We start from the raw sequence: 60,948 nt of genomic DNA, 5'->3' as shown, positions 1-60,948 counted from the left end.
ACTCATCTCCATCGTGGTAGATTACAAGGCAGAGTGTACCTCAACCATCACTGCTTTTTTAAATTTTAGTCATAATAAATTCTTTTCTATTGAAGATTTTTTTAAGCGAAAACCCTAACGTATAGTGTTAAGAAGTAACACCAAAGAGAAGTCTACAAGCAGATCATGGTGTTCAACCAAAATTAATTGTTGACTGAGTCTGATTCTTCACATTGGGGGAAAGTTTAATTAAAAGAAAAATCCAATAAACAATTTTTTTCTCCTCAGTTCCTCTGACAAGATCAACTATACTCTACTTCAGCAAGAAGAGATTAAAAAAGAAAAAAAATCCCCATTAAAATACAAGCTAATTGAAATGTTCCTTTTTTTTTTTCCTCCAGTGTGTTAATTGGACACTTCAACATCTCTGTGACCCTGAAGAGGAGAGAACATTCCTTTCAGCCTTGCTGCTGTGTTTTTCCAATTGCACTAACAGGCCTTTTTGCCCAGCAGCAATCCAGGCAGAGCCAGCTGGTTTGGTGCAATCTGGAAGCTTGTTGTAATAAGAAGCAGAACAAAAAACACAAGGAAGAGCCTGGCAGCTGCATAAAACTCCCTCCCAGCTCTGTTCTCCACAGAAGTTCACCAGCCTCAGCAATCAGCATGACCAGCCAGTCTCAGGGAATCCAGCAGCTTTTGCAGGCAGAAAAACGTGCCAAGGACAAACTGGAGGAAGCCAAAAAAAGTAAGTAGCTGGCCTGGTTTTACTGTACTTCTCAAGTGCAAGCTCTTCAGAATTACAGTAGATCACAGAAAAACATTATTTCATCTGTATCCATGCATTAACGCTGTGCCTTGACTGCAACCAGGCATTTAACCAGACCTGAACATTCAGAGTTTGCTTAAAATTCTCTGTTTGTGTGTGTATGCACATGTACCTTATTATGTTAAAAAGGTTTTCTTTTTTATATTTGTCCTGTCAGCCAGATTTATTCTTGCTTTATCTAAATGCCAATAATGTCATTACTGCCTTCCCTAGCTATTTAAACTAGAATTCTTCATGCTTCTGGCTTCCAGCTCTGAAGGACCAGACTCCAAACACTATTTTTCTCCATAAGTCCTATTAAAATGTTCCTCTTTACTTGCAAAATCTAGTAACTTGTCTCCTAATCTCAGCTGGACTTCAAAAAATTATATGAAAACAAAAGAGAGACTTCAGCACTATGATAGTAATCAGTAAAATCACAAGCACTCTCAGTACTGTACTAGATCATTTATAGAAGTTTTATTACATGGTGCAAGTAATTATTCTCCTGAGTGTAGGCACCAACCACTTGAGTCACTGACCTGCATTACCACTGAAACACTGATACTGTTTCATGGAGTTACCCTGCTTTGGAAACCAGCAGCAGGAAACAAGACTGTGCTGCAGAACTCAACTAAAATGCATGACGATGTCATGTGGGGCAAGAGTGTGATAAAAGAATATATTTTGTTTTCCAGGGAGAAATGGAAGCCAAACAGAAATAATTTCTGTAGTTTCTGTATCCCTTCTACACATGAATCAGCATTGCTGTGTGTTCATTAACTGTTAGTGTGACATCTCAATTTGTACAGCAGCACACAAAAAAACATGTAGAAAGGCAAGTCCCCTTCCCTGAGCACCCAACCACTGCCTGTGCCTTGCAGAAGCAATAGAGAGAGAAAAAAAAATTCATCTTCATAAAACAGAACTCTCCCAAATGCAAGCCTGAAAGCAAAGGATAATGAAGTGATTTAATCCTTACATAGGCAAAACAGGTGCGCTGGGAGGGGTGTGTTTTCCCTTCTTATGTAAGGCAGAGGAAACACACTGTACCCTAAAGCAAGAAAGCATATGACCTGGAAAGACACAGCCCCAGTGGAGTGAGGGGGAGTTTGGCCTGAACACAGACTGCCTTTAACTATGATAGCTTGAAGTTGATTACCCCTTACTTTTGGTTTGAGGTTTTTTTGTTGCTTTAATTTCATTTGGTTTTGTTTTTAAAACTGGATGAGTCAGTTTAGCTTTTTCTAAAACAGACAGTTAAAAAAGAGGCTTCAAACCTTAAGGAACTTCAAAAATGAAAATTATCATTATAACATAAAAGTAATGACTGAAGATGAATGTCTTGCAGAATCCAGACACAGTTGCAGGTACATTTACTCTACTCTGTAAAAGACACGCTCCCTTGTTATCATCTCAGCCTTACTTGGAGTGCTTGTGATAACCACAGGGTTTCTTACAGATAAAGTATCTTCAAGATCCCTCTGAGTCAGAAACTTCAATTAAAGCACTACCTACGCTTACCTCAACACTAATACAGTGGTAGGAGTTAATAACCAGCTACAGAAAAACAGCTATTTAAAATTTTTCTATCAGTAAAAATGTTTAGAGTGAAAATAATTCATCAGTATGACTTTCTTCTCTATTCCTTTTAAGGCCATACTTTTCTTGCATTTACAAAAATTATTAAGAAAAATAACAGATTCAATAAACAAATTTAAATGTAAGAAAACAGATCAATAACTGCGAGGGAGGAACAGGCTGCCCAGAGAGCCTGTGGAGTCTCCAATCTCAGAGATGTTCAAAACCTGCTAGATATGGTCCCAGTCAAGCTGCCCTTGCTCCAAGCAGGGCTTTGGAGCATACCCTGTAGATTCCTTCCAGCCTCAGCAGCTCCATATGATCCCATGAAAAACTTCAGGAATTTCCAAAAGATTTTATTCCTGGGTATAGCAGATCAAGGGCAAACAGTTTCAATAAATCCACCCTGCATTTTGTGCCAAACCAAGCATTATAGCTAAACTAGCAGAATAATTATACCTAGACAATCATTGCATTCAACATTACAAGAGGTTTGCAGTGAAGATACAAAATAAAATTAAAAAGTCCTATGTTGTCATAATTTCAGTATTTTCATAACAATGTCACTACACCACCTTAGATATCTAACAATACCACCATAATTTAAATCCTATGGGACAAGGACAAAAGGGATTCTTTTAGAGGCAAATCTGGCTATGCCAAATTGGAATTACTTCAACAGTCTCTCCCTTAGAGTGATTCTGCAGTTAGATCAAATTGCAGAGTTTGTCTCTAAGAATGAAAGCTAAGATGAAAGGAAGTACATGAAATGCAACTGATATATCCAGTACAAGTGGTTAACCTGGGCACAGAGTTCGGTGAAACAAGGCAAGGACGTGCTGCTTCACCCCAGAAATTGCCAGCCCAGATCTACCCGGTACCAGTTCAGATCAGCAGCTTCTGCTCAGGGCCTGGGCTCAGCAGGTCTGGGCTGCAAGTGAAAGCAATGAACCCGTCCAGGCAGTGCCAATGCAGTCCTGTCCCTGCTAAACTGTACCTGTGACCTCCTTTGTCACCACAAACAGGCACTGCACAACACCCCTGTACCAATGAGTCTGGCTATCCTGTTTATACTGGAATGTCAGAAGAACGAATGGCAGGTTGCTCATGGGACACAACCAGGAAAAGGCATTTTCAAGGAAATGTGAATAGCAAAACTACCCTTCAGTGTTTACAGTTGATACATAACCGGATCAAAATGTAGTGTGAACACACATAATGTTGTATATAAACAGATAATAGGCCTGGTTTTTGCTGACATATGTGCAGTTGTTTGTAATTCAAACCCCACTTGAAATAACTGAAAAAACAGTAAGTAAAATTATATTGATAAACATGAAACAAAGCAAAAATAAAGCTAAAGCTCCTCTATACATGCTTTTTCATATTTCTAGCTCAATACCCTTTATCCTGGCTTGCAATATCTTTACTGTATCATTAGCCCATATCCCTTATACCTGACAAATTAATAATAGTTCAATTAATTAGTTAGTAAATGCACACGTGCAAGACTGCAACTATTAAATTGATTAAACACAAACCAACCCAGTCTGCAATTCTTTGGCCTTTAGAATGTGGCTCTGCTTTATCTATCATTTTTACTTAAAGCATAATTTGGATCCCAGAAATAACTGAGCATTGTCAGAGCCAAGACATCAATTCCCGAAAATCCTTTTGGTTAAAACAAAGGAAACAAATGTGTCATGAAGACTGGGCTTAGCAACGTTTGTTTTCCTATAGATTTTTATGGCTTGGCTTGAATTTCTCTTGCCTAATAAAATGAAAACTGAGATGAAAGATTTCAGGAAATCAGATTAAAACCAAATGTTAATCAAAATAAGATATAATAAGCAGAATTATATCCATGGCACTCTCTTGGATAATATCCAAGACCTATTTTATCTACTGAAAAAAACCCTATATATACTGATCAGCTGCTTCTATTGTATTTTATTAAAAGTACAAAAGTCTTCACAAAATGAGCATCCCCAAATCCCAATTTGCAGACAATTTAGCACTCTTGAAGACAACTGAAGCTGTTCTATTTTAAGAAAATATGATTAATATTTCACAACTTCTTCAAATGATTTGATTTCTATGCAGAAATTCAGCTAGAAGCCTAGATAGTATGTTTGAAAACAAAAAAGCCAATTTTAGCATTGCAGTTTTTGGAAAGTAAGATAACTTAGTGTTTTGAACAAATTAGAATGCAACATTTTTGCCTCCTACTGTCTTTTTCTTGCAAGATCTAAAAAACCCCAATAATCTAAAATACACCAGTTCTTTTGGATCTAACCAGAGCTAGGTATTTCATTACCATCACAGAAACACCTAGAAAGAAGAACACAGCCTTTCTCCATGCTGATAATACCTTCCCACATTAGGCAAGAAAATCTAACACAGGGCTGGCTTTTACAGCAAGTTAAGATTTGGCCAATTTTACATGATGCCTAAAAATTTATAGGCTGTCAGCTACCATAATCATGGGCAAGAGTGGACAAGGAAACCAAGCATAGCACAGCTGCTTTGCTGCTCCCTGTCTTCAAGGACAGAAGGAGGTACAGAGGGAGAGTAGCAAACCAGAGGGGCAGGGCCCCCACAGCACACCCTTTGAGGCAAAATCTCTTCAAACTTGGAGCTTTATGTACCTCACCTGTATGACCATAGAGGTTGGTTTGTCCATCTTCCTGTATTTCTTGTCCTCTTTTTGCATGATCTTGGCTGAATTTCAATGCTTTGCCACCCTTCAGTGGGTAAGGGTTGATTTCAGCTTGGCTGTGCTCTGCACAGAACCCAAGGCAGCAGATCAGTAAGGCTTTGAAAAGGCAGTCCCGTACTGCACAACTAAGGTAGCAGACAAGTGGTTAACAACAGACTGATTAATTAATTTTGGTTTGTCTCTAGTGGAACAGCAGGTTAAGCTCTAGTTTCTGCTTAACTTAATCAGGTGCAGCATATGCACTGTCGCATATGTTGGCAGTTGCCGATTCTGTCCACAACGTTGTTGAACTAGCAGTAATTTACTCACAGCTTTTCCACTTAATTAAATAGGAAGCAGCAGGTTCCTGCTGTGCCAATCCTAAAGGCATCATGGTAAAATGAAATGGCTGTTGCTCCACAGTGACACCCTATGTATTGTGCTTACTCCAGTGCACTGTCAAGAACTGACACGTAGGTATATATACTTTTTGGTTCACTACCTACATTGTCAGAGGCAAGTGAACTGCTGTTTTACAGTAAATCTCTTTCCATTTTGTGCATTTTAAAAGGATATATTTATCTATCTGGTGGCCAAATATGCAACATATTTACTACAGATGGCCCCCCAGATGGAATTTGAAATTAAAATCCCACTGATTTTGAAATAATTTAATTTGATATAGAGATCCAGTTCCTCAGCTGGTGAAATTGGCAGAGCTTCATCATAGTCTCTTCCCCCCGAATGCTAGCTCCAGAGAATCACCCCCCGGCTCCACTCCTAGAGGAAAACTCTACAAAAGGCTGATCAGCTCCAAATTTGGAGAGGAGAATAAGGGAAACTTCAAAATATAGACCTAAACCTGGTTCCAAATTTTGTTGTCCAGACTGATGTCAGGCTCTTACACAAATCTGTCTGTTCACCCAACACTTCACACAGTGAGTGGCAGAAGATGGTGGAATCAGCCTTTATCCAACACATACAAATTCTGGGAAAATACCCACTAAGTTTTAAACTGTCTCTCTCCCCTTCATGCATAGGCACAGTGGCTCAACAGCAGAAGGACTCTGAGAAATATAATTTACTACACAAGAGAGCCCTGCACTCATGAACTGAGAGTCAATAAAGCTATCTCGTTCCTCAGTAGTTTGCTCCTTCCTGTAAAAAGCCTGTATACAGCCACACACCCAAGGGTCCACAATAAGCATGGCCACAAAAGCAAACAGTCCAGGAATCAAGACTTGAAAAGGTAATTCACATTTCAGGCATCTCTCCACTTCTACTCACCCATCTGCAGGTGATGACTTTGGAAGAAGCCATCAACTTGGGCAAGTAGTTTCCTGCTGGATCAGGCATTTTACCCAGGCTTTTGCTGAGTCTCAAATGTATTAAAACCAACAGCCTTCCTCTCGAGCTTCCTCATTGTGCCATGCTCAGTGGAAGCAGGTTGCTATATGCCACACCTCATAAGGTTTTAGAAGCCCAGCTCAGGTGTAACCAATTCAGTATAATAGCCTAGAGAAAAAAATCAGAAATATTCATGGTCTTCTTCCTAGCCTAGGTGGAAAACATTCCTTAGGACTTCAGAAAAGGTACCTTTCACCTTCTATGCTTGAATTGGTTACAATAAGTAAATTAATTGATGTGTCACACATGAAATCAAGTTGCCTAGGATGCCCCTTTCATCCTTGTGATATCCTAATTTAAGCAACTAAGCAGTTTTTCAGACATCAAAGATATTTCTCCTGTTAAGAAAAGGGAGCAAGCTTATTCCCCCCACTCCTAAAATTGTAGCCATACAGAAAGAGACTCCAAAAATCAGCGTCAGCACAGGTGTTTCAAGTATAACATATCAACATTCAATGCAAGAGGTTTACAGTCCCATCAGTCAGAAAATGACTTTTTCCTCACAAAGTAGTATAGCAGAATCCATGCAACTTTACCAACTTTATACAAAACAGGCAGACAGAGAAGTCCATAGGGGTTTTTATGACATTTTCACCAGCTCCTTCATGTAAAACCTTAAACATCACATTCCCATCAAACCTTTTATCCTTTCCATAACATACTTGCTAGACCCAGGAACTACCTTATGCCCAGTCCTGCAGTGACTTATGTGCACTTGATTTGACAAATCCATAGTGTTTTACCTAAAACAAAGTAACTATTCTCAGCAAACAAAATTAAGTATGTAAACACACCGGGTCAGGAGGAAGGCTCTTGTTTCCACTACACCCTAAAATGTCACCTTAAAAAGATCACCTTCTTCTTTAAAATGAAAAGGAAAAAAAAAAGTTTTTTTGAATCGCTTTCATATTTTCTGTGCACTGGTAGAGGATACCATTGACTTCCTCTTAATCACTCACCTCTGCATTGGACAAAGGTTAGGTAGGAAAAAGGTGCGGGAAGAAAAGGACAAAGCCTGAAGGTTGCAACTCAGATTGGTAATGGTTAAGATGTATCTTGAAGTATTCTGGAAATTTGCCAGCTCCAAGCAGAATCCAGTTGGTGTGGGATGAAGGGATGCTGGCAACCAATCAATACAGCAAATCTTACAGAATAACGTCTTTTCCCATCAGTGACAACTAAAATCTGTTATCTGGCTGCTACTATTGCTGATAAAGAAAAGATAGATATTTATTTAAACACCAAGCTGTGATTAAAAAAAATGCATTTGTGTTACGAGAAAATGTGTAGTTGCAAAAAGACTTCTGTTGTTAGCAAACCCACAAACTTTTCATTTGATGTGTGCTTCTGCACTGGAAGTTGGTCTCAGAAGATGGGTCCTTGCATGACTGGCTGTCAATCAAAAAGTACTTTACATAAATCACTTTGGCTGTTCTGACCACTCTTGTGTAAATAAAGCTGATGGACAAAGTTTTCAGAAAAGTCAACATTTTATTATGCCATCTAAAATCCCCTGTTTTAGAGAAATTCATCTTTTGGGATGCAGTGATAGCATGAAATAAATCGGTTTCTTCCCCCACTAGGAAAGGGGAAAAGGCTGAAGCAGGCCAAGGAAGAAGCCACAGCCGAGATAGACCACTACAGGTTACAGAGGGAGAAGGAATTTAGGAGCAAGCAAACAAATGTAAGTAAGAAACATGCATATGTCCTCTTGTAGTGTCAATCTGCTCAATGGTAAACCAAATTGCTTCCAACAATATTACATGGATACTTCTGCAAATCAATGTGATCATACTTATTAAACACAGAGATATCACCCTATGGTGAGCATATGCCTAATTTTTACTTTTTCACAGGCTTTGAATGCATATGTAGAAGAAATTGTGGACTCTTACCACTAAAATTGTCCAGGTTCCATATTTGGTTCATGCTCGTACTTTGAAGACATATCTTCCTTAAGGAAAAATACCTTTGGGTGCTCTTTCTGTAACTGCAGACCTCATTCCTGTCTTGAAACTGGAGGTTTCAGTAAGGTGGATGTCAGTAAAAGCAAAGGTTTAAAATGTTTCTTTCTATTTCTGTTCCACTTCAGCTGTTTGATACAAGACTGCATCTTTTATCAACTCAAATCACCAAAATTTTAGAGTTTTTCCACTATGTTTCTATAGTAGAAGTGGTCTGGCTGATATTTTGATATCTGAATTAAAGCCATTTAATACATTTATGGCACCTTGCATTTTTGTCTAGTATTTTCATGAAAGTTCACAAACCATTCTCTTTTTACCTGGTGACCTTCCTCTTATGTATTTGCTCTTGTTTTTTCCCCCAGCTTCTACCGTGCAAAGGCAGGGAAACTACTTGTGGAAACAAGTAGTTTGGCTTTTTTTTCCAACAAAAAAAGGCAAAGAGGTCGAATAAAAACTGCTTTACAAACCTGTCATAAACCATTTTCCAGCAGGGATCACAAGCCTTAGGAACATATATAGACACAAACCTCTAACATACACTGCCAGCACACACTGTCACACAAGCAGGCCAGGTAGAACTGTCTCATATGTACAATTTCAGATGTTTACTGACACTGAAATAAAGTAAAAACACCTCTAAAATTTGTTCACCTTTTCAGTCGAGCCAGACTTCTTGTTTTAGGTCTTAAATAGCAAAAGAGTACAGATGCTTTGCTGTGAGCTCAATTTTTTCATCACAAACAAAATTAAAGCTGCAGGGAAAGGCCACTATTTGTCGACCGAACATTTCACAGAAGCAGGACAGAAGACATATTGCTCCTCGAATGACAGCATGTTGTACAAGATCATCACCGTCCTCCTTCACGTTCCCTGACCCCATTATGTCGAACATTTATCTACCCAGACAAATGTCATCATTATTAACCTGTGTCTGGAAGGCACTCAGGAGATTCAGCAAAGCCAGTGCAGGGGGAGATCTGATGCCCAGTTCAGTTTACTTGCTTGGGCATTTGGACACAGGTATTTTTAATTCTTTGTCACAGTCTCATTTAATGCTATTCCTTCTCTTACTTTGTGTTGCTCATATCCAAACTGGGGTAAGTTTCCTCATACTGTGAGATGTTCCGCATCCATCGAGAATTAAAAAAAGCTACAGAAAATAACAAGTAACTTGAGGTTAGAATGACAATATGGATGACACTTTCTCAAAACATGCAAAATTTTTAGCCTGCATCTCAAACCAAGTTTGCTGGTGTTCATGGTGTTTGTACTCAGGGTCTGAGATCAGTGAACTCTGGAGATGTGCAGCCTAGCTCTGAATTTTGTGGCTTCCAAGTCAATGCAATATTTTAGCAACTTTGGAATGATGCTGGTATAAAACCTCTATAGGCAAAATAAGGGACAGACCCTCAAGGTCAGCAGGAATCATAAACTAAGCATTGTCTGCATTCTGAAAAGAAAAGGGTCTCCATATTCAGAAGCAGAAAAAAAGGGGGAAAACACATAGAAGAATAAGAATTTACTATCTCAAGTTACAATGTTAGCATGAGCTGAGAGAGCAGGTCTGCAGAGGCTCTTCTTAAAATTATAATACTTTTCTTGAGGTTTTTGAAAAGTATTTAGTAGCTGGATAACATGCAACCATCTGGGATCTCTACAAAGTTATTTTTCCCAGTGGAAAAAATCAGCTTCATAAATCTGGCCTAAGCTGTACAGCCTTTCCCATATGTGACCCTTGCAACTTGTCTAAAAGCTAAAACAAAATGTCAGCCAAAAATAGTTACTATAGAAAACTATAATCTTTTCCCAGTACTTACTATAATGTCTACAACTTACATTTCTTCCGAACTGAAGTATTTTACATGTGAGTTACAGACCAATGTCTTACTACACTGTCAGGTACTGATAAATGGAACTGCGAGGGTGAGCTGAGCAAAAGATCTTAACTCAGTTGCTTTCCTTCTTTTAAGCACTAGGTTGGGCTAAAACCACATGGAAAATAAAGCTAATGACCTTGTTTCTGGTCATCCTCTAGGTATCCCACTAATGTATCACAGGTTAGCTTCACCTGCTGGTCCACCCCAGAGAACCATGGCAGGAACAAGAATATGTTACTTATTCCCTTCTTATTCTGCCAGCACACAGAAAAGTCTCCTGCTTTCCCCTACGGAATTCTTTAGGTGAAAAACAATTTCTCTACTGGTATCTGAAGGACTTTTCCATAAGGGAAAAATTCAAGGGATGTTGGGGCAGTGGGGGAGGAGGGAGCAAAGTCACAGATTTGGAACGTGTGCATCTGTTTATAACATAACCTTGCTAAAATGTTCAGCGAGTCTAGAGTCAATTAAATTCTAAGCGAATGTCCTGATATTAACTGTGCCAGAAGCTGTCTGGTATTTCGCCAGATAAGAAAATGTAACATTAAAAGACCTTGTCTGAGGCCTGTTGAGGGTTATACATCACTAACTGCTGAAGACATTTCAAGTACTCTGAAACTGTAATTATGCATTGTCAGGAAGGCTTTCCCATGTTTTGCTCCCTAGCTGTGCTCATGTGCATTCTCAGTGAGGCCAAATGAAGCACACGGGTGATAGAACTCAGTTGACTAGTCATTAAAATAGAAAACAAATTAAAAAGAGCGATATAAAAGACAAAACATTACGATGTTGTTACCACACTGAGCTGGGAAACTTTCATTACATGGGGAGATTCCCATTGCTTGTGAGCATATGAAAGAGTTGCCTTTAATCCTGTTTTTGTGTGTACAGTTCAGCCTAGATCATACCGTTACTGTTAGGAAGCACTGTGACGTGTTTGTGTTATGCTTATGCTAGATGATGAAAAATAGTACAATAAACAGTCATATATAACCTTTTATTTTGCTCAGAAGCCTTCTGCTTTTCAGGTAATGGGCTCCCAAGGTAACCTCTCAGCTAAAATAGAAGAGCAAACAACAGAAACCATCCGAAACCTCACGAGCAGCTACCATAAGAACATGGAGAGCATGATGAAAAAGCTCTTGAGCACAATATGTGACATCAGCCCCGAAATTCACCCAAACTTCAGACATGCAGTTTAAGATGTGCTATGTTCATAAAAAGTGGCCTTCTTTCTTGATAAGCATAAATACTTCCTCATGTATTGTTTCTGTATGTGTGAGGGAAAAAAAAGCCAAAAGCACACAACTCACACGGGATTTTGATGTGACAGGAATTCTACAGGGTTTTGCAAGCATTTGTTGTAATATTGTTTCCTGTTGGTAGCTAAGCCCCTGTCATTTAGACTGGGGCAGGTCGACAACAGCAGAATAAATGATTATTTGACACCACCAGCTTTTCAGTGGGAGTCTTTATTCCTTTTCCTTTATAAAATGTTCTGTACTGGGATGTTGTATTTCATAAAGTCTATTTATCCCAATCTTTACTGTACTTCAAGTCACATGAAATAGAATATCACAAAAACTTAAAATAGAGCATTTCTGTTTTCCTTATGACACGTGGAGTGATCAGGTTATGGACCATAGAGGAACCCTTTAGATTTTGGTCAGAAAGGGACAAAACATTTTCAATCTTTCTATGCTAATTTAAAGCAAAATACAGTTGACTTGTACAAAATTTTGCTAAAAGTCATACTCAAAATATTGTCCTGTTGCTTAACTACACCACAAATTTTATATAGCTTTGTTAAGTGTGAAAAATGAGGTATAATAATTATTTATGAAACTGGTTCAGAGCAACGGGCAGACTAGCACATCCATCATTATACAGTTACCCTGAAAGCACAGAAATCCATGGGCTCAAACTCTACACCAGTTATGCTAAATGGTACCTGAATCCACAGGTTGTTTACAGAAATCACATCAGTTAGAGCTCATTTCTGTTATTCTAAGTCACCTTGAGCAATACTTCTCTCTGCAATGGCACAGGTTTTCCCTGGAATAAATTCTACTGAAGTTACAAAAATATAATATGATCTGTGCTTTCAAAGTGAAGCCCATTCAGTCTGATGGGAGGCACTGATGAAGTGGGGATCTGACACACACCTGGTACCATGAGCCCCTTTAATGCCTCTTCTCCACTACAAAATTATACTGAATTAGAAAAAAAGCTTGAGAAATTGCAGCAACTGGCAAACAATAGCCATGATTTTCAGTCCACATAGACACAGAGAAATCATTTCAATTTCACAGCAGCTAGTCATAGGCAATCTCCTGTTCCAGTGAGGTTTACACAGCTGACATGCTGTCATGTGTAAAATGACTGTAAAGCTGTAGTCAACCTAATGTCAACAAACATGACTCCTCAAGGCTGTGCCTGGATGCTACATAATCCCCAAACCCTGATTGTTACAGTCTCCTGTGCTTGATTATATTCTCTGAGGACCCAAGGATGCTGAGGAGTGGGAAAGAGACTAGAAATCCTATTGACATCAGCTGGGAGGCTCATTTATGTAAGGGCGCTTTGAATCAAGCTGTGATAGCCTTTGATTTGCGGAGGGGATGAAGGAACTCAAGTCCCAGGCTATGTGCAGGACCTAATGCAGGCACCCTCCTGTATAGCTTGGGGCACTCAGGGTTGCCTCATTGGCCAGGCACATGTGCCTCTGCTTTGGGTCACGGCTGCAGTCCCAGTGCGGAGCTCAGCTGTGAGATGCATTCTCTGTGAATCTAAGCATTCACCAAAGTGGACACCAACACCTGACAGGGTCTGACTGCAGTGCTCAGGACTGCTCCACTTTCCCTCTGGGCTACCCCAGCACACTTTTCTCCAGCTATAACTTCTAAACATACAGAAATGTTGCAGGTTCAGCTGCAGGACTATAGCAATGCGGGTTCCATCACCAGCTGCACAGGATAAAAACACACACCCCTGTACAGCAAGAGCAGAATAGCCACATCCTGGTGGGCAGCAAACTAGAGTGGCAGCTTTTCAGGAGGCAGCAACCCACGTTACATGAAATAATGCTTTCTCTTCCTCATTAATCTGCTTCTTTTTATGGCATTCCCCCTTTCCCACGTTCTTTCCAAAATCTGTCTTCAGCCACCAGTTTCTTTTCTTGCAAAGCTTCTGCCCTCCTTTCCAGGCTCTCTCTACATGTCTGGTCCTAACGGCCACACACACATCTCTTATTTTAGTATCTTCTTTCAAATACACTCTCCCATGAATACCCCTTCCTTGACAAAAACACGAGCACATGGTGGGGGACAGCAGAAGCCACACCAGTAGCAAGGATGAGCACTGTCTGGAGGGGATTGGGCAGCTTTGCCACTTCCCATGCAGCGACACTGCACTGCAGTCATGGCCATGACCTGCCTATAGCCCTGCTATCACCTGTGTACCTGAGATACACATGGAGTCAAGTACTCAAGCCTTCTGAACATGATTATGTTCTCCAGCTGCGGCTGGTTCATGGCTGTCTCTCATGAAGAAGGAGTGAATTTGATATTATTAGGTCTTTGATCTTGAGAGAGATAAATCTGAGAACTTTGAGCGCTCTGCGCATTTCCTCTCTTCTGCATTCATTCCTTCTTCTGGACAGGGAATGGGTGGTCATACCACCACTTTTAGCTGTACAGAGGTAAAGGTCAAATTAGATTTCGTATAACTTGGCAAGATACTAGGTTTTTCAAATGAAGAGTGTAAAGTATCAGCTACATCCATGGAATATTGAGGTGCCAAGAAAACGCATGCTGAATTTACAAGTGCACAAAATACCTTGTATGTGACAGTCATATACTCACAATAACAACAAATAATCATTCCATACAAAAGAAAAAGAAGAAGCGTGTTTAATTTCAAAATGTTTTTAAATGCATAAAAGAAAGGTAAAAATGTTCAGCAGTCACCTACCAGGGATGATTACAAATGCGCTGCCATCTTCCAGGAACATCCTTGGACTCCAGGGATCCTCCAGCCTTCGCAGTGCCCTGGCACTCTATTACCTAATATGCCCCAATGCAGTTGCCAAATAAAATGGCAACCTATCATATATCAAAACACAAACAGATTTTAAGAAATAGAAAGCCACATATAGTTAGCACTCATGCCTGTATAAATCCTTCTCTCATAATTGCCCCTGAAATCATGGTCTTGGCAAACACCTGAAGAGCTCCTGTAAAAGCTTCCATCTCTCCAGCCACGTTTTTCCCTTGGAAATGGTGGTTACCTGACCATGACACCACTTCAGACACAGGGATTTTCCCCATGTCATTGGGAGCCAACGCTGTAAGGAGTAACTAAATGTACATAATGACAGTGATTAGCACTTTGAGTATTTCAATTGGTAGCTTCTAATTGTGAATAAATAAGCAAGCAATAAAATAAGTGAAGCTGTTCCCATCAAAATCAACTGCAAAACTCCCACAGTGTGAAATATTAGGGTTGAAACAACAAACTTGAGAAGTTTCCTAGATCAGTCTAATTCTTCACTGACTTAAAGAGGGGCTTAACAAGGCTTTTGCTGTTTGGAAATTAAGACCTGTATTATACGATAAATTCAAAATCCACTGATTAAAGTCTCAAACAACAACTGGTGGAAAAGTTCATACCAGTAGAAAGTACAAGAACTGTTCTATACAACTCATGACATGGACTATGCTGAATTTCTCTGGCTGTTCTCCCTCAATGTTCTCTTTTGAATTATAACATATGAGGATGTAGTGATGTGGTTCCCATCCATGGGTGATGAGGGAAGATCTCTGAGCTCATGCCAGTAGGGTAGAATATCTTTCAAGTCCAAATAAAGTAAAATGAAACAGACACAAAGAATTAATACTACGTTCTATGTAGAAGGCTCTCTACCAAGTTTCCCATTAATTTCTGAAGAGTTTGGAAGCTGAGGTCTGGGAAATCAGAACCAGATGTTAATTTATTACATGGATTATGATATTAACTGAAATTTTTCCATATTAAAATATATTTGGAAGTTCATACAATCTGTAAAACATAAGTTGTTCTTGTAAATGATCATATGTAGGATATAAGTGTATGCATGAAATTTTTATGGAACAAAATATTTCAGTCCTTGAATTAAAAGGTTTTGTAGCTCCAAGACTGTGAGCAATGTCTCCCTGTGAGTTGGGACAGGATGACCTGCTGTTTTAGAGCTCAGGAGCCACCACAGGGCAGGTGAAAACAGACTGCTATGTCATACAATTACAGGAGATGTGTACCTGCAGATCCATACTTTCACACATAGTCTTGCCCAGAAGCATCCTTAACTACAGACAAAGCAGCAAAGACATCTGTGTATAAGGATACACTGAGCAGCCCTGCAGCAAGGGGCTGTGTCAAACTTTGGGTACAAATCTAGGCAGGGTGAGACATCAGACTGTCTGGGTATGAAATATAAAAACATTTTTAGGCTACTAAACAATACCTTCCAACATTTGCAGTGGCATTGGCTATTAGCTATATGGACAGGCAAGTTTTACTGTCATCAGTTTACATGTGAACAGTAACAACTCTCACAAAAGAAAGAATGAACCTTGCCCCCATGGTCCATTAATGGGAATCCATTATGTTTAACTGGAATTTCTCTGAACTGTATGCATCTTTCAACCATGAATTTTGTTTTTTCTCAAAATAATAGCATGCAGACTACCTAGACACAATTTTTCTTTAATCTCAGCCACAGGTCAGGATGTGTCTAGGATGTCCCCACCAAAAGACTAAGCCATGAGAATGGTATCTTTGTGGTATCTCATTGTCACCTTCTCCGTATCCTGGGGCAAAGAACATTACCCTCACTGTCCAACAACTCAGTGGGGAGCCAGGTGCTACTGCAAATAAACATAAGGGAAAGAAAGGATATCAGGCAAATATTCTGGGGTGACAGCAGCAATTCTAGTTCTCCTCCATCCCAGGAACCCCCCCACGGCCGTGTGTTAGGTAGGAAACTTGAGCATTACGAAAAGTTCTGCTTCATGTATACAATGCATATACTTCAAAGCAATTTCCTCCAGTTCATCATAGAAATAGAGGGACTGCCTGTTACACAATACACAAGTGTCATATATTCCTGCCAGCTTCCCAGTGGCCTGTCCTTCACAGATTTGATTATCTCGCATTTTATGGCAGCATAAGGCACTTCATACCCCGAGTCTTCCCTGAGGAATGTTAACGCTTGTTAGAAGTACATGACCCAACCAGTATTACTACAAAACACTTGGAAAATGTTACATTGGAGTACTATTAATAGACTCTATTGCACTTACAGGACATGACTGCATGTGGAAAATCTGATGACTTGCAAGCTTATTAATTTACTGAGATTCCTCATTGCTTTTATGAAAGATATGCCACAACTGAATTACCTGACCCTGGGTGATTCCTGAAAGTCCCTCTTGCCCCAGATATCTGATTTATTTCCAGGTACATGAAACTCCAATATGCTAACAAATTTCCATATCACTTTTGGAAATACAGGATTTTTGAGTAAAGCTGTGCTCCAAAACCAAGCTTTGCATAAAATATGCCAGAAAAATGACCTCAAAACTTGTTATTAAGTAGACTTTGTTTTAAGAAACACAGTATTTATAATTCAAACCAAATAGCATAAATATTAATATAAAACAGATCATCAATGTCAATATAACCTAATTCGTAAAACTTCCTCTATATATTTCATGTAAATATTTATTTTATAATTCTGTGGCATTGATTTATTGTAGAAAAGAGACAGCTAAAAATAGATATATAACATAAATGTAATCTAACCATGTATATGTCACTTCAGAAAATAAATCTAGCATTTTGTGTCAGTCTTCTTTCCTTTCAGACTTACTTGTGGGAAATGAGCAAACCCATTGCTGGCAGCGGGATGACTCATACCTGTGCTTAAAATTAAGTAAAGGTGAAGTGTGGTGGCAGCTCAGAGTGTAGAAGTGAGACCTACCAACAAAGACAGGCGTCCAGGGCATGGCGGGTGCTCAGAATTTCTCCTGCCATGAATTCTGATCCACGTCTCCTCTCTGAGGGTCGCTGCTCTCCACCTCACACTGCCACCACTGCTCTACCAGCACAGGAACATACACCCTTGACTCTTCAAAAACCTGCTTTATCAACCTGGCTCCCCAAACATGAAATAATTGTGCTTTATAACAGATTAACACTTCTTAACAACATATCTACTAATATCAGTTTCAAGGGAAAAAAAAGGTATTGTTTCCTATTAACACTTAACTGCTCTGTCTGCATATGCTATGGGAAATGTTTCTTATGGCACCGGCTGCCAAACCCATTCAGAGTATTTTCCCTAATGGCTTTTCCATTCAGCTCTGGAGTAAGCAAATTAACATTCAACACTTTGCTCTTTTTTTTTAACCATTTTTCTTCCATATCCTTTGGAGTCACCCATAAAGTGACATTGAGACAATAATTTACTCCAAGATGAAAAGTCTGCAGAATCTTCACACATTTCTTAAATACTCCAGCTCCTATTAACTTAGACAGTTTTAACTTTTTGATATTTATATATATGAGCACAAATATGTCCCACATGTATCCTCTGTATTAAAGAAGTTAAAGTAATTTTCATTATTCAGTCAGTTTCTGGTTTTGACTATAATTATTTACCTTCCCTGGAAAAATAAACAAAAACTACTTTCCTACTTGTTCGTGTCAAATTCAAGCCTGAATGGTTCATCACTTTCCACTTAATCACTGCTAAAACCAGCCAAAATTCACCATAAAGGATTTTAGACCTGACCTAGGAGAATGCTCTCCAAAGCAATTACAAGTTTCCTGGAAATATTCCTTCCAAACTTCTGGTTATGTAGAACTGTTGTGAGAATAACACCTAAGACTTGATTGACAGCCACTGGAAATCACTGTAAGTCAGATGACACCAATGCAGTAGCAATCAACTCAGTTTTGTGAAAATCTCTGAACTCTGCATCTACCTCTGGCATTTACTGTGCTGTGCTCTTCCACAATGTCCCAGCATGCCTGCTGCTCTGCTGATGCTATTGCTTCTATCTGAAACCAGACTCGGCAAAAAAAACTCCTTGTGATGGGGGGAGTTCCTGGACTAACAAGGCACAAGAATAAAATTATGTGCATGGTCAGAGTTTGTGCTAGGTCTGTATGCAGTCACTTTGCCACCCAAAATAGCCCACTGCCAATGACATAGGCCGCAGGACACACCAGAGAACTAAACAGAATTTCAAAGTGCGAGTGTTTCAGGAAAATTGGTACATTCTGAGAGAATTTTCCGTGAAAAGTTTTTCCATTGGCTCAAGCTTTAAATTGTGATGCTTTCTTATTTTCAATGAGACTAACTTTAATAAAGAGAACTCATTCTGAAGCACACTGCAATACCCTCTGGACTACAGTCTGCTTGAACAGAACAGCCACGTTCAGTGAAACATGAAGATTTGTTGCAGCTTTGATCTGTATGGAAATTCAGTAATTCCACAGTATAGCATGGTGTTTTAAAATGATTCACTTGTTTAAGATGTGACTCGTTCAAGCACTAAGACCAATATTTATACTCTTTGGTGGTTAAGAAAGATGCCATAATCAGAAGAAAATATGTTCTACACAGAAGCATGTGGACTTGTCAGCAAACACTGAATGCAGTCATATATACTAATATGTTATTAATTGCTTTGTGGATGGTAAAATAAAGTCCCTGATGTGCTTCAGAGTGAAAATATCTTTCCTCTCCTTGAAATGGTGAGCAAGTTTCTATCCTACATACAAACATGGATGCCAGCGTTCCTCAAAATCTTGCACAGCTTTTAAATTCAACTTCAGATTCATTTTCTAATACCAGCTGGAAAAAGGTAAGATTAGATGTGTACTAGTTAAGGCAGCATGCAATTAAAATTCAAAGCATTAACAAAAATGGCACTATGCAGTTTACAGTTGAGTTGCAGACATAAAGTTTAATGAGCCTCTTTGTTTTCTCACCCCCCTGTGACTGGTTCCAACTCTTTTAACTGTTCTTTTGCCTTGTAAACTTCAGGTCCATGAGAGGTGAAGATCCGTTTGAAGGGGCATGTAACCTAACAAGCACTTCTGAGTTTGCATGTCAGTGCCTTGCTTCCACTCAGCTGCTCTTGTGAGACTGGAGCCTTGCAGAGTACTAACAGCACAGAGTACAGAAGTCAGCCCATAAACTGGCACTGAAGTACTTACAAATGTTTGTGTAGATAAAACATTAGTAGTACATGCACAAGCATTTGCTGACCTTATAGGCCACTACTTGAGCTCAGACTTCAGCACGTCTGTGAAAGAGCTGGGAATTGACAGAGCAACCTGACCAGAGACCTGTGAATGAGAGGAAGCACGCTCCAACAACATGGGTTTGTCAGAGGTCCAGTTCTTGACTTTAAGCCTCAGGTTGATGCCCTAAGAAAATTGCTAAAAGTGCAAGATGCTGCTCCTCTGCACTGAAGTGGCTTTCACCAATCACTGGGGTGCCCTATGTTTTTTGTGCCCTTGTTCTAATACAAATGAGGCAGAGAAGGCCTATTTCCAAAGATCACACTGCTGATGTGACTGAAAGAGTTCTCTCTCCATAATTCTAGATACTGAATTCACCTCCCTTCCACAGGATTCTTGCTCAAATTAAACATATTTACCAAGGGAGACCAAATGTAGCAATTGGTTTGTTGGTTAGTCTTTTTCTCATAGCCATAACTTTCATTATGAAAAATAAAAAAAAAAAAACAAAAACATAAGACCTCCCCAAATTTTCCTGGCTTTTTACTTTCATCAGACCAATGTTTTCTTTCTCATGAAATGTAACCTGCTTTTCTTTACTTCTAATGTGTATCCTAATTTATTCCCACCAGAACCTCCTTAATTTCTGCTTACCTTATGCATCCAGCTTCCATTATCCTCTAATTACATTTTCAAATCAGTATCTTCATGCTTTCTCCTTCTCTAGCAGGAATTCATCATAGACACACATCACATTGCTTTATTTTCCTCCTCCACACTTCTAATAATTCTACCAAAAGAGCAGGACAACCATAAAACAAATTGTGTTAAGAGGCTACTGACTATCATATTACTCAACAGCATCTCAATAATTTCTTTGTTTTCTAATAGCCCTATTCTTCTGCTGCCATGTTGTGCTACAAACTCCTGGAGAGAGAAACCATCCTCCCCTCCAACCTCAGCTCCAAGTCCCACCCTCGCTGTAGTCCTGGTCTGTGACTGTGGTACCTGGGAGTACCAAGCACAAATTATTATTATTAAACAACAAGAGTTTATATAGGGTTTAATACAACAGAATAACTGAGGAGAGTGATCCCTGCCTTGAGCTGGTCTGCAACTCTGCTGCACGTGTGGGCATTGATGAACTCACGCAGAGCATCACTCCCTGTGGCACATGTGAACCTGACTTTCCTGAAGTGTCATGCAACAATTCTTTTACAGCCTGCTTACATTGACATATCTGTACCAAAATTCCTACAACTCAAAAAAAATATTTGCTAAAATCAGCTTAGACTGCAAAGTGGGACAGGCATTGGCCTTTTTTAAATTGAGAAGCAGTAGGTAGTTCTAGTCCATCCCTCTTACACTTGGTGGAAAGCACAAATATTCTGTGTGTTTATCCCTAAGGTGGAATCAAAAAAGCAAATTATTAAAAAAAAAAATCCCATTTGCATTGCTTTACTGAAATACTTTAATTTAACAGGTCTGACCTGGATTAAAAATGATGAACTTTCAAACTTTCTTTCTGTAAATACTGGCTATCCATTTATAGCATAATTGGAGCCAGTTCTTAACTTGTAGCTGGCTCCCCACCACCCGCCATTAACAGCTTGTGCAAAGCTGAATCTAATTGTACAAGGAGAGGAGGAAACCATCAAAGTTATTTCTTTACCAATCTATCATCTTTCATGCCCATCTCTAAGCACGCCACTGCACTGCTGGTAGGCAGCCTAATCTGTCAGATATATAAAGAAGGGAAGGGTCTACCATTTTGCCATTACTGCTGGCTAATCTTATTAAAATAACAATATCTGTACAATAATTAGATGTCAGAAATAATGGGTACTGCTCTAGTTCTGCCCTCTTCTTTCTTTATCTGACTCCATATTTCAAGAGAAAGTGATACGGTGGCCTCTAGTTCTGACCTTTATCAAGTATTCCTGAGATCTGCAGCTCAGCTTTTCTAATCTTACTTTGACTCCCCTCCAGTGACCCCCCGTTCCCCATTACAGACTTCCCCAATTACCTCAATATTCACAGTATTCCCTAAAGCACCGCTACATGGAACACTATTATCTCTTATCTATTTTATCTATTAACCTTAGGAACACCAGCAAGCTATTATGGGCAATCACTGTGCTTACAGAACAAGGACAGAAAAGGGGCTGTGCTTTAAAAGTGTACATGGAAAATGTTTGCCATTTTGGATACATTTTGTGTTTTCTTCTAAAGGAAAAAGAACTAGATATTTTAGAAGCAAAGGCAATGTATCTCAATTAAGCCTCTTGGCTCTTTTGCATTCAGTGAAGTGTTCATATATTTTTTAAAGATGTTTCTACTTGCTTCCCACACATTTTCTATTGCTCACTCTTCAGAAAAAGCCCATCAAAAGGCAAGAGCCACCTGGGAATGGAGGTGCCCTGGATCTCTAAATCTTGCCCCGTACCCTGTTTTCCAGGTTGACTGCCAGGCTATTAGGTTGATGACACCGTGCATCTGCCTGGGGATGGGAAACAAGCTCCTGAAGAGCAGACTGCCTCAGGAGAAATAGGCAGTTCAGGAGAGAAGGAGCAGTCAACAGAGGAGAGACAATAATAGCATGAGACAGCTAGAGGAGAGATCTGCAGGAGCAAAGCTCATCCCTGTTCACATACCATCAGCAGAACCAGCAAATTATTTACCTGTTTTCCAGTCAAAAGGTTTGGAACTTTTGGAAATCTGAAATTTAGAAATATCATCCATAAAGACAGCTGAAATCAACTTTTTCCCACTCCCTGGTGGTCTGTTTGGTTTTTCTTTAAGTTGCGGATTTGGCCATATGATCATATTGTGTATATATTCCTGATTATGAATAAAAGGGGGAAAAAATTGTCTGCTTCACAAACTCAAAACATAACATTTTGATTTGGTTTTGGCTACTGCTATTTTTTTTTAAGAAAAGGAAAACCCTCCATAATCTTCCTGTTTTCCAAAAAGCTCAGAATGTTTTTGAAAGCTATTTCTCAATCTGAGGGGAAGAGTAGGGGTAGAGGTGTTCAAATGCTCTGAGCACAGGGGCAAGGAGAAAACCTTCAGACTCCACTGTACTTTTGGGATGATATTTTGGAGGTACAGATCTATATCTATACAGTCAAGGTGATTTAGAGGTACTGAGCTTTTCTGGTGGGGAAAAAAGTCCAAGTATTTGGTGCTTTCTGTGTAAAGATGTTGTTTAATCACCACATAATTAAATTTTATTTTGAAATAGATAGTGCAGAATGCTATTCTCGACTAGGACTCAGTGATAATTCCATCTCTAATCAGCAGATGGCACCATGAATTCGTCAAACAGGATGCAGACCAGAAAGAAGTATAAATTTATATCCAAAAAAAGGAGGGGCAAAAAGAAAAGGAAAAAAGCATACACCCAACTTGACACACATAAATCAGGAATTAAATTCAGAGGGTGTAACTTTCCCCTCATGCCACCCTTCCAAAAATAAAACTGGCTGTGTGACACCCTTATACACAAAGAGCAGCTACACCTAAAATGCCCTCAGCCTTGCCCTGTCACTGACCTACATTGTCTCATGGCCTCCTGTGAGACTGAAAAAAAAAAAAAAAAAAAACAAAACCCAACCAAAACTGAAATGATTTTAAAAAAGAAAAAATAATAAAAAAACCCCAACTTTCCTTCTGTCCTCCCCTTGCTCTGAACAATGGCACCTCTGGAGGAGAAGGCCTCCCCCTGGGAGCAATCCCCCAGGAAACTCCAAGGAGAAGCTGCAGGCAGAGTTGCAGATGCAGCTCGAGCTGGCATTTGGAAAGCCTCACCTGTGTCTTCTGTTCTACTGCAGCACGAAGAAGGGGTGTGGAGTCCACCCAGCTAACCACAGGCTGAGTGCAGACAAGTGGAGAGGAGTTTACTTTTTTCCTACACCCAAACAGCAGAATTTCCACTTGGAATTCAAAGGCTGGTAGATGCAGCCTCACTCTCCCTCACCAGTGCCCTCTGTCCCTGTTGGAGCACCGCGTGAGCCCGCAGCTCCACAGCAGAGCCAGGAACTGCTGTCCAAAGGAGCAGTTTGGTGTGTTTGGGTTTCTGCTCTTCCCTTGGTCCAGCCGCGCTCATCCCAACCCACGCTGGTACAATAACTATCTTGACAGGCATGGAGCTGGCACCCATCTGGCACCTCTTCTCACCCACCGGGCTCCCACAGGGCTTCACTGGTGGGCTCCAAGTGCCATGAGAAGGTGTGTTCCTGTGCACACGCCAAGTGATGCGCAAGATGTGCTCACCCTCGGCAAGAATCTGCTGCCTTAAATATGGGCTCTCCATGCTCTTACATATGAACAGTGAGTGTGAAAATCCTGCCTGTCTATCTGCTCCTTAGAGGTTTCTTTCTTTTGCTGCATGTTAGAATTTCTCCCAAAATCTTCTTCAGTGGCACAAATCACATCAGTGACATTTATAGGTTAAGCAAAGAGTATGTTGCTGACATCATCTAAGCACAGTAACAGGCACAGTTAGGTTGTCTGTGGTTAGCTTTAATGCTATGGACTTCAAGCTCCATTTATCTTGTTCTCTAAGAGTGGTAATTAAAATCTGAAGTAACAGAAGTATTGCTCTGAGAAGCAATAGCTCTACCATGTGAAGCGCAGAAATTTTGCCAATAGAAGAGAGCATTCAATCAACAGTTTCAACCATGGCACAGAAGTGAAAACTCTGACGTTTAAGATTTAGAGAGGAAAGCAGCACAACAGTAAAAAGATGAGCTTACCTTGCATTGCATGGAGTCATCTTGTCTCAGGCCCAAGGAGGAGATGCTGTAAATTTTTGCCACCTCAGACTCTGCACGTCTGGTTGTTGCAAAGTGATTTTTCTTCCTGGCCATTTCTTACTATTTTCCCAGCCTGCCTAGCAGACACAACTCAGGAATTACCAATACCTCAGCGGTGACACAATTGATTAAGCATGAGCAATACCAGCTTGGGTTTTGCATTCAGTCAGAGCTCTGTAATGGCAGCACAAGGGGCCTCGCTTGTTGAGCAAGAAGGGCTTTATGTCACTCGTCCCTAGAGCAAGGCACAAGTGAGCCTGACGGAGAAGGCAGCAAACATACTGTCAGAAGCCATATTCGAAGGGAAAAGACAGAACAATGGAGATTAAATGACAGGACAGAATCAAGGAATTAAATCATCCCTGAGGCTCAGATATTCCAGGCTTCCCCACGACACCTGCTAGAGGCACAGGGGAAGACCTGGAGCAAATCCCTGCTGAGGTCTTGCCGTCTGTACCAACACCCTGATGGAAAACCTGCAAAATCGCTTGTGGCTCTTCTAAAAATCATGGGCCATACAACCTTGTGTTCAGCTGCACGCTCACTTTTCAGCTGGTTTCCAGTCTGAAAACTGGACTGGAAAACAACAGTAAGATTGCTTCAAATACAACTCTTTTTTTGCTCTTTCTCTCTGTTCAGAAGCGTAATTCCTGCCGAGCCTCCTGCTGTACTAGTGTAGTTCGCTTCCAAGTGGTTTTATAAGAAAGGAAAATAATTGTTTGCTATAAATCGAAGGAGGTTATGTAGGCCACTTATGCACTTCTGGCTTGGTACTAGCACCATTCTCCAGAGGGACAGGAGGGACCCTGAACCTACACCTGCCCTTTCAACAGCGTGACCAAACCACACTGGCAAGGTACTCTGCACCTGAGCATCTTTTTCTCTGGATGTTCTTCCAGCTTAAATGGACCAGTAAAAGATTTTTTGGCTGGGAAGACAGTAATGAGAGATTTAGGATTGTAATCTGAGAGACAGAACCTCAGCTCCAGCCCTAGTGCCAGGGAAGAGCTAAGTTTTCAACAGACAATGAAAAAGCTGTGGGGAAAAGGGAAAATGAAAGGGACCGGCTCTGTCTGTAGCAGTCTGATAGACACCCCATCCTCCCAAGCCAACATGAAAACACTTTTGCTTCATACATGAAGACAAACCCCTGGTCTGAGTCAGATGGAAAATTTAAACTTTGATATTGTCTTTCCCAGATTTGTGCTGGGAACAGTTTATATACCTGTGCAAGAGTGAACAGCAACATTTCAAAGTCCTGGTAAATAAGCTCAAGATCCAAGTACAGCAACTTACTCCTTCACTATATTGAATAAGAAACACTTACTTCTGGGGAGCAACGCTTCAGACTGGCTGCAGATTTGTGAAGTTCCTTGTTCCTTTTGATGCAGTAATACATGGGGATGATGGACACTGCTCACTTTATAGCTCTGTATGCCTCTTCCTGTTGGTGTGCAGCCACCACCACCCTGCCTTTGTGCATCATCCCTCAGGTTGGTACAAGATCAGAAATCCTGTATCTGCTCTCAGCTGTCAGAGACATTGCAATTTTAATCTTTAATTTTTACGTAGCTTTTCCATCTCTTGCCTGTAAAGTGGGAGTGACAATAGTAATTACTTAACACCAGAAAATTGACTATTCATAGGCAGATTCTCTGTGCCCTGTTTTCCAAAGAGCTTCAGATGCTAATCCATTCAGGCATGAACCCGTTCCCCTCTTTCTCCTTGCTATTTATTTAGATTCAAAACATCAGGGCAGGAAAGTCTGCAAACAATCAGCACAGTCCTGTTGCCAGTGTCCCATTGCCAAGCCTCTGAGCTTGCAAGGAAGTTCCTCTATACTGATGCTCTTGATGTTTACAGGGCTGTGCCCCTGTAGCAGCTTGGTTTTTGTGTGATATCAAGGACTGGGGGAATCTTAATTAAAACCTGGGGTCTCTAATCCCCACCAGTATGAGACATAATCCTCAACTGGTGCCGAAGTGTCTGTAGGCCATTCTCAATGTCTACATCCAACCAGCCTCTTCTGCCTGCTTTTAACAGTTACAAAACAGGAACCATCACCTGCTTGGTAGTCAGTCTGAAATACAGGAGCTGTGGCTGTTGCTCTGCTCTGCTCAAACAAAAGAAGGGACGTGATGTTACACAATTCAATAGCAAGGAGAAAGTGTGCAGCAGCACCATTAACAAATTTACACCATGCATTCACACTTCTTCTCAATATGGGACTGTTTCCCATTTACTTTTTCCTGACCAAACAGGTTTTCTATGCAATTTTCTCCCAGTTTCAAGTTGGATACAATCTTTGTAAAACTATCTGCTTAAAAGGAGAGAATCAACCTCTTGGCAAGGCTTTGGAAAATTACCATTGTTTGCATCACAGTGTATTAGTAGGATATCATGGGGGATTTTGTTTAGCCAGAAAGGCAATGTTTAGGCTAGTGACCAAAACACATCTTTGAGATACCCAGTGTGCACATACCTCTGCACGGTCTGCTGCTTCCCATGGGGGATCCTTGAGGCTGGCACACCCCTGCTGCCACCCCTGCACCTCAGCAGAAGGGGACGTACCTTTAGCACCAGCCTATGGTTTCCACAACCGCTGATATTTCCAGTTTTCCTGTAGCTGCAGCTGGTTGTTGTTTAGACAGCTTCTACAATATTAGAGAGTAGCAATGACTCATCTCAAGCCTGAAGCAGTATTTTCACTGCAAGCACTGTTGTTCAGCCCTTAGAAGCAGAGGTAAGTAATTCAGGGAGAATTTTATCTGACAAATGTAAGTACGGTATGTGTGAATTTTCATTAATATTTCACAGGAAGAAAACAAAGCCAAATTAATGAGATATGTATTGCAATTTAGACACTATCTCTGCTGATAAGCAACCTCACCAAACCCACAACTCTCTTCAGTTCACTCAGTTTAAAATTATCAAGGATATTTCTTTGTGAACAGCTTTTTGCTCACCAGACCTGTTCTCAAGAGCTTACTTACATATTTTGGTTTATAGCAAAAGTATCAAAAAGTTTTCTTTTAAGTTCTCTGTCTCACATTCCCTACTCTGAAACAGACAATCCCTCCAGGGCCCTTCTCAGACCATGCTCCCCTTCACTGCTGCAGCTGCCCTTGCTTTACTGGACCTCCCCTTGCAGAGCTGCACAAGGCATAGGAGAAAGGAAGTCAGCTGGCAGCAAATACAGTGATAACTGCAACCCACCAGCCACAGAAGGTGATGGAAACAAATCCCACCAGCCTCAACAGGCTTCTATCTGCTAGTAATAGAAAAACAATCATCAGAGGGTACCTGGCCTGTGGAGAAGCCAGAGGTCTGAAGTAAAATTGTAGGAGCTCTCCCACAGGTTAGTACCAACTTGAAAGGCCCAGACAGCTTCCAACTATGCAACCACTAAGCTGTGGACAATCTGCCTAAATTCTGTGTTTCATTGCAAAGAAGCACCTAACTCCTCAAATGTAATATTGAGCTAATGTAAACATTAATCTAGAAAACATATAGCTGTAAAACAGCAATTTGAACTCAGATTTCAGAAGCAAGTAGAAAGTATTATACTAACAAAGTGCACTTTATGACATAGTCCACACCTAGTTTTAGACACCTCAGAGACCCTTAATGGTTTGGGGCTTTTTTCTTAGTTGGGGGTTGTTTTCTGGGTTTGGTAATATTTCATTTACAGGAAGTTTGAATACTGTATGCCAATATATGCACTTGCACCATATTTCTTTAAATATGTACCAGGAAATGCCATACTCATGAACTGCTCTGTAATGTAATCCTTCAGACTGGAGCAATTCATAAGATCCCAAGAACAAAAAAAGCTTTTTCAGCAGGTATAGTAATCAGGAAGTGAGTACATGCCACATTAGAATCCCTGCAGGGTTTCTAGTTCTCAACCAGAGCATGGCCAGATTGTTGTTTTGCTGGGAAAGCTGTCACAGGACAGACATCCTCATCAGAGCTCCATTTCCACATTCTCTGGGGTTTGGAGCAGAAGCTTTGCCATCTCCGTTCTGAGACCTTCATTGGTTGTAAACCAGCATGGACTTGAAGGAAAATTCTCAGCCCTACAGTCCAAAAAGTTCACAGTGTAAGAAGCAATTCACACTAAGGATAAACTGTGAAATGCATTCTTAAAAGTGTTTTATTATCATTTTTTCTTCGAGTCTGGTGCTGGAGGTGGATATATTTCTTTGACACAAAGCCCTTTGTCCCACTATCAGTGTAAGAGCTCCAGGGACAAAACTGCAAATTGGTTTCCAAGTCTATTTTAGGAATGATTTAACAATCAGAAGCAGAAACGTGATATTCAAATCAAATGGCTAAATTTTTCAGTATTAAAGGTGCTGGGGTGAGCTCTGCTCTAATAGCACAGAATGAAGAACAAAATGCAAATATTCTAGCACAGAGCAGCTGTGCATGGGCCAGTACCCTCTGAAGTAATGCATTTCTACCTGCTGACTTTGGTAGGGGATAAGGCTGTAGGGGAGCCCCTGGGGGACAGAAAATCTGGGGGCTGGGGCTTGCATCCCTCTCCTGGCACAGCGTAGCAGTCGATGGTGAGGAGCTCTCTCACTGCAGCATGCAACCCACAGTACACCACAATAAAGCCCAACAGCCTCCAGCAAATCATCCACCAGGGAACACTTATACCCTCCCATGAACACCCCAAGAAGCAGTAGTTTGAGGGACACAACAGCTTCTCACTGCTGGAGCAGACCCAATTAGAACAGGATAATGAATTACATCAGGCTGGCACATAAGGCAATAACCCTCCCAGCACAGAGTTACATGCCTCTCTGGAGCCTGGCAGGTGTCAGCAGGATGTGGCCTGTACGGACATTCTCATTTCAAACTCTTTCCAAAAACTCCACTGAAAAGAGAATATAAATATACATGAAAGTAAACCTAGGTTTGTTTACAATTAGCAGAGAAAGGTTTCTTAGTGTTCATATTAAGCTTTTTTTTGATTGGTATGGTTACTTAGTGCTCACTTGCAAAAGCAGAAGGCTTTTATAGCATTTTGCCAGAGAAATAAAACAAATGTTATCAGCCGATAACAGCATAACTCAACTGCCCCAAAGAGAATGGAGCAACACTAATTTACATGAGCAAAGGACCCAGCCTCCAGCATCCTCTGTGTATTCATATTAAATGGACATACTGCAACCTTTTGTCTGGTATAAAAAGTTCTGAAAAAATCGCTGCAGGTTCAAAACCAGCTGTGCCTTTGTACTGGCTTTTCCTGTAGAGCACATTGTACGCATTTTCGTGGCCTGATTCACAAAACAAGGCACCCAACCATACACTGCACAGCAGGTATGAAATCCAGCTACTATGCTGCTTTAAGTTTATCTGCATATACCATTGCTCAAAAATTTAATTCTTGGTATTATTGGCGCTGGGGTCAAGTTGGTGCTCTGAAACATGTCCACTTATGGGAAATGGATACTACTCATCTAAGGGTTTGTCAACATAGGGGAGATTTACTGAGGCAATTATACTGCTGTAACTGAGCAGTGACCCGCTGCAGTCACACTGATGCAACTCCCTAGTACTGAAGTACTTATTTGCAGTTCATGTTAAATTGCTTTGAATGCAATTATATTACACTGACATAATCATAAGAGCAAATATCCCTTTGCAGACAACTTTAAGGAGCGAAAGGCTTTTCTGCACTGGAAAAAATTATGCAGTAACAACCTATGTATCATCAGATTTTTTTCTTTCCCCAATTATCCATTCTCTGTTAACAGTCTACATGTCAGGCAGCTTGGGCTAACAGACTGGGCATGGGTTTAAGACACTGAGCATCTCATCTCTGGTTTTCACATGTTGAGTGACAGCAGGTAAGTCACCTGTGCTTTTTGCCTTTGGGTTTGTTAGTAGCACCAATATTTTTTCTGGCAAGTCAATAGAGGAAAAAATGCCAATTTAGTAGTCACTATCTAATTTTGCCAATTCAAATACTTTTTCTTAACACTAATTAAAATAAACCAAGACATCTATTGTTCCAGCGTTCCATGTCACAACATTCCTCACACAAATATGCCTCCTCTGTTCAATACATCTGGTGCTGACAGTTACAAATGATTTGCACATTTAGAAACTGTTTGAGCTCAAAACTGAAGTCCTCTGTGTGAATCTGATCTAACTCTCCAGAGACAGGTGAGGAAGAGCAAAGACACATTTGAATACTGTTCCTCTTAAGTCACAGAGGAAGAAGTTCTTTGTTTCACCATGGTATTTTACCTGTAGTGCTGCAGAGATGCATGTGGTGACTGCCCAGATCTCCAAAACCAGGTCTTACCACACTATCTTGCCCTGCTAGATGAATGGGATTCTCAGTAAGTCCACCATCTGATTTAGATGACCTTAAAGTCTATTTGCTGATAGGTCAGTGTTGGTCTAGTCTCAAAAACCACTCAAAAAGCCTCACCACAAGCCAGGAGCGGTGCTGTGTCACTGCTCCAGAGCATGATGGGCCACTGCAGAAACAGCAGCACCTCCCAGCCAGGCACTGGGTCACGGGAGCCCATGGACCTCGGGAGACTCCGACACAGCATCTCCCTGATTCCTTTGTCAGCCTCTGCCACGGCTCCCTATTCCCAGTAAAGGCTTTATGTGGTCTCCATAGGCACCAGTCTATGCTATAACTAGGGGGCTTTCAAAATTAAGGGATCAATAATGTCACATATTTGAGGGCTAGATGCCTGGACTGTCAAAATGACTTCAGGCTTCCTTTGGGGTAGCTAAGTCAGAGCATCCTTTTCTGAGATTGATTTTCTTTGTTTGCTTAACTGACAGGTGGGAGCTAGGGGCAATCTTCCTTCTTATTTTCAGGTGCCTGCCAGCACACAGGGATGTGGGCACAGCTGCCAGATACTCCAGCAGCTTCCCAGTCACAGTGAGAAGCAGCGAAGCCAGCACCCCTGCCTCTCCACAGCATCATGAGGCATGCCAGGTAGGGAGTTCCACAGTGGGGACTGGTCAGCCTGACATCAGAACTGGGGGAACCACACCATGCTGCAAAATGCCCTGTCAAGAGCTCGGCTGCCCTGTGCCCCTCACATCGTGTCTGGACCCTGCGCGATGCCCTAACTTGAATATACACTGCACCCTGCCCATGTTTCACAGGGGTCCTGGCATGCAAGAAGCATTTCAGAGACAAAGAGTCACAAGCAACATGAAGGTTAAACAGGTAACAGCTTGACATGCATGACAGAAAGACAGTACCCCTTTCAAACCCAACCTGCAAATAAGTGAAAAAAGCCAGTGCTCCCAAGGCAACAGTCCGAGATGAGTCAGATTAAAAGCCAGTGATGTGCCATTATACTCCTGAGCACACCTTGGGATATACATTTTCCCTCTTGTATTGTTGAATAGCAAAGTGTAAATCGTGTGAAAAGGTATGTGTGTCCTTCTCCATCCAGCTGCCACAGGCTACAGTTAGCAGGCTAGAAGAGATGATGTATCCTGTGAAAGGCCTGTGAGAAAAAAACATGGTGAATGTGCCAGCACATCCCAATAGGAAGAATGGAGCAAGGCAAGAACATGCTGGCACACAGTCCTTAAGGTCAGTGAGGAACATGAAAATATCAACCTCTTTTTTTTTTCCTCATAACATGGAAAATGTCCATCCATACTGTTCTTCACAAAGCAGCAAAATGAAAAAAACTGGGAACATCTCACACAGGAACAGTTTTGGATAAATAAACACAAAGGTGGGGATACATAAAGATAACACCTGCATGCTACCCATCTAACAGTCTTGCACACCAAAATGTCTGCATGAAGTCCTAGACTCACTGAGATTCGGAGTCAGTTTTACCCATTGGGAATAGGTAGGATCTTACATTTAAGAGAAAAGGGTTTTCAAGTCACCAGTGAGGGTAACACCTGGAAACTTTCTGCATTATCACATATTTGCTTTTTAACACAAAAGTATCCTGAAATGCTTAAGTTAGCATCTCTGAAATATTCACAGCTTAGTAAAGTGAAGCTGTCATATGCTGCAGATATTTGCTTTACACAATCAAATGATCAATTCATGATCTTGCATGTACTAAAATGTGCACACATTTATCTGATATATTTTAACAGAAGAAATCCAATTTCATCTATGTGGACAATGCTCTCAGGCACGTGGTGTGATTCTTGGGGCAGGAGTTGTATTTCGATGATCCTTGTTGATCCCTTCCAACTCACGATATGCTGATTCTATGATTCTATTAGCTGAATGAAACATTTTAAAAACAGTATTCATTATTCTCAAAGCATCTAAATGTAGGAGTCATGTAAATGTTGCATCACAATCTAAAGACCAAGGTAACCATATGGCTTCATACTTCTGAATGTTTAGTTTAGCAAATATGAACAATCTCAAACATTTAACTCTCTGAAGGCATGGAAAATAGTCTGAGACATTAAGTTGTACACTGGAAAAAGACAAAGAGATTGCACAAGCAAAGAGATCACAAAGACATGTTAGATCAGCATAACATGGCTACCTCACTTCTGCAGTACTTTAAAGAAAAGTATTAGATCTTCAAGAGATGCTGATTATTTACCTTCAGAGAAAAAACAAGCCCATCTGAAGGTGCCAGACAACCAGCCTGCCCTTGTGATAGAGGTCTCAGGTTTCACTTCCACTGCACCAAGAGACATTCTGCTTCACCTCAGCAAACCCCTAAAAAATCTTGTAAAAACTACGATGGAAGGTGCATTATTCCAGGACAAATGGACATCACGGCACTGGGAGTCAAATAAATATCTGGAAAAGAGTCATCAACCACAGCGTGAAGACTAGTTTCCTTCAGGATTTTTCTTCAGCTTGTTTTCAGTTTGGTGCTTCCTTAATTTTCAATCTCTTGCTTGGAAACCCAGCACTGAGTGGGGAGAAGTGTGGGTCATCCTGGGCAGCATCTCGAGCTCCACCGCTACGAGCGGCTGCTCCAGGCAACAAGAAAAGGAAGAGATGAAGGGCATTGTGCACTTTTTAGGCGTAGGTTGTCAGCGAAGTTGCTATGGATGACACTTTTTTGGTACGGGCACTCGTTTCTAGGAAACACTTTGGTAAACAACTTTGAAGTCAAAATGAAAAATTACAGCCTGAGTGCTTTTTTCGCTTTTATCCACCGTACCTTCATGACTGTACTAGTCCATTTAAATGGCAAAGCAGTGCTGAATGCAAAAAGCCTCCTTCTGCAGGCTGTCTCCACAGTTCAATTACCAGTGCTTTAACAGTGCTAATTAGCATTCCTCAGAGCTAGATCTCTTTGAGTGACAGGTAACCATGGAGAGTCACAATCCTGTAGGTGATCAGCAAGAGTCTGACTTTTCTTTTTAATTAAAAATTAGAAATGCCTTAAACAAAAATAATAATTCACTGATTTATGCTATTATCCCAGGGTTGCCAAGCTGGTGAGAATAACATTAGTGTTGCAAAAATGAAACAATTTTTAAATGAATAGACTAGGGTGACAGAAAGGAGAGCAGGTTTATTATCTGTAACAAGAGAATGTACTCGTAATGATGGTACAAAATAGTAGACACTTCTCCAGAGAGTTGGCATGGAGACCAAAAATAGGACACTCTCCTGAATGTTAGATGGGATTGCCACAATTTATTTTAGATTTTAACATGATAGATAGATAGATAGATAAATACTAAGTCTGTTGCACAAATAGGAATTTCATAGGGATATTGTTTCAGTAAAATTTAACCATGAGGTATATGGAGAGATAATATTGCATCTGGCCCAAGTGAGAGCCAAGACTGGGAATTGAATCAGCCAGATAATCAATTAGTGCAAATTGTTTTCAAACGTAACTATGCCATTTCCCGCCAGCTAATGATCCAGTTCTCTTTCCAGAAAAGGACTCCAGCAGCAAAAAATCCAGAGCTGTACTTCTGAAAACTGCAGTGGGTCTAAATCAGCGGTGTTGACCCAACCTAATCTGAAGGTTATTCATCAACAAATAATAAGGAAAATTTTTAAGGTGAACTTGCCAAAAATAGGAGGATGGATATATGCATATTTGTAATTACGAAATATTTTCGAAGACCAAGTCATCTCAACTCAGCAAACTCTTTAATTGGAGATGCTAATGAAAATAATTGCATGTAGACAATAAAAGGAAACAGATGAATGAGCAAAAATTATTCTAATAACCAACAATCATAATGCAGAATTCTAACCATTGCTCACAGGCAAAATCATGGCTGTTAATTGTGAAGCATCTATTCAACATGGGTTTTTTGAACCTTCCCCGTATGATTTCTTTCCTATATGCAAAACACTCCCCAAAACTCCATAGTTAAATCAATACGGTTCTCTTTGATATAGAGATATTTACATCTTTAAAGTAAATGAGAGTAAAATTTAACTCTATATGGGAAGAAAGAAACTAAAGGTAACTGCATCCCTATCAAAATTTCTGTTGGACTGCCTAGTACTATTTCAAATTAAAATTAGAATGTCAACCAAAAAGTTAATTTCTAAAAGTACAGGGAGCAACACTTTCCTAAAAACACAAGTAGCTTTCCAAGATAGCTTTCCAACTTACCAATTATAAATGTATAATAGGCACAAGTAAAATAAATACCCAATTTTCAGCTCATTTATTTAATATTTTAAGCTTACAAATGAATAACAAAAATGTCTATCTATAGCTGTCAAGATATGTAAACAGCCAGGACTAATCACAGTTTTACCGAAGTTGATAATACAGTCAAATAAAGAAAAAAAAAAAAAAAAAGATGAAACAGGTCTCTGACTGTAATGTTATCTTTTAAGTTTTTTGTGTATTTACAATAATATTGTTCACTGACAGAATTTTAACTCCACTGAATGCTCTGAACTTTTTCTTTTGTAAGGACAAGTTTTAAAAGCAAACAAATCCGAGAACTGGCTTTGTGCCGTCAAGAGACTTAAGCAGTACCCAACCCTGCAGGCTCTTACCCAAAGAGCAGATCTCAGCAGACCCGGCAGCACAGACCTGACTCAGCCTCAGCCAATCCCGATGACTCACAGTAAATTCAGTTTGACTCCTTACTAGTTATCCACACACACGTGAACATCTCCAAATACTTTAGGTCCTGTAATCTTCTTACTCTGATATTTCAAGGATATAATAAATCAAGTTTTATAACAAAGCCTAACTTCAGTCTGCTTATGTATCCATGTAGAACAGTTCATTCGAATGCTGCAAACTTCGGTCACCAGCATTGACAGAAAATTCTTAATAAAAGGCAACTAATTGGTGAAAAATAACTCTCAGAATAAAGGCAGCCTGCTCTGGAGACCACGTTCATCAGTTGTTTTTAAAAGCTGTTCTGCTTTCCTTGCAATGCAAGGGGAGGAAGCAAGGGGAGAGAGACAGCTTATGCAGGAACAAGGGAGGAAAATAAACCCACCACTCTGTCTGGCCACAAGTGCTTTTATCCTTGCTCTTGGAAAGCAACTCTCTCTCTTATCTGCAAAACTATCACCTACTTAAACGGAAAGTAGATTTGGGCAACTTCAAAAATCACAAAGATTCCTGTCAGTAAGTTCCGAACTTAAAGAGGTAACAGAAATAATCATCATCTCAAACGCTAAAGAATTTAAAAAAAAATTAATGCGTTTGGTTCAGGGTTTAATTAAAAACATTGAAAATTAAACCTTCTGTAATATTTCTATTTTGTTTAACCATTTATATGCTGCTTGCTTCACTTGTCTAAATAATCACATCCTGGCAAGTTTAGGGTTTCAAAGATTAATTATCCTACCCAAAGAAGATTCATCTGCCTCAAGAACATTTTCCCTTCATGCTGGTAAATTCATAAGCTATCAACATGCTTATTTCCTACTAGTAGGCTATAACCCAGTCTCTGCAGCACCAAATACCATTTGAAATATGAAACAAGCTCTCTGCTAGCTCTTAGCTGAGGGATGAAGTTCACTGACAAAGGAAGCTGCTTAATTCCCCCCCAAAATGGCTATCAGAAATTCTTAGCTACACCTCTCAATATCACAGCCTCCATGCCTTGCCCCGTGGCTGTGAAGCTGGAAGGGTTGCTAGCTGCAATCTTTTGGTTTCTTTTGCAAGATCTTTAACAAAATCTCCATTGCTCTCATCCTTCCCCCCAAAAAAATCAATGCAAGCAATCAGACTGCCTTCAGTAGAATTTGTGCCAAGACTTAAATGTGCTTCTGTTACTGATTCTGTGATTGATTCTGGTGGATATTTTGGTATTTGTAAATATTTATAAAACTTCAGAATTTTTTTATAAGCTATTATTTCTCCTTTTCCCTGACAGAAACCCTCTGGCTATGAAAATTGACTGGCATTTTTCTGAAACCATACTCTGCTTCTCTTCTTTCAACCCTTGCCTCAGATATCTTACAAACAAAAAGAACCTTGACCCAGCCCAGTCTTCCCATTAATCGACTAGGTAGGTATCATAGGGCAATATAAACAATATTTTCTTTTTTTTTTTAAGGGGTCCATAACTGTTCACCAGCCTTTGACTGTGGAGATACCTCCCCAAAGCAGGAGCCTTTACAGGTGATGATTCAACACACTGTCTCTGTCCCTGCTGTGATAACCTCATTGTGCTTTCATGATTTCTTTACACTTTGAAATGTTTACAATTTGATACAATCCAATTTCTGAATAACATTACTGGGAGTACATAAATCTGCTGTTTAGAAGTCCCTCTGGATGAGGGAATAATTCTATAGCTGAAAATACTTCCTTCAAGATAAGAAACAAAACATACTGAAAATATTAAATTATTAAAGTGAAAAAATTGCTTTCCTGAAAAATAGAATGCAATTCTATAATTTGTGGTTTTTTGCTACAAAGTCAACCCCGACCTGAGCTCTGTCCCCCTCCTTGGGGTTAAGGCTTACACTGGGAGCTGGGCCCTGCTGCAAGCCCTCAAAAGTCCCTGAGCCACAGAGCAGGGGTGTCATCTTCTCCTAATCTAAATTACACTCAACTGTATTTCTGTCAGCTTTGGAAGAGCCCTCTCAGGAGTGTTCTGCAGCCTGAGCTCAGAAGCAGGTACACTGCCAGTGGTCAACAATGAATCCACCTTGTTCCTGACTCTAGCACAGCCTGAGAGGTCAAAAGTTGAGTGTGGCACTCACTGCTATTTTTTTTCCCTATGATATTTTTTTGTTAGGTCTGTTTTGAGGTCATTTTATAAAGGTGGTACACACAGGAGTGTTGTTGTTTTCAGATGGCTAAATTTTGCTTAAATACACATGACATGAGGAAAGAGAAGATGTAAGTCAGACATTCAAGAAAATAACTCTTGCATCTCTCTTTTCAAGAGGCTGTTGGAAAAGCTGCTGGCAGCTGCAGAAGCCCTGCCTAGTTTGGATACTTCTTTCAGACTTGGTGTCAAAATGGAAAATTTCAGTGCTGTCCAACACAGATGCTGCATTTTGACTTTCCCAGGAACAGGATAGGAATTGGACACCAATGAAAGTGTACTCTACTTTTTCCTTTGGCACAAAGAGGCTGAAACACATCTGAAAGCCTAGAAAGAAAAAGAGTAGGATACATCTTCTTATTTCAAATAAGAGGAATTAATTGCAAAGTAAGCAAATATCACAAGTTCATATATTGAGTGGAAAACTTACATACAGAGGTAGCTGTGCATGTTACAAAAATTCCAAATTCATAAGGGATAAATTTAAATTTCAGTAATGTTAAAAAGCTGTTTGCTAGTTATTTCATCAGGCCATAAGTGATTTTTATATTCAGACAGAATGTATTTCTTTCAGGTACAGCAAACTGAGTATCTTGCAATGAAAGGCTGCATTGTTTTGTTCAAACTAAGGAGAAATAGTTGATGAGTGAATAAGAGCATGATCTAAAGCCTATTGAAATCAATGGAAAGATTCTCATTGACTTCTCCAGGCTTTGGATCAAGCCTCAAAAGAGCAGTTATTTCTCTGATACAGCGAGGAATCAATTCCCTCTCCCAGCGGTACTCTAAATAATTCAATATTTTGTCTCAGATCATTTCCTAAGAAAAATGATGAGGATGTTGTTTAAGTGGGCGATACCCTGAAGTGACAGAGTTTACAATGCACTCAGCCATGTAAAATGTGCTCTGTGCTGCACGCCTGCACAAAGGCAGGGCAGACTCGGAGCAGCCCTCAGACGCCCAGGAGTGCTCCCCGCTCACCGGCTGACGGGCAACACACAGTCGTGCTTCCCCTCTCGCTGCCCAGAAAGAGCTGTAGGAATTTTGCTCAACCTTGGAGGAATGCCTGCTCTGTGACAGTTATTTAAAGAAGCAACATTATTTTTCTCTTTGCGGTAAAATCACCCTCTCTTTGTGCAATTTGTTTCGATGTCCACAGAAAGGCAAAAATTGCCATGCTGATCATGTTATTATTTACAAAAAAAAAAATAATTCGAAGCTCTCACCATTCTCCAATGCTTTTGCCTTATAGAGCAAAACACTATATGGAAGTGATAATCTTCTTTTCAAGCTCCTTTGTTCCACAAGAAAAATTAATCTGTGCAAAGCAAACCAGCATTAGATTAAGGAACTCTGCCCCAAACCACAGCAAAACCTTGCTAATTTTTACTTCCCTGCCATAGTCAGGTGGCCTTCTGCACACTATTCACTTTCTTCTGTAAATTGGAGAAGGCTGTTACAAGTTGTTTATGGACAGCTCGGGATGAGCCACAGCATCCGTGCTGTCTCCCAGGCAGGCTCCCAGGCAGGAGCACAGCCTTGCTCTCAGTCATGCTTCCCTTCAGCCGGTGGCAGAGCAGCACTGGGATGTGTTCTCCCCATTTGCACAGGAGGACAGCAATTTGCAGTACGCCGTTTTAAGAGTGGTGTGGGGGGGGAAATCCCACTTCTCCACTCCCACCAGGCAGCTACCTAGCAACAAATGGGCAGTTGACAAATGGGCAGGATGAAATTGGTACTGAGGTACAACTAGAGTGATTATCCCCCTTCCCGATCACTTCTGATTGAGTTACACCTGTGGGAAGCAACTTGCCAGCAGCCCCTTTGATGACTGCAGACATGGTAGCTCTGGCACATTTGCTCTCTTCGTTTCCAACACAAAGCATAGCCCAGTCTTCCATCATCGTTTGTGGAGAAATACTTATCAGCATGTGTCCAGGTATGTTCCTGTTTCGCTCCCAACCTCCTTGCTGTATATGTACATGTGCACTCACAACTTGCTCACTGTGCATTTCAACTGCTTACAGCACTGGGCACTACCTCAGGTGCACTGTGGTGCCAGTCCTACTGGCAAAGCCTAGAAATCCTACGCAAAGCCTAGAAATCCTCATGCACAGAGAGAAACCCACTGCCAAGGCCAGCTTCCCCTGCCAGCTCTTCCATAAAAGCAGGATAAGACACAGGCTCTTCCCCTCATCAGTGCTGCTCAGTGACAGGTTTCGGAGATCAGCTGGGTATTTGTGCCAAAGCCCACCCAACTGCTGCTCACCACTGGCACAGCTGGGACAGCCACAGGGCATGGCTGACTGCCCAAAAACACTCATGAAATCCTCCTCACGGGTGGTAGAAAACATACATGCTCTCCTCTCAGACACCAGGAAGCATGTGGTCTTGGCAAGGCCAGAGAAGGGGATCCTCAGCACCCTTCCTCTGCCATTTGCCTAACAATGCCACATGCAGCTCAGCTTCTCATCCACCCTCCAAGTATTTCTGCTCCAGCTTCAGAAGACTATATTTGCTAAATTGAGCTGTTACTCAAAAAGAGAGACTCAGAATATTTCTGACACATCCTTCAACTTTGTCAGAAAGTGCCCTTTTGGTTTCTTATGGTAGAGACATTTAAGAATGATGAATTCCAAAGACATGATAATAATCAGACACTGAAAAACAAACTCTGTCTACACTTCTAGTCAGAGAATAAACTTCTCTGTAGATAGATGAATGCATTCTAGCAATTTTGATTGTTGCTTTTATACTAGGGTCACCACATCACCTACTTTTCAAGAAAAGGCTTTAATATAGTGCAGCAATAAGCCATTAGTTTTATATAATCTCATTTAAACAGCATTCCTAAACCTTTCAAATCAGTCTTCCTCCCAAATCAATTTCTTCATTCAACAATTTGTTACAATACTGATGGGATTTGGCAAAATACCATAGTTAGAACTCATTATACAAAAAATACGAACTATCTCTATGATTTGCTGTGTATACCTACAAAGATGAGTTAATATCAACATCATTCAGCCATTTGAATTGCCATAAAAATGCTTTGTGAGCAAACTGTAAGATTAAAAACAACAATTTGAATTCCTTGTTTTAATTGACATTTTGAGTTGGGTTTTAAAGAGAGCATAAACACCTTTTTGCAGGCTTTTTATGAGGAAATGGGAATAAATATTATACTTAGAAGCTTTCTTCAAGCTCAAAACATTTAATCTGTTTTATATATGAAGCATTTCACCTTTTTGCATGGAAATTTAGGCACCACACGCAGAAGACACGTTTCTTCCTCCCTTACCACATAAGAGAACCAAACTGAGTATTCACCCCCTTTCATTGTGCCTTAGACCCCACAGCTTGACTGTTGCACTGAAAAGACCACAATACTCACCTGTGTGCATCACTACAGCCTCCCCAACAAGGGGCAGAGTAATGTCTACATGTACCTCTGCCCTGCACCTCCAACCATTTCAAAGAATGAGAGTTTCACAGTCCCACAAGCAAAGGGGAAAGACAGCACAAGAGTTTAAGAGTTATAGTCATCTAACCACAAAAAGAAATTGGCTGCTAAAACACCACTTCCTTTTCTAATGAGCAATTTTACACAGCAATGTATAAAACAAATTTGAGAGCTGCTATTTATTGCAAGGAAATTTAAAATGCTCAGAGCACACAGAAAGCACATTTATTGGAGAAGACACTGCATCCAGTTCTCAAATGTATTAACCCCTAACTCAGTCGAGGGAGAAATGTTCAGCTTTTTCTTTAACCAACCCTGGTTCATGTTATTAAACACTCCCCCCGCTGTTGATAAAAACCAGCAGCGCAGGAGACCCCACACTAGCTGTCTTGCCTCTTTTCCACCCCAAGCATAGCTCTGCCTCTGGGAGGCTCCCAGCCGGATCCCACACTGCCAGGAGCATGTGTACACCGGCTCTGCTGCCAGACACACAAAACCTCATTGTAGCCCCTTTGATTCTGTACTTTCTGTCCCTGCTAGATAACTTTTCAGAAGCTGACAGAGCCTTTACAATTTAATTGGTGTTGACACCTTTTGAAGCAATGCCTTGAGGCACTGAGGGTCATTGTCTACTTTATCCTGCTTTTCTGCTGCTGCCTCCATTTGGCTACCTTGCAGCCTGTGGTGCTCTGGTGGCCCCTGCACTCTTCATTCATGTTTGTACTTGTACTGGGTCCCATTACAAGGACCCTTGTTAAACGCCCAGCAGGCAGCACTGAATAGAGATTTTGACTATCTGGGATTTGAAGGCCTCTAGCAATAAGGGAGAAAGGCCTGTAAACACAAAAGTATCCCAGTAGCAGTGGGGTGTTAACGTAATCACGCATTTATGCCACAGGACCTCAGGACCAAGCTCCTTACTGTCCATTCACTGGCTATTAAGCCTTGGTAATTAGGTGGTTTCCCGTGACTTTTCTTTCCTGGGATTCACCAACTATCATTTTCCATATGTCCCTTTTTCCCAGAGCAGCTATACACCCTCACACATTCAATAAGCCAGGCAGATGGTACCACATTACCAGGCTCCAAGCAGCCAAAGCCAATTCAAAACAAGTAAAAAGATTTGGCGTGGCATTCCCAAAGCTGCCCAGGAAACCTGGATCCAAAAATCACAGAGGTCACACAGCCTCATGAGAGCAAACACATCTCTCCAGGTTCAGCCCTGCAGTGCCTTGTAACAAGCGAGACACTTCTGGGCAGTCACATCCCCACAGAAGGCGAGCAGGAGAGAGCACTTTGAGAACCATCTTTCACTTCATAAACAACTTTTAATATGGATTTCTCTGATGTTTTCCAGATTTAAATAATTAAGGCTCTCAAATTTCCTACTGAAAATGCAAAGGACTCGCTCACTTCATTTGGTCCTAAGCGCCAGTCAGCTTGGGGCCACATCTCAGTAAAACCCAGCCTGCAATAAGACAGTGAATAAATGAGAGCATAACCAACTAAAATGGAAAATAACATTTCAGTTAGGTAAATCCAAGATATTAAAGCGTGGCCAGAATGACCTCAGTGGCAATTTCCTATTTGAAAAATTCCCTGCCCTCCCAAAAAAACAATCTTGCTAGTCAAACGTAGTGGCTGGGTTTTGCATTTTCCAGCACTCTCTGTGCCACATTTCAGAGTCTGCTTTTCCACAGTCATTCTGAATTCCAGCAGTTCACCTACGGAGCTCTGACAAAGGAGACTGGTAATTCCACTATGATGCTGCCAACTCCTCCCACATTCAGTATCTCTTGGTCCTTTGCCATCTAGGGGACGCTTGTCCCTGTATCCATGATCCTATTGACCCCTTGCTTCTACTGTGGAAAAAAGCAATCAAAACCAGGCCTCTGTGCATGCCTGCATCCCATGGAAACGGGGATCCAACTCCAGATCTTTACTCCTTGTTGCCTCTCTCCCCTGCAGTCATGCCTGCAAGCCTCTTGTTCACAGCCAACTGCAGCCATTCTCCTTCCCTCTGTCCCCAGCCTTCCTTAAAGGCAGTTGCACCTCCAGGCTCTGCATCTGAACCAGTGCCATAATGATACATTTCCATTACCGCAATTAACCTGCAATCATGAGCTACCAAGGTTCAGAATAAAAACAACTTTCCACACACTGACAAAGCTCCACTCAACTGTGACAAAGGACATACCTTTCTTATGCTTTACGAAACCCCTTTGCATCTTTCCATATGCCTCTCTGCCATGGACACAGGGTTTTCTGGAAGTACATCAACATCCAACAAACAGGGGGAAAAAAAAAAATGTGTAGGCACAATGTAAGAAAGCAGCAGTTCTGGAGAGGCCAGGCCAGCCTGGTGATGAAAACACATGCTAAAGAGTTCCACAGAAACCACCCCCAATGACAGATATGCTGTTTCAATGAGCTAAATGTAAATAATGTCAAGAACAGCTTCCAGCTGCAACATGCTTCAGGCAGCTCTGCTAGGAGAAGTTTCCTTTGGCTGACAGAGGCAGAGGTCACCTACAAAGCACAAGTGTCCCACAAACAGCATCCGTGGTAACAGTTTGCTGCGCTGGCAGCAAAGAAAGTCACGGGATGAGAGTTGATTAACTCCACCTTGGCATCTGCTTCCTTGAAGACTAAAGTCAATCCAAAGGTCACTACAGCTGAGCTAAGAGCACGTGTTTGGGCAGAACTTTGCTTTTCTTCTATTTTCATCATCTCATCCAGAGTCTGCAGGTTGGGATGCCAGCTAGGAAATAAAAAGTAAAGAAGCTCCTCTAGACTGGTCACTCTATAGTGTAGAGTTCAGCTCAAGCTGTTCCTTGCAACAATTAAACCAAAAACATAACTCTTTCCTCACGGAGGCAAAGGCTTAACAGAGTCCATTGCATGGTACAGGATATTATCCTTGTATATGAACAACCACCATATCTGCTCAGATGAGAGGCTGACCTTCCTTTTTCTGTAAATGGCCTTTGTGCACTTTTATTTATTAATTTTATTTATGCCTTTACAGTGAAGCTTTCCTTTCATTATGTGCCCAGCTTCTTTCCAAGTCCATGCAAACTTTTGATACCCACCACCAGATACCCATCCATTCTATAATCATGATGCTCATTTAGAATATTTGCTGTTTTCCTAACAAATAATACAAAACAGCACAAAGTTCAGGAACTGTTCTCTCAGCTAGAACAATTTTCTCATCTTGCACACTTGTCTTATTACCAGAAGGCTACGTAGAAAACATTAATTTTATTTCTGAAGTTTTCAATATCCCTCTTTTGTTGTTTTTTCTGGTTGGTTGGTTGGTTTTGGTGGTGTTTTTCTAAGGCAGGACTGTACTCTACTCAAGGACTTCCACATACAGAATATGCTGAGCCCAAAGAATCCCCATGTCCGCCCTTCCTCTGACACACTTTATGTGGGAGATCTCTCTCACCCATCTTTCCTGCCCTACACACAGGCAGGCAAGAAAGGATATCCCTGTTCTTTTAAGAGCTAGCAATGGTAGGTTATGTTGAGGTACAGCCTGTGTCCAGCAAACCACAAAGGTTTCCCCAGCATCTGCTACTCAGACCTGTATCCTTGGGGCTAAATAGTCATGCTTATTACAATGTGCTCCAAAATCTGCTCATTTTAGGGAGAAAAGAACTAAAAAAACCTAACTACATTTACAAAGGATTTTGCTCTCCTTTGGGTTGGATTTATATCTGTTCTGGTGGTCTTCTGGGAATTTATCTCTGATCTACAGCACACTGAGGATGAAGTTGTCCATCTGACTCTAGTTACCAAAAAAAGCAATACTGATCCTACCAGGCATCCAAGGGGAGATTATAAATGAGGGAAGGAGCCACCCCAACTGATTAGACATACTTCTAAATCCTTTCCTTTCCGCATCCTGCATTTGCTATTTATTAAAGCACAAAATAATAATGCAGTGTTTACTTAGTGCACAGGGTAGCTGTAAAATTTAATTAGTCATTGTAGCTTAGCTTGCTGAGATTTTTTTCAATGAAAACACCAATAAAAATATAATGCCTGCTATAAAAAAAAACCCTCAAAATTTCCTGACTTCCTGCTTTGGTATTGTACCTTATGGGACCCGAGATAGAACATTACCTACAATTCTGATTCAGCAAATTACTTGAAAGTAAGCACATACCTAAGCCAGTGGACACCAAGGCATGCACTGATACAGTTGACTTGGGATGGACTTAAATTGGTGCCCTATAGACTGTTTGCTTCCACATTTCCCATCCCCTTCCAAGGGAGTACAATTACTGATGAATCCTTCCTTTCTCACTCCCAGATTTCCAAACACAGAGTCAAAACACGAACCCCTGTTTAATAGTACCTTACTTCATGAATATGCCTATGAGTCTGAATGAGTGGGTACTGCTCATTGTGATCAACAATTTATTGTGAACAACAATTATATCTAGGATTGCTGGCCTAGGAAAAGCAAGATCTCCCTTCCCACACCTGCCTCTGCCCCCCCCCTTCCCCCTAAACTTGCCTGTGATTCGCCCCAAGGTGTAACACATGAATGCACATGGTGGTACAAAAGATGAATGCTGTATCTCAAGTGTTTCTTTTGTCTTCTGGGTAATTCAGTTTTATCATATGAATATATACTGTTACAAGCTGATAATCCCTACAGATCTCCTTTCCTCTCAATCAGATATGCTAGAAGACAGCAAATACTGTCTTTTCCCCCTAATTTACAGCCTTAAATAAAGATTAGGACATAGGGATGGGATGAGCACAGAACATTTCCTCCCCTTACAGATATTATTTTCCCTGCTCCAACTTGAACAAAAAAAACCTCACGGGTTAATTTTTTTTCAGTTACAGGGAAAAGCAGAAAAGAAGAGGGCCCTTAGTGAGGTACAATAACATGTGCAGGTTTTCTTGGATCAATTGCCAGCATTGACACTGTATCCTTCAGCTAGCAGTCTGTGATGAATGGTACCCTGTAGCATTGGAGAGAGCAACAGCAGCCAGGCAGCATGGGTGACTGCATGCCCTCCTAACTGGCTGATGAATCAGGAAACTCAAGAGAGACTCTGAGTGTGGGAGCTGGAGTGGTAAATGTTTTCATCTTTCTCTTTTATGATCTTCCCTTCTCCATTTATATAGGACATTTTAGAGATTGAGCTTTGTTACAAACTATTAGCCCAAGGCAGTGGGTTGAGGACGTGAGATCTCATGGAAAGACAGAGCACAAGAAAGAGTGAACAACTGGAACTACATGTGATATTATTGGTTTGTTGTTGAAGGAATTTCTGTTTGGATTGTAGTTCAGACAGTTGCCTTGATGTACTGGAATGAAAATCAGCACCCAATGTGCCTAGAGACAAACCACAGAACTGTCAAAAAATACTTGCCTTTTTATCTCCCAGAATCTTGAATTCAAAATGAAAAGTCCCCATTCACCCACAGCACAAAAAACACAGCGCACCACTCACAGCACTGCACAGCACCATGCTACAGAAAACAAGAAAAAGCAGCTCCCCCACAAGATCACCACAGTAAGACACTGGTGTATCCAATTGCCCAGATATACTCTGTCACTCCATGACACTGGAGAGCCTAACTTCAAGCAATCCCACCTCTGGTAACAGCCAGGAGCCTGGGAAGCACCCACTCATATTGACCAGATATCAGTTTGGGACAATTTACAATTCAGTTTTCATTCCATATTTTCTTCCACATAATAGAGAAGAAAATGGTATTCGCTAAGTATATCATGACCCATGTGTGAGTAAGGCTTTAACCTGTGCCTGATCAGTTTGTTCATCTGTGTTGCAGCTTCAGCTCAGTCTGTAAGCTCTCTATCCCCCAGGAGCCACAGATCCACACAGGCCAAGAGTACAGGTTAGTGCTTGCACACCACCATGAGCTGGAAGCAACATCATTCTTTGTCATGTATTTAAAACACTCAGCTGCAGCAGAGCTTGTGCATGGAGGTTGTGCAATGGCTTCCCAGAAAACAACAAGAAACTGCACACACAGGTGCTCATTTAAATGGCAGTAGACAGTCTACGAGTGCCAGGAATTTCTCTGGTCTCTTAAACTAGCTACAGCTCTTAACTAGCAAGATGAGAAAGCTGGCGCATTGAAAACAATGTCTTTCCCAGCACTGATGGCAATTTGAGAGGCTCCTAAAGAACACATACATAAAAACCCACAAGGGGAGTCCATAGATGGAAAGGGATACCTGGGGACAACCCAGAAACATTTGATTTCTCTGAAGGAATGGCAACCTCACTCAAAAATTTTAATTCAACTGAGAATCACAGTGATGCAATGCTATGAGGTCCTGCATGATATTTGCTTGGGTTTACTACCACAAGGCAGGAACCGCTGCGTGACTGAATCCATTCCATGGGCACATCACAGAACTGTGTTAGATGGCTGAATAGTCTTGGAGGAGCTCTGCAACTGACCAAAATCAAAAATATTGTCTACAGCTTGTTAAAATAGTCTGTTTTGTTCCTTTAATTGTGAGAAGACTAGCTGTGATTAGTTTCCTTCCTGTCAAACAAATAGTTTGTTTTCCACCTGAGGCAAACCAAACTGCCTACTGGGAGAGCCCTCCAATGGAAAAGGCTGAGGAATGCAACTCCCAGTTGCGAGGATCTGAGGGCTTCAACCAAAGGGAAATGTTTGTTTCCTTATTACATTAATCAGTTCACAAAATATGAGATCATAAAGGAAAGGGGGAGTTCCCCTTGTTAAATATTTCCCACTAAATCTCTGCAGGGACTCCTACCATAAGTCAGAGAAGAAAAGTAATTTATTTCATGCATCATGGTATACATAATGCCTGCAGGATGGGACAAAAATCTTCACACTGAAGGAAGCATTGAAGATGGAACTGTCTTCTCCTTCTGAGTTCACCTTTGAAGGGTTTAGTTTCCTCTCCTCTTTTGCTCTCTTTCACTAATTTCTATTAAATTACTTCATAGGAAAACTTCAGATCCCTGCACAAAACTTTTAACGACAGGAAACTGAATGAATCAAGGCCAGGCTGGATGGGGCTTTGAGAAATCTGGTCTAGTGGAAGATGTCCCTGCCCACAGCAGGGGAACTGGAACCAGATGATCTGTAAGATCCCTTCCAACACAAATCTTTCCATTATTCTGTGAATGTTCACATTTAAATACAGAGCATGATTTTCAAAAGCATATGCTACAATTAATGAATTTACGAACCCAGGCTTTATTTTCTATTAAAGTTATTTTTGCAATGCTTTTTAGTTTGTTGTCAGAGTATTTTTTAGAACAATTCTGTATTTTGTCTGCCCTTGCTTATGGGAGTGGGAAATTTTTAGTTAACAAAACAAAAGTAACTTCTAGGTCCTTCAAACAGATGGAATGTAACATGCATGTTCTACCAAAAAAAAAAAACAACCACCCCAAACCACCAAACTAAGCCACAAAACCACAAGGAAAACCACCATTTTCACACTTAGGTAGAAAAGCATTTGAAAAATTATAATAGTAAATCCCCAGATAGAAAGCAGGGTTGTTACCAACCTAGGAGACATTCAGTGACAGACAATTGAGTGAGAAAATCCCACATTAGAGGTGATTTCACCTACACAGTCAAAAACAAAAAAATTATCCAGGCAATTCTTGATGTCCACGAGTATTATTGACATACCTTTCTATTTTACCTCAACAAGAAAAAAATAACAACAAAAAGGCTTCCTTGGTCTACCACACCCATCAGAACATGTTCCCATCCCTTCCAAACATTCCAAGCAAAGAAACCATTGACCAAATGTGTTCAGCCAGGGGAGCAGCAACAAGGAGAAGGAACTAAGACATCAGTGAAGACAACACAGGACGACTAAGAAACCCAACGGCTTGGCTTGACAAATTGCATGTTAAGCTGTCTTCGACAAGTCAATATTCTGACTGGTGAGGGTCACCCTAAGTAAAGGTCACATTTTGTTTATTTCTACTGGAATATAATAGAAAGAAGGAAGAAGTGTCTGAGGAGGCTGACAGAGGAGCCCAGCGAGAGTGATAAATGTTTTGGTTACAGCTGCAAGTTGCTCTAGCAACCATGTGAGATTCCAGGAATGCTTTCCCCCAGCTCTTGCCCATAAGAAAGCCTAAACTTGCCTGGAATATGTTTAAGTTTCATATAGTTCAGACACACCTCATTTGTAAATAGTCTGTGTCACTTTTAATAGAAATACTAGAAATACTTGTTATCAAAACAAGACCAAATAAAGTTGCCAGAATTACTTCAGACAGGAAAACCAAACTTTCCTATAATTCCAGTAGATGGTAAAGTTCTGCTGCCATCAGCCCTCAAAGTCTGGTCCCAAAAGATGTCGCAGTACTGATGGAAGTAGCTGTCAGTGGCTGAGTCCTGAACTATTCCAACAGCCACAACATGTTGAACATAACGTGAGCATAAGAATCAGTGCCAGACTTGACCCATCTCCTGTAGCCTGACTTTGTCTGGTGGCCTCCTATCTACTGGTTCAGTCTGGGAACCAGATAGAGTCCATGTCTCCATTAACTAACAAGAGGGTGCCACAGGGAGGGAAGAGGGGAAAACATTTGCTTTGACCTCGTGGATCTCTGCTACTGTGGCACAAATCCTGGAGAGAACAGGGTCAAAACACACCACTGAAAAAAATATAATTTCTAGCCTTGAACTTCATCCATGCAAAGGCCACCTTTTCACCTCCAGCTCTCTATGATTTCAGGCCAGAGCAGCCTGTTATTGCCACTTGGGTGCTAAATGGAGTGGACAGAAACTCATTTTGAGCAAAGCTCTTATGCAGAATAACCAGTTGTCCTCCTGGCCTAGACACTCAACACTGGATGCGGAAAATGCAAAAATGGGCACCCTTAAACAGCCTCAAAGGCTCATTCTTCCAAAGCAAAGATGAGGCATAGTGAAAAATGAGCACTCACTATACTTATTTTAACAAGCAAAAGATATCTGACTTGGCCTGGTTGGTGCTGAATCTTTTTGAAACACTTACAGCTTGATTTTTTTCTGCTATATGTCAGTAAGGTCAAACTTCCAGAATTAACCCCTCAATTTGCATGGCAATGAAACTTGGAGAAAGACATACATTTATCAATATAACTTAGAAAAGGTAAGATGATATAATAAAGAATTATTTCTCATTGAAAGTAAAACAGAAGGGCTAAATAAAAGGACTACACCTGCTTTTAATTTGAACCCACAACACAAGGGAGAAGTTAAAACTCAAATAGGTATATACATTCCTTTGAAAAGCTAGATCTGTGCCTGAACAAAAGAAAGAGGCTTTTCACCTACCTCCTGTGGTATCAAAGAGCCCATTAAAAACCAATAAAATATTATGAAGCTTTTTCCCTTTATGAAAAAGTGCAATTAATATCCTTCAGCAGATGATTATTGATTTTTATAAAGCAATTTACAGGCTTCTAAAGTCATGATTATTCAACCCTCTGGAGGCCAGAAAGGAAGAGTTTTCAGGAGTAGGAATCGTATTCTCATTTCCACATCAGCACAGCCAGAATTTACAGACTTCTGATTATTTTTTTTTTTGCCCCCAGGATATTTTTGTTGTTGTTGATGTTGCAGTGCTCCAGCACAGGATTAACCCTTTTATTCTCTCCCACCTGAGACAGATTTTTTTCGTGATCTGTTCTTGAAGTATATCGCCTGTCAGATATTTATCCGCTGCTCACGGCTGGTGGGTTGGATGCTCAGCAGAGTAGACTTCGTGTCAGAAAATCAGCAGCTGCTCATATATCACAGTGGTCATTAGTAGAGGATCATTCTGGACCTTTGCCCACAGCACCTTGCTATGGCAAGAGAAAGGCTATAAAACCCTAGGCCCTGTCAGCTGTTGTCATTTAGGTGAGAATTTATCAGGTCTCAGAGTGCCCTCTGACTGGCTTATTATGAATAATGAATGAAGCTTTATGCCACACTGAGGCATTAATAAGACTGGGATGACTGGGAGAAATTCAGTGCAACATCATAGCAGTAACTTTCTGTGAGCAAGTACACAGCTGGTGGGCTCGCTGGATTCAGCTTATGTTAGATACTGCGACTGAAATGAGGAGCTCATTTAATTATTAAGCAAGTAGCACAGTGCTTTTGGTTTAGCCTATGGGTGGTATTACTGGCCTACTCACAGAAAGCTCACAACAAAAGCCTTTCTACCCTCTAACCAAACTCATTTGCTGCTCTTAAGAAGCTGAATCAGGGAACCCTCCCCAAAAGAGAAACAGTGAATGTCAATCTTCATATTTACCTTTAATCCAACTTTAAAAAAAAAAAAAAGATACATAAGAGCAACCAGTCAACAATAACTCCCTAAAATCTTCTGACACAGAAGTCATCTAACCTGTTGGTGAGATCTCTGGAGATATTAGCCAGGATTACCAGTTTTCTTCCTTATTTTTCCTCAGTTCATTCAATATGTATCCCTGTGGCACACAAATGAGAAACAGAGAAGGAAGGAGACAAAAAGACAGCCACTGATCTAACTTGGAGAAAAAAAAAAAGCAACAACAACAAAAAAAAGCAGATGCACAGCAGAGACTATTGGCAATAATCAACCTCCTGGTGCGGCAGTTCCAGCTGCACTCCAGAGGACTGAGCCCACAGAGCTGACAAGCACTGGAGGCTGTCATTTATCTTGGTACCAGCTCCAGTAGGAAAATTATTTTATAGGGCTGGACACACTTTTACAGACTCTTTAGTACCTTAGGTGCATAATATCATTAAAACCTTAGGCTCTCAGTATCTCATATTACCATGTTCTCAGCAAAAACAAAACCAGCATGGTCTCTTTCAAATAAACATGTTCTCCCTAAACTAATTTTCTTTTTCTTTTTCTCCCTTTAATTTGGCATGCAGTCTCCAGCAAATCCTTGCTAATATTAGGCCAGATCTTTGTTCTTCCAACCAGCCCTTTTTAAGAAGTCGGTGAAGCAGGAGCCAGCCTGAAGAGCACCAATTGGAGGCACCACATCTTGGAAACACAACCCTCTCAGACAGAAACACGTAATTCAGGAAGAATATTGCAACTCATTACTCATGCACAGGCAGGCAGTGCTAGGACTTGGCCTAGCTCTCACATCAGTCTCTCCACTAATTGTTTTTACAGCAGAGCCACTGATGCACAGCCAAATTATGAACAGAGAGAAACTTTATCTATTTTTTAAAAAGGGAAAAAGCCTTTTTGGCAGGGGCTGGACATAGGAAACACCCATGTGAAAAGGTTCAGTTTCCATTCTACTCACACAGTCACAACTGAAGAACAGAAGAGTGTCAAGAACCACAGGGAAAGGCAGACTGGGGGCACAGCACTGATGGTGGGCAGCCTTCCAGAGCCCCTCCTGCCACGAGGGACAAACTTGGGCACACACTCACGGCCCAACCAGAACTTCACAAGCAATTGGGTCAGAGAGGTTTATGAAGCTTTCCTCTGAAACATTAATCAACTTACCAACTTGCATACAACATTAATGCTGCAAGTCTCAAAATGCACTCACACTGCAGCAGCTCTCAAAGCAAACATCAGGCACATTAAAAGGCCTTGACTAGACCCAACTCAGTTTTTTGTGTTTTGATCCAAACTGTTTGGACCTCCTTGACCCTCACACAGGACTCATTTTCCAGTACAATATTCAAGGTTTGGTTATTTAAGAAAAATCTAACCAGGAATAAGAGAGAAATACACACATACACATTTAATTTTTTTTTTAACAGAACCTAAGAACAGACAGCAAAGTTCATTGTAATAGAGAAAGCCCAGTACAATCTCTGATTTGCAGTGACAACATGGCTCTTTTTCCACACTTCTATAACATTTTTGAGAAAAGCAAATCGTAAAAAGATGACAACCCTTTCATTCCTTTACTACACAGAAATAATGTTAAATGGTTCATTTTCATTATTTCAGTGCAAGACACCTTTAATTAAAGGAAAATTTGGTGTAATCTGGAACACTGAAACCCCACTGTACAACTCCTACTGAAATAGCAAGATTCCTATAGATTTTTCCTTTCATTGGATTTAAAATATTTATCATTACTATCATTCACTGTATATTTTTTGGATAATAATATCTTCATATTTTTACTGCTTTGATTTAGAATGCCTCATATTTGCATCCTGCCACTTTTGTTACGTATAGAGAATTTAAAGATGACAGTGCAATTGTGTATGGTTTCTTAACTTGTGGATATTTTCATTTATCAGTCTTTCTCACAGTGAGTCAAGAATGTAAATAATCTATGCTTGATTCATATTGGTGAAATAGGCTTTGAAAAGCTGTTTAAAAAACTAGGAAAAAAAAAAAAACGAGTTTTCGCTCTCTTTTTTTATTTAGTAATCTTTATGTCTCAAGATGGTTTCCATGAGAGTAAAAGGTTTCTTCTGTAAGCCCTGGGCACTAGCACTGCCCATCCAGCACAAGGACTGTTTTGAAGGGAGGATGTGGCATTCCACTTTGCTGAGGGGAAAGGCATTGGCTGGGGCACCAACCTCACACCCTGATTTTCTGAGCATGTTAAAAGACAAAAGGAAAAGCGGCACTTTGGATACCAAGCATTTGCTTAAAGCATACTTATAAATGGGGTTACATATCCTTAAAAGACATCGTCCTTTCAATGGTGGAATAGGGCCAGGAGAATCCCACCCAGCCTTAGCAATGTCAATCCTCCCCATCTCAGAAGAAATACACCAGTGGCAAACATGTTTGTAGAACTAGCAAGAAATTAATTTTAGTTTCTTTTGTGATCTTTAAGCAATCATTTGATATTACAGATGTCTTGCTGCAAAGTAACATTGCCAGTGCCACCTAAAATGTGAGAAACCGATGAAACATAACTACACTTCTTTTTTTTTTTTTTTAAAAAAAGTCATTGCACTGTGGTAGGTGAAGGTTTACCCATGCAGTTACTCCTCAGTGATCATAATGTTTCAAGCTGTTCTCATGTTTAACAAATGATTACCACAATTCACTGGAAAATTATATTTAGAGGCAAACCTGATCCCCCTCCCCCTCTGGGGGTCTCTCCAGAACTTACACAAAGCAGAACAGTGATTCTTGAGGAAAGAATGGAAGAAAGTCTGTAATACGTGAATAATTGCCAAAAATTCAGCCATGGAGGACCTGAAATAATTTGTGAATTCAGTTGCATTTTGACTACTGAAAATAACTAAACACATACATAAGAGTTTAAGTTGTCTCCTCTGTGCAATGTTGAATCTTCACTCATCATCTCTCCTACCTTTTTTCTGGTGTGCCATTCTAATGGAGACAGTATCTTAGGGAGAAAAACATCCACTCAACCGAAAACCCCCAGCTCAGATCCCACACTCAACAGTCCTTGCTTCACAGTCACACATGCATCAGCCCTTTGGAAAAGAGTATCCACTAGTGAAATTGGGACAGATTCAGGAAATAAATCCTCCTCCTCACCCCTCCTCCCTCCACACAAATCATCCAGCACCTTATGGCAGAGTCGCCGCAGCTTCTGGATCACCCCAGGCTAGTTTTTGCTGTCAGTAGGGTTCTGCATTGTTCCATGGATAGCTCTCTGAATCTCCTTCCCTAATTTGGGCCAAAAGAAGTAACAGAGATGAGTCCAGCTGAGTTTCACAGAATAACAGTCACAGAATGGGTAAGGTTGGAAGGCACCCCAGTGGGTCATCCAGTACAACCTCCCTGATCAAGCAGGGTCAACCAAGGCACATGGCATAGGATTGCATCCAGACAACTCCTGAATATTTCCCATGAGGGAGAATCCACAATCTCTAGGGGCAATTTGTTCACACAGGAAAGTTCTTCCTCTACATCAGTTTCTGCCCATTACCTCTTGTCCTATTGCTTGGCACCACTGGATCCATCCTCTTGACACCGTCCCTTCAGAGACTGACAGACTTCGATGAGGTTCCCTCTGTCATCCCTTCTTGAGGCTGAACAGTCCCAGCTCCCTCAGCCTTTCCTCATAAGAGAGATGTTCCAGTCTCTTAATCCTCTTTGTGACCCTCTGCTGGACCTGCTCCAGGAGCTCCCTGTCTGTTGCACTGAGGAGCCCAGAACTGGACACAGCACTCCAGGTGTGCCTCAGCAGGGCTGAGTAAAGGGGCAGAATCATCTCCCTGGAACTGCTGGCAGTGTTCTTCCTAATGGCCTCGGGGATACTATTTGCCTTCTTGGCACAAGGGCACACTGCTGGTCATGGACACCTTGTTGTCCATCAGAACCCCCAGGCTCTTTCCCACAGAGCTGCTTTCCAGCAGGTTGGCCCCAGCAGGTACTGGTGCCTGGAGTTTCCCATTAAATGTGCCTTCCAAGTCATTACAGCAGAAAGCACAACTACAACCTCTTACTTACAAATCCCTATAGTTCTGCTACTGTAGAGAAGCTAAAAATCTGCATTTATTTTATTTTTTGACCATGTGGAACTTTCACATATTTTCTCCTGTATGTTGGAGCTATTTTCTTCTTTTTATGATGTCAAATTTTGGTTAAGCTGAATTTCCATGAGTTCTGTTGTTTGGCACACACTCCAGCTTTTTCTTTGGACATAAGCTACAGGCAGCCACGTTCACATATCTCATTTTAAGATGAGACTCTTCATGCAGGCAGACAACTCTGCATGTTTTAATTTTTAGGGTGTATAATCTAGGAACATTGGTATAACCACTTTTTGATTGCAATTGAGCTAATGGACACATGTAAGAACACAAATACTGCCTAACCAGCTTTATTTTATTATCAGCAATAATGAGCAGCAACCCATTAATTTTAAAAGCTGAGGTATACACTGTAAAGTTAATGAGAATCCAGAGTCAATTAAAATAATAATTAGGGCATTTTACTGATTTTTCAGCTACCTTTTATCTGTAGTAATTTTGTAGCACACACAACACTGATCACAAGATGGTCAGTGTGGTGTGTTTCAATGGAGATGATCAATTCCATTTTAAAACTGTTTTACTTTACTATGATTGAGCAAAACATGTTGTTTAAAAAAACCCCTGGTTTTATATCTAAACTATGCCATTTATTTATTTTTATAAAGCTTAAAACCATTTTTCAAGCTTAAAACTTCTTAAAAGTTGGATTAGAAGAGTCTAGGATAGGTGAAAGAAGAGAATAGTCTTACCCACCACATATTTTGTATGTGCTAATTCAAGGTTCTCTTCTGGAGAAGAACTTTTTTCCCCTAAATTTATTTCCAACTACTTTTGTTTTCCTTGAGGGACCTTTGAAACACTATATTGCTACTTTTCATGTTTTTTATTTGCCCTCTGGAACAATAAAGGCTCAAAGGTTCATAAATATGCATTCTGTAAATGTATTATGCTGACAAAGTGTTGCTCAGATAGCTGCTCTTGCCTTTAGGGAATGAGTAAGTTTACAGCATGCTTAAACAACAGTGTAAGGGGAAAGAGAGAGGGAGAGCTGTGTCAGCGTGTGGGCTGAAAATGGAACAAAAGACTTATCCTGAATGCACAGAGAACACGGAAAATAAAGTTAGATAAGACACCACAGCTAGTACCCTGCAACAAGCAGGGGTGGGGATTGAGGGTGTTACTCATTAGGGATGTGCTTGAGAGGGCATTGTACCTTGTTTTCCAGCCAAGATTTCATAAATCAAACTTCATTTGCTAATTTTGGCACATCAATTGGGATAACTCCTTTGTTCTTCCCAAAACACTCAGTTCCCGGCAGGGTCCTTGTCCTGGTTAATTCTCATCCCAGACACAGATCTACTTCTGCTTCAGTCATCTCTGCCTCGCTGGAACCTTAAGGCTGATGACTGTCAACATCTACACTTTTGGCAAGAAGAAAACATTTAGCAATTAAAAATACCATTTAAACCCATACCTCCAAAATGGCTTATTAATGTTGATGTGACAGGAGGATTTGACAGGTAAGTCTCCAGATCAGGGAACTGGGTTTGCATAGAAAAGTTTTGCTAGCAAGGGACTACACGTGGCTTCTGTAAGAGGCTGCTGGAAGCCTCCCCCATGTCCAACAGAGCCAATGCCAGCCAGCTCCAGGCTGGACCCACCACTGGCCAAGGCTGAGCCCAGCAGTGATCGCACCTATGGGATAACACATTATGGGGTGGAGGGGGAAGAACTTCATAATAGAAACTCCAGCCAGAGAGACAAGTGAGAATAAGTCAAAGAAGCAACTCTGCAGTGAGGTAGGAGGGGCAGGAGGTGCTCCAGGAGCTGCATCAGAGATTCCCCTGCAGCCTGTGGTGCAGACCATGGTGAGGCAGCTGTGCCCCTACAGCCCATGAGGGAGCAGGGATCCACCTGCAGCCTGTGGAGGGGACACACATGACAAATAGCAACAGACATGCTCTGCCCCTACTCTTCACAGGATGATAACTTCTCCAAAGATTAGTATCTGTAGTTACAGCTAAACAAATATCCAGTACTGTAAGGCTACAGATGATCTCTTAGACCCACAAATTTTAAGTCCCTGACATTTCATATGGATAAAATCCAAAGGGATAATGTAGCCAATCAGGTGCTACTTTCAATTCTTTAAGCTACTAGCTAAAAGTCTCCTAAGCACATATACTTTCCTACTTCATCTTCTAGGCTTGTGTCTGGTTTTTTTTCAGGAGTGTCATGGGATCTTTTATATCAGTACTGGCTACTAAAATTATTCTTTGTGACCAGAGATTGTTTTAAGCTAACTTGGTCTTTCAAAAGGCAATGTTTCCTGTTCTCCTTCATCTCCATTCTTCATTTTATGTTACATCTCTCTTAGGCCAGGATTGAATATCTTGATATTTATTTCATAAGAATTTTTTTTTCATTCTTGCTTTGTTTCTTTTCCACTGTAGGAAAAAGCAATTTCCATTTGAAGAGTTAAAGGGTGTTCCTTTAGCCATGTAAACAATTAGTAACACTTGCAAAAATAAAATATCAACAGACTATGAAACCCCCTTCAAATAATCTCTCACGTTGTATTATATTATCCTCAAAAAAATCCCTCTAACTTGAAACCAAGTTAAAAACCTCGTATGAACTACATACCATGAAGCAAAAATAAGTTTCTAATCTAAAGTTTTTTTCTTAAGAGAAGGTAAGTCTTAGCAAAAATAATCACGAAGTTACACCTCAACCACTTCTCCATATGCTGCAAAGGAAGCACTGCAAAATGTGTCTCCCTTTACAGACTCTCCAGGTAAGTCAGTCTGCTTTGCTGGCTGGTGTTCAGCAAAACCCCAGATACTGCTTAGGGCAAGTTTGGGTGTTGGAGAACATAGTGTCTTCTTTTAGTGCTCGGATTATCCCTGACACTTATCCATCAGGGAGAGCCCACATTCAGTCTACATCACAGTTCCCAAACTGGAGTGAATGACGCACGTTCACCTCGAAGTCTGGAAAGGTATCTGTGCTGCGTAAAAAGGACTTGAAGGGAGCAGTGAAGGCTGTCTCGGAAGTCTGCCCTGTGAATGAGGATGGAGAGGCAGTCAAATAATCACATCTTCTCTTCTGAAGATATGGATTGATGTTCCAACTTTCCCCTTCTTGCACAAAGCTTCCATGAGAAGCAGCAGGGGTCTAACAGCCTATGAAGCCTCAGGTTCAGCCTGAAACTCTCTCTGAAAAGAGCATAAAGTTTGAAATAGAAAATATAACTATTTCTCTAGTCCTCTCTGTTCTTATAACTCCACTGCAGGCTGGCACAGTTCTGGCCACATGCAGCCAAATCCCAAATCCTGAGGCTTTTTCCTAATCTGAATCTCAGGTCAATATATCCTTCCACTGCCTTCTCAAAAAAAGGCCTACTTGCAGAGCACAGAATAAAAAAAGGATTTGCCTTGCTTAGGAGGGGACCAATCTTTCCCAACAAGGCAGGATCAGTAAGTTTTCTTAAAAGTTTATCTCAAAATAACTAAATTAACTTGCAAAAATGGAGCAGTGCATTCCAGGAATAAATCTGAGACAAAAGCATTAAAAAACTCGCAGTAAATACATTAAGGATAAGAGAGCTTTAATGTATGTTTTCAGAGCAAATTTCCATACCCATTCAACTAGCAAATTAACTTAGTACCTCCTAAACTCATGCAAAACATGACTTTGACCTAGAAGCAACTACTCTGTTGATAGGATGTCATACAGATGTACCACAGCAATGCCAGGCGCTTTCTCCTGTGAGCCCTGAACTGTACCAGACATCTACCCTGAGCTCTGGCTGAAGACACAGCCAGTATTGGCTGAGCAGCCTGGAATGATTGCATGCCACTCATTCCCCTGAAATGGCACTGATTGCAACTGAGTGAATGAAGTTAAATTGTTGGCCACTCATTCAATTACACCCTTGATAGTACAAACAAGTTTTCCTGGTATGGAGCAGAGTAGGTTTTAAACTGAAATTGTAAACAATAAATCTTTGACAATCAATTGAGGATAAGGGAAGGGGGGATACAATAATCCAGTTTCCAGTCAGGTTGTTCAGTCTGCAAGCATTCATTGGCAGAAGAAAGGTGAAAGTCCTAAAATGAAGAGGGGACAAAAAAAAAATAGGCTCCTGGGCTATTCAAGACAGAGACAGACACACTATGAGGGTTTCCGATAGAAAAGTAACAGATCAAGACAGGGGATACAGATGCACACATGTTCTGCATCTCTCCCATAGATCTAGTTTAATAAAGCACAAATGATGATCATTTTTTTCTTTTCTTTTTTTATCTATTAGGTTTTTCAAGTGTGTAAGTGTGTCTTAATCAAAAGAACAGTTCCATACAGCTCTTGACATCAAAGGACAGCATTTCCAAAGCTATTACAGTATCAAAGTAATATTCTGTGCAGAATCTAAGGTGAACCATTGGAATAGTCCTTCTGGGATAGAGATGAAAAAGTGCTGCATTCAATGTTGCCCAGAAGCATCCAAAGCAATCTATCAAAAAAGACAAAAATACTGGGCCACACTTACTGGATGCATGTACTCACCACTACTATTATTTTCCTCCATTTTCTCTTTGTCTGGTTAGCTACTAATCTTACCTTTGTCTGAAAGTTCCTGCTGTACATATGAAAGTACCAGAGCTGATTAGTGAGTCACAGGAGGAAATGACTTCTGATGTGCTTCAAATCCACACACCTTTTATGTAGTTGAATCATATTATGAAAAAAGGTCTTATGGCAAAAATAGCAGCATTGTAGCAGCACTAAGGTGAGACTGCCGGACATGAGCAATCCTTTTCATGTGCCCTTCATTGATTTTCACTGTGCTGAATTCACAGCGACTTCTCTTCTGCTTATTCAATATATATTTAATACTGAACTATATTTAACTACAGCAGTTTAGTTGGATAATCCATTTCAGTAAAAGATTCACTAATCCAACCAACCATCAACTTAATTATAGGCACTCTAAAATACACACAGATTTCTCCCTTCAGCTGTGTGAGTGAACCACCAGTTCACTTGCAGAAGAGATGGGCAGTCTGGTAGCAGCTGTGGTCAAGTGAACAGACGGGGTGGGGGAAGAGAGGGAGAGAAGGTAAGGAGAAGGTACCAAACACAAAAAAGCTATTCCATCTGACAACAGTAGTTAACTTGCTCCTTGAACTTAACATCTGGTAGCATTTTCATCTTCTGCAAACTTGTAAAACCTTATGGTACTTTAGACAGTGGGAGTTCCTTTCCAAAAAGAATTTTAACAGTACAAAGAGACCACAAAATCCATTTCTTACCAGGCCACAGGATTTTCTAATTCTCAACTCATAGCTTACTTCAAAAATACCTTAGAAGTTCTCCATTTGCGTATTGTTTTTTGAGAGTAGGTTTAGCATCAATTTTCAG

The 60,948-nt window shown here is 40.7% G+C and overlaps 1 protein-coding gene across 1 annotated transcript; it reads left to right on the top strand.

Moving 5' to 3' along the window:
- The first annotated feature begins 545 nt into the window (after positions 1–545).
- On the top strand, positions 546–11,765 carry ATP6V1G3 (ATPase H+ transporting V1 subunit G3). Its single transcript, XM_017832876.1, has 3 exons — positions 546–724; positions 8,054–8,154; positions 11,343–11,765. The coding sequence occupies exons 1-3, from the start codon at positions 643–645 to the stop codon at positions 11,514–11,516; spliced, it is 357 nt and encodes a 118-aa protein (XP_017688365.1). The 5' UTR covers positions 546–642; the 3' UTR covers positions 11,517–11,765.
- The last annotated feature ends 49,183 nt before the right edge of the window (positions 11,766–60,948 follow it).

The sequence above is a fragment of the Lepidothrix coronata genome, unplaced genomic scaffold (genome assembly GCF_001604755.1).
Source record: "Lepidothrix coronata isolate B3197 unplaced genomic scaffold, Lepidothrix_coronata-1.0 Scaffold209, whole genome shotgun sequence".
NCBI classification, from domain to species: domain Eukaryota; kingdom Metazoa; phylum Chordata; class Aves; order Passeriformes; family Pipridae; genus Lepidothrix; species Lepidothrix coronata.
Note: the sequence above shows the minus strand (reverse complement) of the source record. Positions and strands in the feature narration are given on the sequence as shown.

Coding starts and splice junctions, on each gene's coding strand:
- ATP6V1G3 (XM_017832876.1), top strand. CDS start 643: ATGACCAGCCAGTCTCAGGGAATCCAGCAGCTTTTGCAGGCAGAAAAA. Junction 725..8,053: donor ACTGGAGGAAGCCAAAAAAA/GTAAGTAGCTGG, acceptor TTCCCCCACTAG/GAAAGGGGAAAAGGCTGAAG. Junction 8,155..11,342: donor TTAGGAGCAAGCAAACAAAT/GTAAGTAAGAAA, acceptor TCTGCTTTTCAG/GTAATGGGCTCCCAAGGTAA.